General features: G+C 60.9%; 3 protein-coding genes across 3 annotated transcripts in view; 2 read left to right on the top strand and 1 right to left on the bottom strand.

Annotated features, from left to right (window-relative positions):
- Positions 1-8,646: 8,646 nt before the first annotated feature.
- On the top strand, positions 8,647-28,747 carry LOC114021597 (protein jagged-2). Its single transcript, XM_037884626.2, has 13 exons — positions 8,647-8,946; positions 11,351-11,653; positions 18,079-18,142; positions 18,594-18,848; positions 19,080-19,140; positions 20,438-20,568; positions 20,970-21,089; positions 22,068-22,181; positions 23,222-23,335; positions 24,152-24,198; positions 25,110-25,286; positions 25,712-25,814; positions 26,212-28,747. The coding sequence occupies exons 1-13, from the start codon at positions 8,656-8,658 to the stop codon at positions 26,523-26,525; spliced, it is 2,094 nt and encodes a 697-aa protein (XP_037740554.2). The 5' UTR covers positions 8,647-8,655; the 3' UTR covers positions 26,526-28,747.
- Positions 28,748-32,668: 3,921 nt separating this feature from the next.
- CALM3 (calmodulin 3) lies at positions 32,669-43,574 on the top strand. The gene is made up of 6 exons (XM_037884529.2): positions 32,669-32,932; positions 38,772-38,802; positions 40,477-40,620; positions 41,194-41,300; positions 41,450-41,585; positions 42,281-43,574. Exons 1-6 carry the CDS (start codon positions 32,930-32,932, stop codon positions 42,307-42,309), a joined length of 450 nt encoding a protein of 149 aa, XP_037740457.1. The 5' UTR covers positions 32,669-32,929; the 3' UTR covers positions 42,310-43,574.
- A 17,626-nt stretch (positions 43,575-61,200) lies between these two features.
- PTGIR (prostaglandin I2 receptor) overlaps positions 61,201-68,547 on the bottom strand; it is an 11,785-nt gene continuing 4,438 nt past the window's right edge. The window contains exon 2 of the mRNA XM_007069071.4: positions 61,201-62,091. Within this exon, the coding sequence (XP_007069133.1) occupies positions 61,861-62,091 (231 nt within the window). The 3' untranslated portion in view covers positions 61,201-61,860. The remainder of the gene's footprint in view (positions 62,092-68,547) is intronic.

The raw sequence follows: 68,547 nt of genomic DNA, 5'->3' as shown, positions 1-68,547 counted from the left end.
CCGGCATGACGGACCCTCATCTCGGTCACTGTGTGTCTGGGCAGCATCGGCACGACGGCCGCTCATCTCGGTCCTGTGTGTCTGGCGGCGCCTGGCATGACGGGACCCTCATCTCGGTCACCTTGTGTCTGTGCAGCGCCCAGCGCGACGGGGCCCTCATCTCGGTCCTGTGTGTCTGGGCTGGCGCGCCCGGCTGACGGACCCTCATCTCGTCCCGTGTGTCTGTGCAGCGATCGCACGCGGGACCCTCATCTCGGTCACTGTGTGTCTGGAGCGCCCGGCGCAACGGGGCCCTCTCTTGGTTCCTGTGTGTCTGGGCAGCGCCCGCCGACGGAACCCTCATCTCGGTCACCGTGTGTCCTGGGCAGCGCCGGCCCGATGGGACCCTGATCTCGGTCACTGTGTGTCTGGGCAGCGCCCGCACATGTTTTCCATCTCCAAGCTCTGTTGAGTCCATATCACCAACACAATAATCCTATAACGTGCTGATCCCGATCTCATGCTACTATTACAGCTGTGGTCACTCATCTGGGCCAGGTCTCCTCCCATTTACACCAGGGTTAATGGGCATGACTCCGCATCTGCCCTACTCTCACTGCCTTGCTGCTCTGCATGCACGCCCTGCAGGGCACGGAGCAGGGCTGGTAAGGGGGATGGCTGGTGGCCAGTAGAGATTTAAAGCAGCGCCAGTCGCATTTTGACAGCATATCAAGGTGCCTGGCAGGGGGTGACTGCATCCAGCACCACAATACCAGGAGGGGAGAGGCCACCCCCAAGGCAGGGCAGCCCTGGGCGGGGTGCTGAGGCAGAAGCTGGTGCTGGGGGCACAGAGGGGGCAATCTGTGTCTGTCCCAGGGGAATTCGAGCTGGAAATGCCTGCTCCATCATACAGCAGGGAGGCAGCGTGTCAGGGGCTAGAGCTGGGGGCACCGGAAGTCAGGACCCTGGGTTCCAGCCTAGGCCTGGAGGAGAGTGGGGCCTAGCGGTTAGAGGAAAGGCCTGCCTGGGATCTGCCCTGGCTCGGACTCTAATGTAGACGGTTCACCCGGCAGTGGTGGATCATTTCAGCGGCTGGATTCCTAGCCGAAGCGTGGGGTGGTGCTGTGGGGAGGGGGGGGGGGCAGGGCGAGGTTGGCTAAGAGCACAGCCGTTCTCCTCTGTATCCCTTTGGCATCGAGAGCCCCTCCCCAGAGCTGTGGCCACCTCTGTACAGCCCTGAGCGCAGCAGGCCCGATCCCCACCCAGCTCGCCAGGGGCCTGATCTGCCTCATGGCTCTCCCTAGCCCAGCAGGTGTCCCGCGAGGCAAGGGTTAACCCCAAGCAGCCGGCCCGCTTGCCAGCAATGAGCCCTTTTCAGTTTGCTCAGCCCTGCATGACCCAGCCTCTTGGGAAAGCCATGACCTTGGCTGTTCTTTTCTCTTCTCTCCTCCTGTCCTTTCGGGACCCGCTCCCACCCATGGACACAGCCCCCGCCCCGAGTTAGCAAACCAAAGAGCTTTATCCGGCTGTTGGGCTAGGGAAGGGGGCCAAGGCTTCTGTTTACTTGCCATTAATAAACAGGCGGGGGAGGGGGCTGTGTGGGGGAGGGGGATGCAGGAGTTAAAATTAGGGGGAGATCGGGGGACCCCGCTGCAGGGGAGACAAAGCTCCCCTGAAATGCTCCCCCTTGCTCTGGGGAATGGACATTTCTTTCCAAGTCAATTTCGTGCTGGTGAAACTGAGGTTCGTCTGGTTCCCATCTGATGGAGTGCGGAGGGGCAGAGTCTGACAGTTCCCCCACGTCACGAGTTTGTTGGTCTCCTTCCACTCCCTCGCGTCGCCTACCACAACCATCCTGAGGAGGGCCACAAGCCTGAACTCTCTACCCAGGACTGGCCCAGACGCACCTAAGGAGAAGCTGGCTCAAAGCCAGACTTTGATCTCAGCCACACAGGGGCAATGAGGGAGGTTGGGAACTAGGGTCAAGTTTGCCATTCCGGCCCCGTCTGCCCCTTGAGTTGCCATCAATAATAAATAATTTGCTTTATAGCAAACTCAACCAGCAGAGTGAGAGACAGTCCCTGCCCCAAGGAGCGTCGACAGGCAAGGGTGGGAGGGGGAAAACCGAGGCACGGAGCGGGGACATGACTCACCCACAGGCACTACGTCCAGGTGTCCGACATCCCTCCAGCAGCTGAAACCACAAGGTCGGCCTTTCCCTAGAGAGACAAACGGGTTGATGGGAGCATTGATCAAGCCCTATGCGCTGACAAAAAGGCTGTTTGAGACCCGGCCTATTAGGGGCTCCACAGGCCTGCCTTTGCCCAGCAGTTGACAATAGATGCCCCCCGCAGCCCCCTGAATCCCTTCCAAGCATCCCCCCTTGGGTACCCAGCCCCGATCACGGGATCCCCCACAGAAAGCCCAGCTCCTGGTCCCAAAGGAGCCATGTTCCCCAGTACCACCAGTGCCACCCTTAGCCCAGCGCTCCTGCATCACGCACGGTGCTGAGGTCAATCCCATAAGGACATTTCTGTTCAGGACGACTAGAGATCCAGCCAGGAACACCAGTGAGTGATGGGAACAAATGGTGAGATACAAAGCAAAAGCGTGAAAGGTGAATTAGGGCTGACGCTTAGCACTAGTTCCCTTTCCCGACGCTAAAGTCACCCCCAATTCTCACCCCAATGTTCAGTCTTTCACAGCGTTTGCTGGCCCCCAGGAGCCAGGACCCTGTCTTTCAGGTCCCTCCACCCTGCACTGTACGGGATCAGTCTCTCGTCTTTATTGTTTGCCGGGTGCTTTGTAGCCCTGTTGGTCCCAGGGTATTAGAGAAGTTAGTTGGGGGAGGGAATCCCTTTGATTGGACCAGCTTTTTGGACACCAGAAATCATGGAGTGGGTCTGTGGCTCATAACAACAGTCGATAACCCACTAACCCCCCTTTGTCCTACGATTAGTGAAGTGTTAACTGCCCCTTTCTCCTGGCATGGTCCCTTGCAACACATGTTAACTGCTTACGCTAAACAATCGGTTCCACCTGTTATTCGGCTGTGCCGCCCCAAGCCTCTTTTCCCACCCTGGAGAAAAGCACGAAAGCCGGTCCCTCTCATCGCGAGAGCTTGGGCCAGTAAAAGATATTCCCTCCCCTGACCTGATCTCTTTCGTCTTTATTCACAGCCGGAGCAATCCCCTTCCTGTCCTTTCCTCCCTTTTCACTTCCAAGCGGTTGCCATGTTCATAGTCTGTCTTTGATGGTTTTCCCTTAACTTTTCTGGGCCGTTGCAATGGTGGACAGTCGAGCAATTCATTCTGTAACGGGCTAGCCAGCGAGGGGGCAGACAATTCCCTCCCGCTCGCCTGGGCCATACCCGAGACCTATGATCCCCTGGTAAACACACTTTCATTTCCCAGGGCATAATTTCCCATACAGTTACGTTACTCCTTAAATATCACCCGTATGCACATCTTACAATGACTATGAGCAGGGGCCCTACCAAATTCACAGACCATTTTGGTCAATTTCACAGTCACCAGATTTTTAAAATCGTAAATTTCATGATTTCAGCTATTTCAATCTGAAATCTCCCAGCCTTGTAATTGGATAAAAGCATACAAAAGGCCAGATTTCACAATCCGTGATGCATTTTTCATGGCCAGGAATTTGGTAGGGCCCTAACTATGAGTGAGGGTGAGTTACCGGCTTCCAGCTGAGACCCCACTTGCTACCCTGTGTGCATGAATAGCGTGAAAGCTGCGTATTAGGTTTAGTGAGTTTGTCAGGTCTGAGTTGCCAGTTGGCCCCTATGGTCTCTGCATCACAGGGGCCCACTGCCACGGTCGCCCCAGTGAATTCTGGGGCATCCAGCCATACTGCCCAGTGCCAATGCTGAAAGCAGGGGATTCTGGGTAATGTCCTACTGCGAGGCGTTGCATTGTAGGAAGGGGAACCCAGCAGGAGCCCAGCAACAAGAGCTCCACGGCGATGTCAGTGACACGGTAACAGCGGGGTCAGGGGCTGTGAGTGGCATTCAGACTGGGGAATGCTACTAGAAAGTTGCCGGGGTGCGGGATTCGCTGGCTCGGGGGTGGGGGTGGGGGTGGGGGCAGGGAATGGGACACGGGGCCTTTCCCCTCTGGGGTGCCAGCTCCTATCCAGCCCCAGGGCAAGGGACTGGCTGGCGGGGAATGGGACACGGGGCCTTTCCCCTCTAGGGGTGCCAGCTCCGATCCGGCCCCACGGCGGGGGACTGGCTGGTGGGGAATGGGACACGGGGCCTTTCCCCTCTAGGGGTGCCAGCTCCGATCCGGCCCCAGGGCGGGGGACTGGCTGGTGGAGAATAGGATATGGGGCCTTTCCCCTCTAGGGGTGCCAGCTCCGATCCGGCCCCAGGGCGGGGGACTGGCTGGTGGGGAATGGGACACGGGGCCTTTCCCCTCTAGGGGTGCCAGCTCCGATCTGGCCCCAGGGCAGGGGACTGGCTGGCGGGGAATAGGATATGGGGGCCTTTCCCCTCTAGGGGTGCCAGCTCCGATCTGGCCCCAGGGCAGGGGACTGGCTGGTGGGGAATAGGATATGGGGCCTTTCCCCTCTAGGGGTGCCAGCTCCGATCCAGCCCCAGGGCGGGGGACTGGCTGGTGGGGAATAGGATATGGGGCCTTTCCCCTCTAGGGGTGCCAGCTCCGATCCAGCCCCAGGGCGGGGGACTGGCTGGTGGGGAATGGGACACGGGGCCTTTCCCCTCTAGGGATGCCAGCTCCGATCCGGCCCCAGGGCGGGGGACTGGCTGGCGGGGAATGGGATATGGGGCCTTTCCCCTCTAGGGATGCCAGCTCCGATCCAGCCCCAGGGCGGGGGACTGGCTGGTGGGGAATGGGACACGGGGCCTTTCCCCTCTAGGGATGCCAGCTCCGATCCGGCCCCAGGGCAGGGGACTGGCTGGTGGGGAATGGGACACGGGGCCTTTCCCCTCTAGGGGTGCCAGCTCCGATCCGGCCCCAGGGCGGGGGACTGGCTGGTGGGGAATGGGACACGGGGCCTTTCCCCTCTAGGGGTGCCAGCTCCGATCCAGCCCCAGGGCGGGGGACTGGCTGTCGGGGAATAGAATATGGGGCCTTTCCCCTCTAGGGGTGCCAGCTCCGATCCGGCCCCAGGGCGGGGGACTGGCTGGTGGGGAATGGGACACGGGGCCTTTCCCCTCTAGGGGTGCCAGCTCCGATCCGGCCCCAGGGCAGGGGACTGGCTGGTGGGGAATGGGATATGGGGCCTTTCCCCTCTAGGGGTGCCAGCTCCGATCCGGCCCCAGGGCAAGGGACTGGCTGGTGGGGAATGGGATATGGGGACTTTCCCCTCTAGGGGTGCCAGCTCCGATCCGGCCCCAGGGCGGGGGACTGGCTGGCGGGGAATGGGATGTGGGGACTTTCCCCTCTAGGGGTGCCAGCTCAGCCCTTGGGCGGGGGACTGGCTGGCGGGGAATAAGATATGGGGCCTTTCCCCTCTTGGGGTGCCAACTCCGATCCGGCCCCAGGGCAGGGGACTGGCTGGCGGGGAAAGCAATATGGGGACTTTCCCCTCTAGGGGTGCCAGCTCGGCCCTAGGGCGGGGGACTGGCTGGTGGGGAATGGGTTATGGGGACTTTCCCCTCTAGGGGTGCCAGCTCCGATCCAGCCCCAGGGCAAGGGACTGGCTGGCGGGGAATGGGATGTGGGGACTTTCCCCTCTAGGGGTGCCAGCTCCGATCCGGCCCCAGGGCGGGGGACTGGCTGGTGGGGAATGGGACACGGGGCCTTTCCCCTCTAGGGGTGCCAGCTCCGATCCAGCCCCAGGGCGGGGGACTGGCTGTCGGGGAATAGAATATGGGGCCTTTCCCCTCTAGGGTGCCAGCTCCGATCCGGCCCCAGGGCGGGGGACTGGCTGGCGGGGAATGGGATATGGGGCCTTTCCCCTCTAGGGGTGCCAGCTCCGATCCGGCCCCAGGGCAGGGGACTGGCTGGTGGGGAATGGGATATGGGGCCTTTCCCCTCTAGGGGTGCCAGCTCCGATCCAGCCCCAGGGCGGGGGACTGGCTGGCGGGGAATGGGATATGGGGCCTTTCCCTTCTAGGGGTGCCAGCTCCGATCCAGCCCCAGGGCAAGGGACTGGCTGGCGGGGAATGGGATGTGGGGACTTTCCCCTCTAGGGGTGCCAGCTCGGCCCTAGGGCGGGGGACTGGCTGGCGGGGAATAAGATATGGGGCCTTTCCCTTCTAGGGGTGCCAGCTAGGTTTTAGGGCGGGGGACTGGCTGGCGGGCAATGGGATGTGGGGCCTTTCCCCTCTAGGGGGCTCCGGCTCTGATCCGGCCCAGGGTGGGGGACAGGCGGGCTCTGGGGGAGGGGGAGAATGAGACATGGGGCCTTTCCCCTCTAGGGCAGGCGTGGGGAGTCTGCTCCGGCGTGGACCATGCCACACATGGCCAGCAGGGGGAGCCAGCACACAGCTCTGTCTGTGCAGGGCGCTGGGGGATGCATCAGGGAATTGGCTGCGTGAGGCCGGGGCAAGCTGTTGTCGGGGGGAGGGGGGGACAGATGCTGAGCTGTGAAATCCTTCCCGAGGGGCTGGGAAGGCGCAGAAGGGGGCGGGGATGGCTGTAGGGGAGGGGGAGGGGCTGGGAATACAATCCTACTGGCCAGGGGCACCAGCTGCCGCAGTTAAAGCTCTCCATCCCGGATTCCCTGGCCGGGCACTGTTGTGGGGAAGTTCACAGCACCTGGGTCTCCATTGGCCACTAAGAGAGCGCTGCCCTGGGGAAACTCACAGCATTAGAGTTCCCAACTGGGCACTGACAGGACACTGCTGTGGGGAAGCTCGCAGCGCTGGAGTCTTCACCTGAGCATCGCGGACAGGACACTGCTCGGGGAAGCTCGCAGAGCCAGAGCTGGGCACTGACCAACCCTACGTTTTTCTCAGGCTCTGTAGTTCCCAGTCCGGGCAGGCGAGGGTCACCCAGGGCGTCTCTCTGGCCCTGCTGTTCTAAGTGCCCTTAGGAGTGACACCTGGCTGTAACTTTACTGTGTGTGCAGAGGATCCCCAAACACGTAACCAGTGACCCAGAGAGATCCCTTACCCAGCACTGAGATGCAGCCACCTCTGAGGTGGGGTGCAGCAGCTGTTTACACAGAGATCCCTCACCCTGCACTGAGATGCAGCCACCTCTGGGGTGGATGTGGCAGCTATTTATTCTCCAATCACACACCCATTGTCCTCATTTCTTAGGGCAGAGAGAGGGCAGCTGTTTAGACCAAGATTGCTCAACCAGCGTTAAAACAGTCACCTCTTCCCCCGCATGACAGTTTAGGACAGGAAGTGAAGAAGACTCCTGATGCCTATGGGAGATGGATGGATGGATGGGGGTGGGAGGGGTGATGGAAGGATGGACTGATGTGTGTGGGAGGGGGTGTGTATGGATGGATAGATGGACCAATGCATATGCGGGGTGGATGGATGGACCGGTGCATATGGGGGATGGATGGACTGATGCATGGGGGGATAGATGGATGGACCAATGCATAAGGGGGATGGATGGACCGATGCGTATTGGGGGAGATGGATGGACCGATGCATAGGGGGGATGGACTGATGCATATGGGGGATAGATGAATGGACCAATGCGTAGTGGCGAGGGATGGATGGATGTGATGGGGGGATGGATGGACCAATGCATAAGGGGGGGATGGACCGATGCATAGGGGGGATGGGTGGATGTGTAGGGAGAATGGATGGATGGATGGATTGATGATTGGATGGATGGATGGATGGATAGCGGGGATGGATGGATGGACCGATGTGTGTGGGGGGGAGATGGATGGATGCATGGCGGGGGATGGATGGATGGATGGATGGATGGATGGATGGATGGATGGACAGATGCATGGATAGATGGACCGATGTGTGTGGGGGGGGATGGATGGATGGATGGATGGATGGATAGCGGGGATGGATGGATGGATAGCGGGGATGGATGGATGGACCGATGTGGGGGGGGGGGAGATGGGTGGATGCGTGGCAGGGGTTGGATGGGTGGATGGATGGACCGATGCATAGCGGGGATGGATGGATGTGTAGGGGGGATGGATGGATGGATGGATGGATGGATGGACTGATGCGGGGGGGCGGGGAGGGATGGATGGATGGATGGATGGATGGATGGATAGCGGGGATGGATGGATGCATAGAGGGGGTGGATGGATGGACCGATGCGGGGGGGGGGGGGGAGATGGGTGGATGCGTGGCGGGGGTTGGATGGATGGATGGATGGACCGATGCATAGCGGGGATGGATGGATGTGTAGGGGGGATGGATGGATGGATGGATGGATGGATGGATGGATGCGGGGGGGGGGGGATGGATGCATGGATGGATGGACCGATGCATAGCGGAGATGGATGGATTCATAGGGGGATGGATGGATGGATAGATACATGGAAAGATGGACCGATGTGTGTGGCGGGGGGGATGGATGGATCCTACAGTTTCCCCAAGAACCCCTTATCGCCCCCCCGGCCCGCTCCTGCCAGCGAAGGCCGTGGGCGGGGGGGGGGGGCGGGGGCCGGGGGGAGGAAACCAGCTTCCTCCTTTCATTAGCAGGGAAAGTTCTTAATGACTTGGCCGGGTGCGGGGCTGGCCCCACCCCATCCTGCATGATGTCAGGCGGCTCCCGGCGAACGCACCCGGCTGGGAGCCGCTCAGCGCCGCGGGGACCGGGCTGGGGAGGCAGCCAGCGCCTGGGGTGGCTCCGGCCTCTATATGCCCCGCAAGCAGCGCGCTTGGGACGCCCCTGTCCTGGGGGGGCGGGCGGCGGCGGGGGGGCCGGCCGGGGGGGCAGGTGTGGCGGGGGAGCCAGCGCGCCGGGAGGCGGCCAGCCAGAGACAATGAGGCCGGGAAGCGGCTGGGTTCTCTGCCTCCTCCTCTTGCTTCAGATGTGGCCCCAGGTGAGTCCCCCCCCCCCAGACCCCCAGGCCCCCCCCCACCCTGGGCTGCCCTTTGTCTGGGAACTTGCCACTCTCCGGAAGCCTGGGTCCATGGGGCAGCCCTTCCCTGGCTTGGGGGGGGGCAGGGGGACCCTGGGGGGCTGGTCCCCCTGGCAGGGGGAGCCCACATCCCCCACAGCACAGTGGGGGTCCCTGGGAAGGCCGCGCCCCTGCCCATGGGGTGTTTGGAATTGGCAAGGAGCAAGGGGGTCCCTGGCCCGGGCAGGGCGCCCCAATGGGTGGCCTCCAGGCGTGGGTGGCTCAGGTTCGTCTCCCCCCGCAGCCCTGCCCCCCCGTCCCCCCGATGGGGTGTGGCATAAGTTGCAGTGGTGGGATTTAAAGTTGACGTGAGGGGAAACGCTGGGAACCCCGGCTGGTGAGAGCCCATCCAATGGGTCAGAGCCCCTCCCTCCCCGCTCCCCTTCGGTCCATCCACACCCATCCCGCACCAGTCTGTCTGCCCAGTGGGCCCAGCCCTCCGTGGGGCACCTGGGCCCTGCCTTGCCCTCGAGACGCTGAAGGGAATTTGGTGCTGGGGAAAGGGGCCCCCTGAATTCTTGTTTCTGCCTAGAGCGGGGGGAGCAAATGGGGGGGCTGGGCAAGCGCCTCCGTGTCCAGGCTGCTCCTTGCCCATGGGTCTGAGCCCTGCCCGGCACATTCTGGCACATTCCAGCCGGCACCCGTCCGCCACGCCTGGGCTGGCTCGGTGCTCGGATGGGAGACCTCCGAGGAAACACAGGGTGCTGCAGGGAGCCAGGCCAGGGCTCAGGAAGGGGCGCTCTCCCCTCCGGGTCAGTGCAGAGCCCTGCAGGGTGCTAGAGGGTGCTGTGGTCCTGGAGGGTGCTGCTGGCTTTCAAGTGAGACGCTCGACCAGGATCATAGCGACTGGAGCACCCAGCCCGTCGCAAATGTGACCCCAGGCGTCCCGCTGGCTAAATCCGCTGACGGTGATTCCATCCGACTTGCCCCCGTTCCCACTGCGGACTCAGCTGGCTGGAGGCGTCTTCTTGGCAGTCCCGTGTTGTTAAACAGTGGCTGCGCCCCACCCCAGAGGTGGCTGCATCTCAGTGCTGGGTGAGGGATCCCTGTAGAAACAGCTGTTGCACCCCACGCCAGAGACAGCTGCACCTTAGCATGGGGCGAGGATCTCAGTATGTTTGCTGCCTTGGGCCTGCTACTCCATCTAACGGTGGATCCTGTTTCCTCAGGGTGGGCTTAGAGGCTGAGCTGGAGGGGGGGGCCCACTGGATCTTGGGTTTGGCATCTCCCTGTCCTGAGCCAGAAACGGTCCCCGGTCCCAATTCCCCACTTCCTCCGAATCAATCTCCCTGGGAGATCAGGGTTTGAGCCCCGGCACCAGCACAGGCTGGGGACCTGCCAGGGGGCCAGGTGGGTCTGCGAGGGGATGGGAGACACCCGGGGGGCAGCTGCTGAGACTCCATCAAAGGCCCAGGCACCCCTCCCTCGGAGGAAAGGAGAGTGGAGGTGAAGCCAGGCTCGTAAACCACCAGCAACGCCCTGCAGTTCCCTGGGAGGTTGTTTTCCTTGCTGCAGGACGTGGTGGGGCCCTGGCGCCCTGGGGTGGGGCAAGATCTGGTGGGGTGTGAACATTCCCTGCCCCCCTCCCCCCGCTGCCCCCTTTTCCTCGCACTCAGCTCTGGGCTTGCTGGGATCAGAGCTGGAGGGGCTGACGTGAGGGGCACAGCAGCGGGTGCAGAATGCCTCGACCCACGCCCCAGCCCTTGAGGAAAGGGGGCTCTGTGGGGTGGGCTTAGGGACTGCGTGAGCTGCCTGGGTGTCAGGGTCAGTGTTCCCCACAGCGTTACGCGCTGCCTGGATACTGCCATCCACCCCAGAGGTGGCTGCATCCCCATGGAGCCGTTGGAAAGCCCCAGAACTGTGGGGTGAAGCCAGGTCTGGGAGAGAAGTTGCAGCCGTCTCTCTGAATTCCCTGAGCTGGGTCCAGTTCCCAGCCCCCATTCAATCCCTCGTGGTGATGCCCAGAGGGAGTTCGCCCCGGCCCACTGCTTGCTTGGAGGTCCGAGATCATCGTGAACCCCCACATCACAGGCTTTATTCACCTTGGACGACAGCTGGGGCTGGCAATAGGCAAGGGGCTGCTTCTGCTACTGCAAAGAGCGTGCACATGCCGCTGCCCCCTGCTGGATGGAATCAGCACCGCTGTGTGTGTCATGGGCCCTGTACTGCTCAGAGCTGGCAAGGGATTCTCCCTTCGTGCCTGCAGCACAATGGGAAGAGCTGGGCTTTCAGAGCAGGGGGGTTCTGCGCTCACAGTGACCAGGAGGTGAGATGCGGAGGTGGGGGGGACTCTGACCCACTCTAACCGGCTCCTCTCCACTTCCAGGTCCCCGAAGCGGCTGGCACCTTCGAGCTGCAGATCCGGCTGCTGCACAACGAGCAGGGGGTGCTGGCGGACGGGCGCTGCTGCCGGGGCTGGGCAGAGCCGCCGTGTCCCGGCGGGGAGCAGTGTCGGACCTACTTCCGGGCCTGCCTGAAGGAGTACCAGCTGCGTGTCCTCCCTGGGGGGCCCTGCGTGCTGGGGGCCGGCGCCACCCCCGTGCTGGGGGGCAACACCTTCGCGGCCAAGCCCAGGAAGGGCGCAGAGCATGCGGGCAGGATCACAATGCCGTTCCAGTTCGCCTGGCCGGTAAGGACCCCTGAGCTCTTCCACTGGGGGCGAGGGCTGCGGTGTCAGCCTAGGCAGCAGCAGCTCTGGGCTGAGCTGGGTGTGCAAGGGGCGGGGCTTATCTGGCCTGGGTGTGCAAGGGGCAAGGTTTATCTGGCCGGGATGTGCAAGGGGCGGGGCTTATCTGGCCTGGGTGTGCAAGGGGAAGGGTTTATCTGGCCTGGGTGTGCAAGGGGCAAGGTTTATCTGGCCTGGGTGTGCAAGGGGCAAGGTTTATCTGGCTGGGATGTGCAAGGGGCGGGGCTTATCTGGCCTGGGTGTGCAAGGGGAAGGGTTTATCTGGCCGGGGTGTGCAAGGGGTGGGGTTTATCTGGCATGGGTGTGCAAGGGGCAAGGTTTATCTGGCCGGGGTGTGCAAGGGGTGGGGCTTATCTGGCCGGGGTGTGCAAGGGGCAGGGTTTATCTGGCCTGGGTGTGAAAGGGCGGGGTTTATCCAGGCTGCTGGGTGCAGACAGGCCCTGGGGTTCTCCCAAGCTCTCCACTTGGGGCTGCTGCCAGCCTCCTGGGCTGAGCCCCTGGGGGACGGGGCCATCCACCCTGCCAGCCCCAATCCACCCATTCCGCCTCGGCCTGGGGTCCCCTCCAGAGGCTTCATTCTGAGCAAGGATGGGTTGGGAGAGTGATCCTTGCTGTAAGCGCCCAGGACTCCCAGAAGGTGCTTCTTGAGCTGTCATCACAGCTGTGAGCAACAGATGTGGAGAGGGGAGTGGGGTTGAGTGGTTAGGGCAGGGCGGGCTGGGAGTCAGGAGTGCTGGGCCATGTAGCTCAGCTCTCAGGCAATGGTGTGAGGAGGCCCCCAGTGGGGTGGAGCTGCGGACGGTGGTGTGTCTGGTCTCTCGTCTCGCCCGGCTCCCCAGGAGACTGTGGCAGATGCTAAATCTCTCTCCATCTCTATGAATTAGTGGGTGGCCCCGCCTGCTCCGTGATTTATCGATCCTGGGCTCCGGCCAGCTCCGGCATCCCGGCCCTTCGCTCTCCCGCTTCCATTCCAAAGCCACCTCCGTCGGGCAGCGTTGTCAGGCGTCGCACGGCAGCCCCCAGCACAGGCACAGAGCACAAGACAGTCCCTGCCTTGAACAGCTCGCAGTCTGAAAGCACAAAGAGTGGGGAGAGGAAACTGAGGCAAGGTGGGGCAGTGGCTCAGAACCCAGGGCTCCCAGCCCACTGCCCATTCCCTAGCCCACGAGAAGCTGGACCCCTTCACAGGGGCTGGATCGATCTCTCTGCTTGTGCGTTCCCTGCCCTCACCCCTTCTCTGTGGAAGCTGGGGGGGAGTTCCCTGCTGCCCTTGCTTTGGGCCTCCCCTCATAACCGCCGCCCCCCCCCACCCCCAGCTCTCTGCATCCTCCTTGCACTGGGCTAAGGGAGCTGCTGGCACCATCTTGTACTTGCAAACCTGGCAACAGAACCCAGGAGTCCTGGCTTCTGCCCCCCTCGCCCCCATTCTAACCACTGGACCCCACTCCCCCCTGCCCCCAGAGTTGGTATCTCCATCCGGCTCTCTCCGATGCGCTCGGTGAAGCTGTGGGCAGAGATGAATGCACACAAAAGGCCCAGCTGATCTGTATGCAGAGAGGCTCATTCTGCCCACGCATTTGGCCCAGGCACCTCCGGTCGAGGGACGCTGGGGGCCCGTGACCTGCCCTGGTGGCATGGGGCTTCCTGGAGCCTTGGCCGGGCTTCGGCCCCAGGGGTCAGCGGCCCGCCCTGCGTGACCTTTCCCAGGGCCGGGATCCAACGCTGCTTGCGGATCTCAGCGCGCCAGGACCAGGTCCTGGGCTCACGCGCCATCCCCACCGCCATCCCGCACAGCCGGCTCCTGGCCTGCTCCCCACAGCGCCCCCTGCTGGGAGAGTCTGGGACTGCAGTAGCCAGGAGATCCCCCCACACCGCCTGCACTCCTGCCCTGCTCCCTGTACCCGCCCCTCAAGACCCCTCCGCTGCAATCCCATTTCCAGCACCCAGCCCTAGCTGCGCCCCAGGTTCCTGCCCCCCGTGTGGGTTTGAGTTCGCCGCTGTCTACCTGGCCACGGCTGCTGCTCAGCGCGGGGCCCGGGGCCCGGGGCCCTTCATCAGCAGGGCAGCCCCAACCTCCCTTAGAGCGTGCCCGAGATACTGGCTGGCGGCTGTGCCCAGGGGCCTCATGCCATGGGCCCCAGCACTGAGTCACGGGCTGAGATGGGGGGATGGGCTGGAGGGGGCCGCGGGGAAGAGCCGGAGATGGGGCCTAGAAGCACAGCGCCCCCTAGTGCCCTGCTGAGGTGCTGGGACATGGGGTGAGGCTAGGTGAGGGGGACAGCGACCCCTAGTGCCCTGCTGGGGTGCTGAAAAATGGGGCAGGGCCAGGTGAGGGGGACAGCGCCCCCTAGTGTCCTGCTAAAGTGCTGGGAAATGGGGTGTGGCCAGGTGAGGAACAGCGTCCCCTAGTGCCCTGCTGAGGTGCTGGGAAATGGGGTGTGGCCAGGTAAAGGGAGACAGCGCTCCCTGGTGCCCTGCTGGGGTGCTGAGAAATGGGGCAGGGCCAGGTGAGGGGGGACAGTGCTCCCTAGCGCCCGACTGAGGTGCTGGGAAATGGGGCAGGGCCAGGGGAGCGGGGACGGCACCCCCTAGCATCCTGCTGAGGTGCTGGGAAATGGGGCGGGGCCCGGTGAAGGACAGCGCCCCCTAGCGCCCGGCTGGAGATTGCCTTTATAACAGTAACTGCTACCTCACCGTAGGACAGTGTCCCTTTGCGACGGCTCAGTGCAGCCCGCGCAGGGCCAGCCTGTGAGCACACGCATGTCAGTGCACACACGTGTGAGACAGGCCAAGGCTGCCCGTGCCCCGTGGGGGGGGCATCATTCTACTCCGTACCCCACCCCCAGCCTCTGAGCCACCCCACTGGTGCGGGGGCTGCTGACGGCCCCTGGGTGGGGCTGGAGCCCAGGGCCCTCTGCAGCGCCAGGCAGGTCAGGCCCTGCATGGAACAGGATTTCTGGCAGATGCCAGTAGCGGGAAATGCAGCCCGTCACGCCTAGCCCATGGGGCCTGTGTACCAGATGCTGCCTGGGACTGCGGCCCCGCCCCCATCCCACACCCACACCCAGGGGGGAAGCAGAAGGTAAATAACTTAATTAAATAACTTCCCTAATTACAAGGAAGACACTTACCCTGCACCCATCCTGTGCCCTTGAACCAGCCAGCAGGGGCGCGGATGTGCCAGCTGTTATAGGCTGGGCTAGGGGAGTATGTGTGGCGAGTTTCCCCGCAGCAGTGCCCCTGCCGGGGCCTCGGGTGCAGTGAACTGTCCCGCAGCGGTGCCTTGGGAAATGCCAGATGAGACTCACTGGAAACAAACTCACACTACCAGAGTCCCTGGTTGGGCAGGGACAGGGCACTGCTGTGGGGAAGCTCACAGCGCTGGAGCCCCCAGCTTAGTGCTGACAGGACAGTGGGTTACAGCTACCCATCATCCTCTGCTCCAGCCTTTCCTGGGCCCCCATCTGGTATGGTGGTGGGGACCCTGCTGGCTGCTGTCACGTGCCCCCTCTGCTGGGGGGGGGTGCTCTGCCAGTGGACGCAGGGGCTGCCTCAGCTGCAGGGGTGTTTGGAGAATTGACAGGGGGGGGGGGGAGAGGGGGAGCCATGCCTGGGGCTCAGCTGGGGGAGGGGCCCAGGACACACTGTGTCTGCTCTGGCCCTACATGTTGACCATATCACCCACCCCACCTCATATCCTTCCACCTCTAGGGGCCCCTTCACTGGCCCCCCTCCCTTGTATCCTTCCATCTTTATGGGTCCTTCACTCCCCCCCACCACACTGATACCCTTCTGCCTCTAGGGCCCCTTCACTGCCCCCCTCCCTCGCTCATATCCTTCCCCCTCTAGGGACCCTTTGCTCCCCCCCTTGTATCCTTCCACCTCTAGGGGCCCCTTCACTGGCCCCCCCTCCCTTGTATCCTTCCATCTTTATGGGTCCTTCACTCCCCCCCACCCCACTAATACCCTTTTATCTCTAGGGCCCCTTCATTGCCCCCCTCCCTCGCTCATATCCTTCCCCCTCGAGGGACCCTTTGCTCCCCCCCTTGTATCCTTGCACCTCTAGAGGCCCCTTTACTCACCTCGCTCATATCCTTCCTCCTCTAGGGGCTTTTCACTGCCCCCCACCCCCCATTTGTATCCTTCCGCCTGTGGCTCTCCCCGACGCTGGGCGGCACAGACCCAGTTGCGCTGGCATCTTGCCACCCAGGGGAGGGCAGAGGCGGCTCTTGATCCCTGCTGGGCTGCCTGACCCCTGCCTTCCCCCCAGGCAGCCCTCAGGCCTGGGAGCCACCTCCTCCCCCTGACCCCAGCCCTGCGGCTCCCCCTGGGTCCACGCCCGCCCCCATCATGCCCCTGCGAGCCTCCAGGCGGGGACAGGCACATCCCAGGTCTCCCCGCATCCACGGGGAGGTGGGGGGAGGCGGAACCCCATGGGGGAGGGGTGGCAGCAGCTGGTGGGGGAGGGGCAATCATATATAGGGTAGCCCCCTTTCCTTCCAGAGTGGAAGAGGCTGGGCTGGAATCATAAGGGAGTTCTGTCTGGGGTGAGGCTGCTGGGCATGAGCAGAGCCTGGGGGGTCCTCTGCTGCAGACTCCCCCCACACACACACACAGGGCTCCCCCCTCTCACCGGGCACTGACCAGGGAGTCAGGCAGGATTGCTACAGGGCCAGGATGCTGCTAGAAGGGGATGTTAGTGGGGGGACCCGTCCAGGGGTCCCTGGAGTATGGGTGAGGGGAAGGGAGCATGGTGCCCCCACCTTTCTCCTGTCAGAGAGTGAGGGGAGGGGCTACCAGGCTGAAAGGACCCATTGCTCTGATATGGCACCCCAGGGAGACCGCGTGCGTGTGTGTGTGCGTGTGCCACTGCCCTCTCCTGGGTTCAATCGAACCCGCTGCTCCGTGTGTCACGGCCCCTATACTGCTCGCAGGGAGTCTCCTTTAGTTGGAGTGACATTTGCAGCAGCTGAGCTCTGTCCCCAGTGTGGTTGTTTCCCCCAAGTGATACAGAACCCCAAGGGGAGGGGGGACCCCACTGCCCCCAGCCTCTGAGTGTAAGCGGAGATGGAGCAGCAGGGTGGGTTGGGCTGGGAACAGGCAGTATCCCATGGGAGCGGGTGGCGGGTCGGTGCCCAGGTGCCTGTGAGAAGGGAAATCGGCTCCGTCACTGCGGCTAAAGGAGGCAGCATCTCTGGTTGACGCCCTCGCAGGGGCCCGGGGGGCATTGGCAGGGGCGAGGGCAGGGAGCCCCCTGGCATGGGCCACGCCTGGAACATTACGTGGGCAGAAGGAATGTTTTGGCTCAGGCAGCGGCAGCTGCAGGAGGCGGCCAGGGATTTCTCCCAGTGGAAGCCTCCGGAGTGACTCCAGACCAAAGCGGGGTGGCAAGGGGGACCCCCCTCTTTGCCCATCTCCCCTCAGTGCCCATGCCCCAGCCAGGTACCTTCAAGCCGCCGCTCTGGTCTCAAGCGTTGGCACCAGGGCGTGGCACAGGAGAGCCATGACGGACCTCGCCAGCGCCCTGAACTCCAGGATCCACCCCTTTGAGACATCTCCCTGACACCGGACCTGCTTTGGCAACCTCCATCCACTAGCCCCCCCTCCTCCCCCCCTTGGCATGGAAAGAGCCAGGCTCTGCTCCCAGCTCTGCTGCTGGCGGAGCTCGGTCACGTCCCTCCCGCCCCGTGCCTCAGTTTCCCCATCTGTGAAATGGGGATGATGACGCTGATCCCCTGGGGATTGCTGTGGTTTATTGGCTGTCTCCCATGCTGTCCTCCGTTCGTGCAGCACCTTGCGCTCCCACGCCGCATGCAGCAGGCATGGCACCTAGGTAACAGTGCAGCCACCTCTTGGGAGGAGAGGAGACAATTGCCATACAACAAAGTATGTAGAACTCTGAAAATGCCCAGCGATCATCAGTCTCCTCCCACAGCAGGCAGGAATTCATCGGCATGGCCTCCCCGTAGCAAATGGGAGGCAGAACTCCTGGGCGCTATCCGTAGCTTGGGGGTGGGAGAGTGGGGGTCTAGCAGATTAGCGCAGGGGGGCTGGGAGTCAGGACTCCTGTGTTGTATCCCCAGGTCTGGGAGTTGAGTGGGGTCTAGTGGTTAGAGCTGGGGGGGGGGGCTGGGAGTCAGGATGCCAGCTCTGTGTGCCTCAGTTTCCCCATCTGTGCGGTGGGGTTAAGGATCCCCACCCAGCCATGAGAGCTCATAGACCCTGGGACAGGAGGCGTTAGGTCGCAGAGCCGCTCAGTCTCACCCCCTGCCCACTTCCCCAGCCCTGGAACAATCGGATCACGAGTTGGGGGGTGGGGGTCGGTCAGTGACACCTGGCCCCTCTAACCTTGTGCTTTGATCCCCCAGCGTTCGTACTCACTGATCCTGGAAGCCTGGGATGCTGACAACATCACTGGCCCCGGCACCCCGGGTGAGGCACCCAAGTTGGCCAGCCCCCTGTCCTAGGGCTGAATTGGAGCCAGCGCCCCCTAGAGGAGAAAGGCCCCATGTCCCATTCCCTACCACAATGAGCCAACCAGTCCCCCACCTTGGGGCCGGATTGGAGCCAGTGCCCCTAGAGGGGAAAGGCCCCACGTCCCATTGCCCACCCCCCTGAGCCAGCCCGTCCCCCACCCTGGGGCCGGATTGGAGCCAGCGCCCCTAGAGGGGAAAGGCCCCATGTCCCATTGCCCACCCCCCTGAGCCAGCCCGTCCCCCAACCTGGGGCCAGATTGGAGCCGGTGCCCCTAGAGAGGAAACGCCCCATGTCCCATTCCCGGCCTTCCTGAGCTAGCCAGTGTTGGAGCCCCCCGGGAGGGGTGCAGCTGGTGTAGGGCACATTAGGCCGGGGCAGGGCAGTGATGGGCTCCCCTCTCCGGCAGGCGGGGGGTCCCTGGTGGAGCGGGTGACGCGGTCGGGGATGCTGAACCCGGGCGAGGGCTGGCAGGATTTCCGGCACCACGGGCGGGGCACGGCGCTGGAGTACCGGCTGCGGGTGCGCTGCGCCCACCACTACTACGGCCCCGCCTGCAACCGCCTGTGCCGGCCCCGCGACGACTTCTTCGGCCACCACGGCTGCGACGCCACGGGCAGCAAGGTCTGCCTGGATGGCTGGACGGGAGAGGCGTGCACTCGGGGTACGTGCTGGGGCGGGGGGGCCCGGTGCCCGCAGGGAAGGGCAGGAGGTGGGAGGCACGTGAAAATGGGGGGGGGGCTGGGAAGTGGGGTGGAACAGAAGGGGGCGCTTAGGGAGGCGTGGTGCCCAGGGAATGGGAGGGGGGCATGGTGCCCACAGATGGAGGAAGGGGGAGGTGACGGGGGGGCATTCCCTGCCCCTAATGCCCCCACCCCCACCATTTCTCTCACAGCCGTTTGCCACCAGGGCTGCCACGAGCTACATGGCTTCTGCGAGGAGCCTGGAGAATGCAAGTGAGTGAGAGGGGCCCCCATCTGCCCCCTTCCTCAGGCTCCCTCCATAATCCCCTTCCACTCCCCCGCCGGCTTCCTACCTCAGCCCCCTAGGGAAGTGGGGGGGGGACCCCAGGGATGGGATGGAGCTGGGGGGAGAGCGGAGATGGATGTGGGGTGCTGTTTGTGTGGCTTCCCTGGCAGGCTGCTGGGATCCCCTCCCAGCCTCCTGCAGCCTCTGCCCAACCCAGGCCTGCCCCTGCTGCCAGGCAGACTCTCCACTGGGCAGGACGGGAGGAAGTGCCGGCAGCCAGGGCTGCCCGCTGCCTCCTGCCCTTTGGGGAGGGAGCGGTCGGCTGGGCTGGGCCCAGGAGGGGGGAAGCGCAGGTCAGGGAAGGGGACTCTGGGCGTTTTTCCTTCCCTGGCAAGGCCTGGGGGCTTTGCAGGGCAGGGAAACAGCCCAGGCAAACCTGCCCCACCCCATGCAGAGCCAGGGATAGAACCCAGGAGTCCTGGCTCCCAGCCCCCCTCCTCTAACCGCTAGACCGGGGCAGGCAAATGTTTTGGCCTGAGGGCCACATCAGGTTTCCAAAATTGTGTGGAGGGCCGGTTAGGGGAGGCTGTGTCTCCCCAAACAGCCAGGCATGGCCCGACCCTTATCCGACCGCCCCCCCACCTTCTCGCCCCCTGACGGCTCCCCCAGGACTCCTGCCCCATCCACCATCCCCTGCTCCCTGACCACCCCCACAACTCCCCTGCCCTCTATCCAACCCCTCCTGCTCCCTGCCCCCTTACCACGCTGCTTGGAGCACAGTGCACTGAGGCTGCAAGGGAGGCAAGCCTCCCGGGCCAGGAGCTCAGGGGCCAGGCAGGAGGGTCCCACAGGCCAGATGTGGCCCGCAGGCCGTAGTTTGCCCCCCTTTACACTAGACCCCACACCCCTCCCAAAGCTGAGATAGAACCCAGGAGTCCTGGCTCCCAGCCCCCCGCCCCCCTTTAACCACTAGACTCCACTCAGGGAGCTGCCCTCGTCTCCCTGCCCAGCTCCCTCCCTAACAACCACCCATATGGCATCGCCTGACTCTCTGCTGCCCGCTTGGGGCTCCAGCTGCCCCCTGCCCACCCCACCTGGGTGGGGGGGGAAGGGGGTTGGTCATGAGCAGAGGCAGCCTCCTCCCCCACTGCCCCCATGCAGACGTCCCCGGGGTCCCCAGACCAGACACCCGTGGCTGTTACTGCGGGTGACTCTGTGCCAGGCTGCCCCCCCCCCGCCCCCGATGTGCGCCCATCTCTCCCCACGCCGGGTCTGTCTGCCCAGGTGTCACTACGGCTGGACGGGCTCCAACTGCGATGAGTGCGTCCCCTTCCCCGGCTGCCTGCACGGGACCTGCACCGAGCCCTGGAAGTGCGACTGCGACACCAACTGGGGCGGGCTGCTGTGCGACAAGGGTGAGCAGCTGGGTGGCTGTGTGTGTCCCGCCCCGCAGGCCCCGCCCCGCAGCGCCCCCCACTGGGAGAGGCCGGGGCTGGAGTAGCTGGGAGCTCCTGCCACAACCGGTGCCCCTGCCCTGCTCCCCACAGCGCCCCCTGCTGGGAGAGGCTGGGACTGGAGTAGCTGGGAGCTCCTGCCACAGCCAGTGCCCCTGCCCTGCTCCCCACAGCGCCCCCTGCTGGGAGAGGCCGGGACTGAAGTGGTCGAGGGCTCCCCCCAACTGCCAGAAACCCTGCCCCGCTCCCCACAGCGCCCCCTGTGGCGGGTTGGCTGGGTTCCCTCTCCCTGGCAGGACAGCAGGGCAGCCCCGGGGTCAGTGGAGTTTGGTTGGAGCTGAGCCGAACCCTTCTCCCCCCAGACCTGAACTACTGTGGCTCCCACCGGCCCTGCCGGAACGGCGGGACCTGCACCAACGCGGAGCCTGACGAGTACCAGTGCCTGTGCCCGACGGGCTTCCGGGGCCGGGACTGCGAGAGGGGTGAGGGGGCAGCGGGCGCTGTATGGGGGGTGGGAGGAGGCTGGGGGGGGAGGGGGCTGGCTTGGGGAGGACCCCAGCTTCTCCGCCTGTCCCCATGGCTGCTCTCGTGAGTGCTGGGGCGCCCACGGGGTGGGGGAAGCTGGTCCTTGGGGGCCCCATTGAGATGAAGGCTCTAGGGCCCAGCAGCAGTGGCTGGCAGCCTGCAGGGGAGAGATTAGGGGTCTGGGGTTCTCTTGGGAATGGGGGAATTCTGGGGGGGCCCTGGTGAGGACCAGGAGAGAGGGAGAGGGGGGCTTAAAGGAGGCCGGGAGGGGATGGAGCTACAAAGGTAGGGAGACCAGCAGGAGGGAACCAGGGGGTATGGGGGTCCTACTGGGGGCTAAAGGGGACTTGTTATAGGCCATGGGGGAAGGGAGATGGGGCGTTCAGGGGGCCAGGGGCAAAGACCTGGGGGCCAGGGATGCTGTTAGGGATTTGGGGTTCCCTGGGGGAAAAGGGTTGAGGTCCTGTTGGGGGCCTGGAGTTCTGTGGGGAGTCAAGTGGCTGGGGAGAGGGGGACGTGATGGGCTCAGCTGGGGGGCAGGGGACCAGACAGAGGGACTGGGCGCGAGTGGGGCAAAGGAAGCTGTGGGGGTAGGGTGGAGGAGGCTGTTGGGGGGCTGGCGGCCGGGGCTGACCCCGCTGGGGATGGATCCCCCCAAGGCTCAGGTCACCCCATAGCACCGTGGTGCAGGATCCCTGACCCAGGCTGTCCCTGACCGGCCTTGGGAGGGAAGGGGTTCCTGCCTCAGGACCGGGCCTTGCTCCCAGGGTCCCCCCTGCCCAGCCGGACATGCAGCATCGCTTGGCATGACGCCATGGCTGGAAGGAGGGCGCCGGTCCAGCCCCGGGGGGCCCTGTAGGCCTGGCTGAGCCCAGCCCACTCGCTGCGGGGATGCCCGGGGTCCCGCCCTCCCTAACCGCTCCCTCCCCTGGCAGGGCTGGACGAGTGTCTGCCGGAGCCCTGCGCCCACGGCGGAACCTGCCACCCCCTCCCGGATGGGTTCAGCTGCACCTGCCTGCCCCAATGGACCGGTAAAACCTGCCAGCTGGGTGAGGCTAAGCCCGGGGCACTGAGCTCGGGCACCCCCTCCTGCTCCCCATGCCCTGACACTGCCTCATGGCACCTCCCTCCTGCTCCCCAAGCCCTGACAGTGCCCCCTGCCCCATTGTACCCTCTCCTGCTCCCCACACCCTGACACTGCCCCGTGGCACCTCCCTCCTGCTCCCCACGCCCTGACACTGCCCCGTGGCACCTCCCTCCTGCTCCCCATGCCCTGACACTGCCTCATGGCACCTCCCTCCTGCTCCCCACGCCCTGACAGTGCCCCCTGCCCCATTGTACCCCCTCCTGCTCCCCACACCCTGACACTGCCCCGTGGCACCTCCCTCCTGCTCCCCATGCCCTGACACTGCCTCATGGCACCTCCCTCCTGCTCCCCACGCCCTGACAGTGCCCCCTGCTCCCCACAGCCTGACACTGCCCCATGGCACCCCCCTCCTGCCCCCATGCCCTGACACAGCACCCCCCAGTCACCTCCCCTCTGCCCCCCACACCCTCGTGCTGTGGGTACTGTCCCCCTCCCCTTCCTGTGAGTCTGCAGCAGGGGGCAGTGAACTCTCCCCCCACAAACAGGACCCAGGACTGGATGTGCCCCCCTGCCCTCCCCAGCTGTGCAGATCCAAGGACCTACAGCCAGCTCGGACCCTGCCAAGGGCAACAGAGGCCTGGAGGGGTGTCTGGTCGGTGGGGAGTTAGGGGAAGCAGCAGCATCCCTGTGGTGGGAGAGGAGCCACGTGGCTGGCAAACGGGGCTGCTCACTTCACGATGGCCAGTCTGAGCTGGGCGCCGGACCCTTGGGGGCATTGCAAGTCAATGCCCACTGGGTGGTGCGAGTGAGTCGGGGTAGTTCCCAGCAGGACAAGGGCCCACGATCCCCAATCCCCAAGCCAAGGGCTGGACGGGGCGGGTGCAGGGGGGACACGTCTGGCTCTTCCCACTGATCCCACCTTCCCACACTGATCCCACGAGGGGCCAGCAGCCTCCCCCCCTCGACCGCGATCTGCCCTGACCCCAGCCCCCCCGACCACAGATGCCAATGAGTGTGAGCGGGAGCCCTGCGTGCACGCCCAGGGCTGCAAAAACCTCATCGGGGGCTACTTCTGTGACTGCCTGGAGGGCTGGGCCGGCCCCAACTGCGAGACCAGTAAGAGAGCGACCAGTGGGCCAGGGCTGTGGGGGGCCGGGCTGGGGCTGGGGCTGGGGCTGGGGCCAGTGAGGCGGGGGGCACAGCCCAGGTTTGGCCAGGAGAGGGTGGCTGGGACTCGGCCGTGGCCAAGAGGGGGCAGGGCCAGGCCATGGCTGGGAGGGGGCGGAGTCGGACCAGGAGGGAGCTTGGATGGCCTGGAATGTGAGAATAGCCACAGCGCAGGGCGCTCTGGCCATGTTCCCGATCTGCCCCCTATGGGTCCTGGGGGGCAGAGAATAGCCACAGCAGCCTGCACCGGGGGGCTGGGATCAGAGCCCTTACGCCCACTCCCCACCGGCTCAGGGGGTCCCAAGGGGCTGCTTCCCCCCCGCTTTCCGCTATGGGAGGGGGCCTAAGCCTGACCGAGAATCGGGCCACTCGTTCCCAGGCCATTGCCACTGGCCGATGCTAATCGGTTCCACTACTAGGGTAGGGGGCAACACACACACACACACACACACACACACACCAGCAGGTGTTGGTTGCGAGTCACGATGGGGCATGTGAGTTGCCAGTTTGAATCCTGCCCTAGCCAGTAGTGGTCCAAAGCTGCTGGCTGGTCCGTACCCCCCACCCCTGGCAGTGGGAGAGCCCTGCCAGATGCCTGGGGACCAAGGGGGTGGGTCCCGGGGCCCCATGATGGCTTGCAGCTGATGCCCCTGCCAAGGTGAGCTGGGGCTGCAAGGCAGATGGGGTGCTCGGCTTGCTCCCCACCCAGGACTCCCCTCGCGCTGCCTCGTCTCTTCATGACCCCCGGCTCCTCTCCACCTGCAGGAGACGACGGCTGCCAGGGGCGGTGCCAGAATGGGGGGCAGTGCCAGGTGGGTGTGCGCCCCTCAGACTCTGCTGCTCTGGGAAGGGATGCGGGGGGAGCTGTGCCGGCCACAGGAATCACCCCTCCTCTCCCGGTCTGGAGGCAGCACCTCACCCCTTAGCTCTCCACCCCAAAAGCAGCTCAGTGATGTTCCCACTGCAGCCTGGGCCAGGGAAAGGGAGGGTCCCCAGAGAACGTGCAGAGCCCCTGCAGGGAGGGGACAGACATGGGGAGCCCCCAAACAGTGGTGAGGGATAGGCAAGGATACTGGGGGGCCATCAAAGGCTGGTGGGGGATGGGCAAAGATGTTGGGGGGACCCCAAAGGCTGGTGGGGAGAGGGGATGGACTCACAGGGGACCCCAAAGGCTTGGGGGAGAAGTGATGGATTTGGGGGACCCCAGAAGCTGGTGTGGAGAGAGGATGGACACACGGGGGACCCCAAAGGCTGGGGAGAGAGGGCACAGACATATGAAGGACCCCATAGGCTGGGGGTGGGAAGGGGATGGACACCGGGGGGACCCCAAATGCTGGTGGGGGGGTGGGATGGATATTGGGGGGACCCCAAATGATGATGGGGAAGGGGGTGGACATGGGGACCCCAAAGGCTGGGGAGAGAGGGGATGGATTTGGGGGGACTCCAAAGGCTGATGGCCGTGGATACTCATGGTGCCCCGTTCCCCTGCTGCTGGGGGGGTGGGAATGGGAATGGGCATTGCCCTGAACTGGCCAAACCCCAGCCCCTGAGGACGGGGTGTTTCCGCCTCCCCCAGCCCCCTCCTGCCCGAGTGGACTGTGACCATCAGGTTGCCCCTGGGGGGCTCCGTTTCCATGTCGCTGTGGGGTCTTGTCACCATGGGGAGCTGGTCTCTGCTATGCCAATGACAATGCTCCTCCTCCCTGTCCACTGTCCCCCCCAGGCGGTGGGTACCGGGCACGTGTGCTCCTGCCCCGCTGGCTACATGGGCGAGGCCTGCGAGACAGAGCTGGGGGGCTGCGCCAGCACCCCCTGCCAGCACGGAGCCCGGTGCCAGGAGACGCCAGGGCAGGGGGTGGTGTGTAGCTGTCCGCCTGGCCTCAGCGGGCCCTTCTGCGAGGTAAGAGCCACCAGGATCTGGTGAGGAGAGGCAGGAGCCATGTCAGAGATGGGAGGGGAGTGGGGGCTAGAGGTTAGAGCCAGGGGGGAGGGGCTGGGAGCCAGGATTCCTGGGTTCTATTGCTGGCTCTGCCGCTGGTTCCCCCCCGTGACCCTCTGCAAGTCACTTCCCACCCCCAAACCCGCCTTTGTGCCTCAGTTTCCCCCCTCTACAAAATGGGGACCGTGATCCTGACCCACGGAGGCTGTATGGTTTCAGTGGGCCAAATCCAGCCTGGGGAGAATGCGGGGACTGCATCAGCTCACTGGGGCTGCACAGACCAGAGGCCCCCTGGCCTGGCAATCTCCCTGCCCACCCCCACCCCGCAGCGTGGTGCCAGCCAGGCAGTGCTGGGCCCTGCTATCTCTGCTCTCCCTGTGCCCTAGGTCTGGCTGGATCTCTGCTCCCCGAACCCCTGCCCCAGGGGGGCTTCGTGCCTGGGCGGGGCAGGCAGCTACGTGTGCTCCTGCCCGGAGGGGGGCTGCGCAGGTATGGCCGGGCGTGGGAAGCGGGGGTTTCACCTGCCGTGGGGATGGTTCCGTATTGGCAGCCCCTATGGGGGAGGTACGGGGGCAGGAGGAGGCAGCTCTGGGTTCGTGACAGGTGCGGGAGGGGCAGGGAGGTGTTTTGAGAATGGTGCCAGGGCAGGGGGAGGAGGGCGGGCACCATGCCAGGCAGAGGGGCAGGGAGCTCCAGGCTGGCGCAGGTGGGTTGGGGAGGAGACGACAGGGCCCCGCTGGTGCCGTGGCAGGGAGGGGTGGATCGGGGAGCTATCTCAGGGTGGGGGGAAGGCTGGGCATGGGGCAGAGGCCCGGGGCTGGGGGTTCAGGGGGCGGCTGGCACCATGGGCCTGGCGCTCCCTTCTCACCACTCTCTCTTCCTGCAGAGGCCACTGACCAGACCCTGCTGTATGCCCTGCTGCCCCTGGCGCTGTTGCCCCTCCTGGCCGCCCTGCTCTGTGCCCTCCTGGTGCTGTGGACCCGCCGGAAAGGCCGGGCACTGCCCCCGCAGGAGCTGCTGGCCAACAACGCCCCGCGCCTCATCCACAACGCCACCCGGGGGGACCATGGCCAGCCCCTGGACAAGGGGGGGCTGCCCTTGCCCCTGCCCCGCGGCCTCCCCAAGATGGACATCTCCAACCTGGAAAGAGCCAAGCTCAATGGACTCAATGTGCCAGCCGGCCTGGAGCCCAAGCTCTGATCCAGCGTGGGGGGAGAGCGGGCTGGACCCACGTTGCCCCCCGCCCATGCCGTGGTATAAGGGAATCGGGGTGGGCTCGTCCCTGCCCTGGGGACCCTCATGCCCCCTGATTCCCCCCAGCTCTGCTAAAGCACCTTAACCGCCCCTCTGTGCCAGGGGGGCACATTCACTCTCCTCGCCCCACCACACCAATGTGGGTCCAACCCAGCGGGGCGCCCCTTGGAGGGGGGTAATTCAGACCAGCCAGCTGAGGCTGCCCCAGTTCATCACACAGGTGGAAGCTCGCCAGGGGTGGGGAACCGGATGCCCGTGGTAGCTGGGTCACCACCTCAAAGGAGCCTGGCCTGCCAGCGATCTGCAGCTCCAGCACAAGGTAACAGGCTGGCTGGTGAGGATTCCCTGCCAGGCTGCAAGGCCTTGGCCAGTGAGCTGCACAGTGGAAGTGGAGTGGGCATGAGGGAAACGCAACTGCTATATTGTGGGCAACTGGCGGGCTTGGAGGGGTGGCGGGATGGGACGCGGGGCCTTTCCCCTCTAGGGGGCACCATCTCCAACCTGGTCCCCGGGCAAAGGGGGACTGGCTGGCTCAGGGGGGTGGGGAAAGGGACGCGGGGCCTTTTCCCTCTAGAGGCGCCGGCTCCGTTCCCCCTGAAATTCATTCCCATTGTCAGCGTGAAGCAAGGTTGCAGGACGCAGCCCAGTTCCTAGCGGGACCAGTGTCCACATCCCTCCTGTTCAGCCCTCACTGATTGTCCCCAGCCGGCAGCTTCTGCAGAGGGACGGGCCGTGGATAATGAACTCCATCCGCCAAGGGTGTCCCAGGGTGGGACTGAGGCAGGGGGCGCTCTGTCAGGGTGTGGGGGGACGATGCTCCCTCCACGTCTGCCTAGCCTGCTCTCATGCTGTCCAGCCAGATGCCTTGAATGCTGACGGTTGTCAATCTGGTGTCTGTGCTCCATGAACGGAGACCAGGTCTGCCCACTCCCAGGAGCTCCAAGCCCCACCATCCACCCCTGCCCATCACCCAGCCCAGCCCCATCTGCTTCTGTTCTGAGACGTGCGTTGGTCCCTCGCTAAGCCCCTCTGTCTTGAAGCCACTCACCTGGGAAGGAGTAGTTGGGGCTGGAGGGAAAATTTCCATCAAAACTGATTTTTTCTAGGGGAAATTGGGTTTTCAACCAAAGGAAATTTGTCTCGAAAAGCACCTGCTCCCCAGGGAATATGCCACAAAAATCAAACACCCAAGACACCAAAATATTTCAATTTAGACGTGGCACCCCAGTGCCTCATGGGAGTCGTAGGTCAGTTGCCTCATGCTTTTCTACTCTGTGGGCTGGGCTTTGCGATTGGACTACATTTCCCATGATGTACCATGGCCAGGGACTCCCCTAGTGCATCATAGGAGAGGTAGTGCAACCAGGCAGCCTGGACAACAGAGAATGGAAGCATGAGGCAACGGAATTACATCTCCCATGATGCACCACAGAGTCCCTTTGTGGAGAGGCGGTTGCATCTGGGGAGCCCTCAGCTATGGGTGAGTCGTGGGAGATGGCGTCTGGCTTGGGAGCCTGGAGAATAGAGAATGAGAGCTTACGGCACTTTGACTACATCTCCCATGATGCACCATGACCTCTCCTCTTGGCCAGGTGGTTGCCTCATGGGGATCTGTGGCCATGATGCATCATGGGCGATATAGTCCAGTTGGGGAGCCCAGCCCACAGAGGTAAATCATGTAGCAACAGAACTACATCTCCCATGATGCACCGCAGCAGCATTTCCAAATCAAGCTATGGCAGTATTCTGAGTTTCCGCCAGAAGTCAACATTTTCCATGGAAAGCCCCCCTCTCCCCCCAACATTTTCAATCAGCTCTTTGTCTAGGGGACCCCTTGGAGATTCCCCAGCCCCACCCCGACATACACACACAGGGCCTCCCTTGCCTTCCTACTGGGCCTGTGATTAGGAAAAATAAATCATTCTGTGCTAGAGTCAAGGCACACCCCCCAGCATTGAAGGGGAGGGGCTGCGTATTGCAGCATCCCCTGGTGGCAGGTGTGTGCATGTGCTGAATGTATCTCTGTTGTATGATACTGTACAGATTCCTTCGTAGAGTTTTGGTGACCTCTTTGCTTTTTTGTACCAGGTTCTATCCCGCCCCCGGCGTGAGACAAGCTCGCTCAGGGTCAAAAGTGTGAACCACAAATAAATATTTTCCAAGCCTCACCCCAAGGCTGTGAGACTTTTTGTCTTGAGGCAGGGGGGCAGTCAAATGCGAAGAAGATTGAGAGATGGCTGAGCACAGTGGAAAGGGAGGGATAAGAGGATTAGATCCCGGGAGTCAGGACTCCTGGCTTTTCATCCCAACCATTATGGCTAGAAAACATTTTTTTTTAAATGAAGGCTGAAATTCGACTGTACCACAAGCTGCAGCCTCAGCCAAGGGCCTGTCTTGCTGATGGCTTGGTCCAACACAGTACCCCACTGACCTCTGCTGGTTGGCATCAGAACTGCTGAGCTGCATGTCATAACCCCTGTACTGCAAATAGGGATTCTCTGGAAAGCTCAAGGCTTTCAGAGCTGAGGGATCTGGGTTCTAGCCCAGCTGCAGCCACAGCACGTGAAGCATCACAAAGCCCGATGTGGCCAGAGGTGGCCTGCGATGCTGAGGAAAGCACTGTCCTGTAGTACAGCAGGAGAGTCAGGGGACCCCCGGGGTAAAGAGAGGAGGGAGCAGAGATGAGGACAGGGGAACAGAGTCACCGAGGAAAGGCAGGGAGGCAGTAGGAGGTGAGCAGAGCCTGTGTCGTGTCCCTGCTTGTCAGAGGGATGCGCTCGGGGCTAGCGAGGCAGCTGAGGAATCTTGGCCTTGCGCCTCTCCGTGCCCTTCCCATTTAAACCCCACTGGAGCATTAGTGGTAAGAGGGGGAGGGGAGAACTATGGGCCTCCTCCTCTGTAACTATGTGGGCTGATGGAGAATCTCCACTAGCTTCCAGCACTATAGGGGCTATGACACACAGTCGGGTAGTACTGATTGCCGCCAGAAGCGGGCCGCGGTGGCCACGCACGTATTGTGCTCTCCTTGCACCCATCCCAGACCCTGAGGAATTCAGGTTGGCGGTGCCATGTTTCCTGCTGATTCACAGCGAAACTCCTGCAGGGTTTCATGGACGCGAGGCCGCAGGGAGGAGGCACCGCCCTTGGCAGCCGTTCCCTGTTCTAACGCCCCCGTCCCTACCCAGCTGCAGCTGGTGTCCAGCCAGCTGAAGCACCGGCGCCTGGACCGGATCCCTGGCTGCCAGCAGGATGAGACCTGCCCTGCCTGCAGCGCCAACAGCAGGGAGAAAGTGCCGGGGGTCCGAGCAGAGGCAGGATCCATAGGGAAGCAACGGGTGGGGGATCCGAGATCGGTCACAAGTCACTGCTGTCTGGTGCCCCCCCATGGCTAATAAGCCGGGGGGGGAAGTGGGGGGTTTGATCCCGATCCCACGTGGCCAGGTGTCTACGTCCCAGAAACCATCAGCACAGCTGGCCCCCTTCCCCGGCTTAGCAGCTTCAGCAGATGCCGGGGTGCCGGAGAGAGAAAAGCTGGGTTAGAAACACATTGTCGAGCAACCTGTGGCTCCGGAGACCGAAGTTAAGATGCAGCTCCTTGTACAGGCACTGACTCCGGGGCTGGAGCTACAAGCGCCAACTTCCCAAAGGACCGAGGGGGGCTCACTGCTCCACCCGGGCTCTGCCCCCACTCCACCCCTTCCCGCCCCCTCTCCTGAGCCTGCCGGGCCCTCGCTCCTCCCCCTCCTCCTCAGAGCCTCCTGCACGCCACGAAACAGCTGATCGGCAGGGCTGCCGGTGGGCGGGAGGTGCTGGGAGAGGGGGGAGCTGATAGGGGGGCTGCTGACGAATGTGGATCTTTAGCAATGTACTTTGGTAAATTCTGTCTCCTTCTCAGGCTCAGGTTGGCCACCCTTGTTGTCGCAGGATCAGGGGGTAGGTGGATGGTTGGTTTCGGGGGAAGGAAGGAAGGAAGGATGGATAGAGAGAGATACTGGGGAGGGAGGGAGGGATGGGTGGATAGATAAAGAGAGATACTGGGGCAGGAAGGATGGATGGATACAGCAGAGAGAAGGAAGGATGGCAGATAGATAGAGAGGGAAGGATGGATAGATTGACTGCAGAGGAAAGGAAGAACAGACAGAGAGTCAACAGATGAAACAGATGAGATACGGACTGCAGAGGGGTAGATCGCTCCCGTGGATGGGGGGAGGGAGAGGGAGAGGCAGACAGATATTGCGGATGGAAAGATGGAAAGGAAATAGATTCTGTGACGGGAAAGACAGGGGGAAAGTACGTAGCTACTGAGAATAGAGCTGGGTGAGAAAATTTGTCCGGCTGCCGGCAGGCAAACTAGCCCAGATCCCACGCCAGCTGGTACCTAACCGTGGAGCAAGGGTTGGGCACAGCTGGCAGGGGATTAGAGGCGGGTGAAGAGGGAGGCAGGGGAGCTATTCCTCCCCTCTCACCGGGCACTCCCATTTCAGGCTGGAGGCCTGCGGGGCCGGGTTTGGGAAGTCGATGCAGGCCCCACAGGCTTTGGCTGCCACCTAGCGTCCGAGAAGGGGATGCAGAGAAGCAGGGAGTCTAAGCAAGGGGCTGGGAAGGGGTTTGGGGGTAGAGGGTGGGGTGGGGGATACTAGTGGCTGGAGGTGTTTGGTGGCGATGGGGGATGGTGGGGTGGGGCTGTCAGGAAGGGGGGCTGGAGGGAGCGCGAGTGGGGTTTTGGGTTGGGAGGGTACCATGGGGAGGTGGCAGTGTTTGGGGGCACTGGGGATGTTGACAAGGGGGAGTCAGGGAAGGGGACAGAGTGGATCCTTAGATATTTCAGAGGGAGGCAGAACGGGGAAGGAGCCAATGGGTCATAAACCAGGAGGGTTAAAAGTGGATTTCTGCCAGCCGCAGATGACTCATGGGCTCTGGGGTAACAGCATCCTTGGGGCCACTCCCTCGGGGCCCATCAAAACCAGGCTGGTAGCAGTCGAGCCGAAGAGCAATTTGTGAAACCTCTCATCTCAGGGTCATGGGGATCAGGCCAGAGCTTGAGGGAGACAGGGAAGGAAGGCGATGGGGAAGGGGGTGTGGGCTGAGCATGCATTGACAACCCCCATCTCCTCCTGGGAAGGGGAATCCGTTCCATTCGATGGGCCAGGTGGTGGGGGGTGCGAAGGGGCTGTGCCTCAGTGGGTCACACCAGCCTAGTGAATGGTGCTGCCCGCCAGGTACCAGACTCACCAGGGCATGAATGGCAAAGCCCTGGGGGAGCAGACCCTAGGGGACACCCCTGCCCTGGGCCCCAAGGGGGCGATGGTCCACACACTCCGCCCTGGGGGTGGGGACGGAGACAGAACCAGGAACCCAGGCGACTGGGGCCAAAGCCAAGGCTTGTGACCTGAGCACAGCGGGCGGGGCCACAAAATAGACCAATGATAATACCCACATGGTATTAGCATAGGGGCGTGGCCAGACACGATGGCGGCGTGGCCCTGACAATAGGAGATTTGGTCAATGAGAATATGGGCGTGGTATTAGTCGTGAGGGCGTGGCCAGAAGTGATGGGGCGTGGTCCCGAGAGCAGGGGGCGTGGCCGATAATACTATGGCCACACTCAGAAGAGGCGTGGCCAAAGCTGATTGATTCGCGGCCCGAGCCATACGGGGCGCGGTCTAATGCAACTGGGATGAATGGGCGTGGCCAAAAGCTTCAGGGGCGTGGCAAAACGGGCGGGCCTGTGCTTTGTGAATAAGGATTAGGGGCACGGTCTTCTGTGTCACGTGATCTCCTGGGCTCCGCCCACTCCCCTGGGTTGGTCCATCTGCCTGCTGGGGTGGGCTGCTCCGGGCTGTTCCATTCCAGGAAAAGGGGTGTCGATGCTCCTCTCCTACCCCCAGCTACCCTGGTCTGGCTGTGTCCGTCCCGTGATCTCCCTCCCGCGCTTGGTTCCCTCCCCGTCCCCCCGCCCTCCCCCTAACATGGCCTGGTCCAATTTTTACGCATTGCAGGTGAGCAGCGTCCAATCAGCGCCGCGCTCTCATCCCGCCGCCGCCTCCGGACCAATGGAAAGGCGCGACACATGGGTGACGCGACCTGCCGTGTGTTCGTGCGCGGAGAGAGAAAATAGTCCCCGGGACGGGGCGTGACGGCGGGCGCCTCCCGCTCCCCGTTCTGCTGCGGCGGGCCCGGGGGCGGGGCCGGAGCAGCGAGTGGCTGGCGGAGGGGTCTCGGAGTGGGGGGTGTGACTGTGAAGCGGTTAGCGAGTCCCGGCTGGTGCTGGTGGTACCTCCCTCCCCCACCCGCCGCTGCCGCCGCCGCCGCCGCCTGGAGCCTCCTGCCGCCGCGAGCCGGACCCCGCCATGGTGAGGGGAGGGGCCCGGGGGGGGGGCGCCAGGAAGGGGGGCAGGGCCCGGGACATGGAGGGATTTGGGGGCCCTGGGGGTGGGAGGGGTTTGGGAGCTGGGTTGAGTGGGGGGGGCTGTCTGCTGGGGGGGGTCCTGGGGTGGAGGTGTTGGGCTGGGGGGGGCGGTCCTGGGCTGGAGGTGTCGGGCTGGGGGGGGGGGCAGGGGGGGTCCTGGAGCTGGAGGTGTTGGGCTGGGGGGGGCGGTCCTGGGCTGGAGGTGTCGGGCAGGGTGGCATGGTGGGTCCTGGGGCTGGAGGTGTCGGGCTGGGGGGGGGGGGCAGGGGGGGTCCTGGAGCTGGAGGTGTCGGGCTGGGGGGGGGGCAGGGGGGGTCCTGGGGCTGGAGGTGTCGGGCTGGGGGGGGGGCCGGGGGGGTCCTGGGGCTGGAGGTGTCGGGCGGGGGGGGGGGCAGGGGGGGTCCTGGGGCTGGAGGTGTCGGGCTGGGGGGGGGGGCAGGGGGGGTCCTGGGGCTGGAGGTGTCGGGCTGGGGGGGGGCAGGGGGGGTCCTGGAGCTGGAGGTGTCGGGCTGGGGGGGGGGGTCCTGGAGCTGGAGGTGTTGAGTTGAGCTGGGTTGAGTGGGGGGTGTTGGGAAGGGGGCTGGGGGGGTGTTAGGAAGCGTGGGGGTTGGAGGGAAGGGGGTGGGGGTGTTGGGGGGCACTGGGGAGGTGGAGGGAGTGAGGGGGGTGTCTCGTGGGGGTTACAGGTGGGGCTCTATGGTGGTGTGTATGGCTTGTGGGGGGGCCTGGGGGTGTCAGGGTACAGTGGCAGTTTCAGGCTGTGTCTGGAAGGTGCGGGGGGGCTGGAGGCCGGTGCGGGGGAGGGTGTCTTGGGGGGGCCATTTGAGCTGGCATTGGAAGGCACAGTGGGGGGGGGTTGTCAGGAGGAGGTGTTGGGGTGGGTTAGGTGTTGGAGAGCGGGATGGGAAGGGGGTGGGCGGGCTGGGCTGTGTGTTAGGGGTGTTGTGAAAGCCGGGAGCATGGAGAGAGATTGGGTATGTTAGGCAGGGGGTGTGGAGAGGCTGGCAGGTGAGTTGGGGCGTGGGAGGGTTGGTGGGCGGGCAGCACTTGAGGAGGGATGTCGCAAGGAGACTGAAGGGTTGTGGTGTGGCGGGGGAAGATGTGGGGGTTAGCAGGGTTTGAACCGGGTAGGTTGATGGCTGGGGTGCTGATAGGCAGGTGTGGGTGACAAGCTTAGGGGTCTGGATCTGTGCAGCTTGGGGATATAGTGGGGGTACAGTGGCCTGGTGGAAGCTCTCTGGCTCAAGGGGGAAGGGTCTGGAGGTTTGGGGGGGGATTAGCTGGAGAGTGTGAGGCTAGGAAGGCTTGAGGTTATGGAAGGCGAGGGGACGTGAAAGGCCTGGAGTAACTGGAGATCTGAGGGTTTGGAGGTGAGTGAGGGTTGGGAAGGAGCTCAAAGGAAATGAGGTTTGTGGGTGTTTACCGGGGATACGGGACTTTGGGGTGTGTGGATTGGGACCATCTTGGTGTGGGTTAGATGTGCTAGGGGGTTGGTGGAGGAATCCCAGAGCTGAAGGGAGGAGGCAATGAAGTCTGAGTGGGGTTTGGGGAGTTCTGTGATGGCTAGGGAGAGGGGGTGGGGGTGTGTGGCTGGTATGGATGGAGATGGCCTTGCGGATGGCTGGTATGAGGGTGCAGGAGGACCTTGCTGGGGTTTTCAAGGTTGGGGGAGGGTGCCTTGTGAAGTGTGGGGGCGGGGGCGGCTAGAATCATTGAGGTTGGGAGCTGGTGTGTCAGCTACAGGGAGCAGTGGATCAGGGTTTTGGTTGAAGTGCGTCCTGAGGGAATGTGACCTTGGCGTGTGCTGGAAAGCGCGCTTAGGAACTTGGTAACCTAGGGCTCGCCAGGCTGGATCAGACCAGGGGCTCCAGTATCCTGGCCCTGACAGTGGCCAGAGCAGGGTACAAGAAACGAAGTGGGCAGTCCCCAGGAGAGGGGAGACTTGTTGGTTGTGGGAGTGCTAAGTGGAGAACAAGAAGCTGCAGTGGGTGATTCAGCATGAGTAAGGAGTGGAGCTAGGCTGCAGAGGGGAGAGATTCCTACCTGAACAGGGTCTTGGAAGGGAAACCCACTGAGCAAGCACCCAGATGGGCATGCTAGGAGGAGGATAAACTTCCCGTCCTGGGGATGAAGGCTCCTCTTCGGGGAGGAGGATGGTTAGGATTTTGAGCTCCTGCTGGGCAGCAGTTCCTGGTGCGGTGGTGCCACATTGAGCTTTGGTCTTTTGCCATGTGAGGTTACAGGCCTTGCCAGGATCAGAACAGTGAAAAGAATGGCCATGCTGGCTCAGAGGAATAGTCCATCTAGCCCAGTATCCTGTCTGACAGCGGCCAGTGCCAGGTGCTTCAGAGGGAATGAACAGAACACAGCAATTACGGAGCGATCCATCCCCTGTCATCTAGTCCCAGCTTCTGGCAATCAGAGGCTTAGGGACACCCGGAGCATGTGGTTGTGTCCCTGAGCATCTGTGTCCCTGAGCATCCTGACTAACAGCCATTAATGGACCTGTCTTCCATTAACTCATCTAATTCTTTTTTGAACTCGGTTATACTTTTGGCCTTCACAACATCCCGAGACAAGACGTTCCACAGGTTGACTGTGCGTTGTGTGAAGAAATACTTCTTTTTGTTTGTTTTAAGCCTGCTGCCTATTGATTTCATTGGTGACCTCTAGTTCTTGTTATGTGAAGGGGTAAATAACGCTTCCTTTGTCACTTTCTCCATGCCAGTTGTTTTATATATCGGTATCGTATCCCGCCTTGGTCATCTCTTTTCCAAGATGAAGAGTCCTAGTCTTATTAATCTCTCCTCATATGGAAGCTGTTCCATACACTTAATCATTTTTATTGCCCATCTCTGTACCTTTTCCAGTTATCTCTTTTTTGAGATGGGGCAACCAGAACTGCACATAGTGTTCAAGGTGTGGGCGTATCATGGCTTTATATTGTGATGTTTACTGTCTTCTGTCCGTTCCTAATGTTCTGTTCGCTTTTTTGACTGCTGCTGTGCACTGAGTGGATGTTTTCAGAGAACTATCCACAATAACTCCAAGATCTTTCTTGAGTGATGATAGCTAATTTAGACCCCATCATTTTGTATGTAATGTTGGAATTATGTGCATTTATATGCATTACTTTGCATTAATCAGCATTGCATTTATCTGCCATTTTGTCACCCAGTTTGGTGAGATCCCTTTGTCTCGTTGCAGTCTGCGTTGGACTTAACTGTCTTGAGTAATTTTGTATCATCTGCAAACTTTGCCACCTCACTGTTCATCGCTTTTTCCAGATCATTCATGAATATGTTGAACAGCACAGGTCCTAGCACAGACCCCTTTGGAGGATGCCACTAATTCCCCCTCTCCACTGTGAAAACAAGCCGTTTCTTCTTACCCTTTGTTCCATGTCTGTGAACAAGTTACTGATCCATGAGAGGCCCTTCCCTCTTATCCCATGACGGCTTACTTTGCCTAAGGGTCTTTGGTGAGGGACCATGTCAAAGACTTTCTGAAAATCCATGTGCACTCTGTCTACTGGATCACTCTTGTCTATGTGTTTGTTGACCCCCCTCAAAGAATTCTAATAGATTGGGGAGGCCTGATTTCCCTTTACAGAAGTAGTGTTGACTGATCATCCCTTTATTATCTCTGATGGGGCGATGCAGGATCTCTTCCTTTCCCCTCCAAATTCTCCAACCTCTCCCCATTGCAGCAGGACAACATGCTGCTTCAGCTACTGGGGAGCTGTCATGACCTTCCACCTCCATGGATGGAGTCGCCTCATTCACACCAAGCCATGGGGAGGGAGTTTTCTCCCCCACAAACTGCCATCAGCTGTGACTGCCGTTCCCTTTCTCAGTTGACCGGTAGATATTCATGCCTAACGAATTAATCTTTGCTCGCTGCTCTCTCCTTACCAGCCTATGTTTCTGGAGCACCTTTCATCTGAGCTATGACTTACAAGATGTGCCTTTCTCGTCACTGGAATGGCTCAGCAGTGCTTACGCAGTAGGTCAGGCTAGAAAGATGAGAACTCTATCCTACTGAAACTGCAGGGGAGTTTAGGGAGGCTGAATGGATCTGCCGATTGGAATCAGGCCAGGATGTTGGGGCTAAGGTGCAGTCTCTTGGGGAAAGTGCTCTGGGATTTTTAGTGACTGTATGGACGTTGGTTTCACACCTCCACTGAAGATACCTTTGCCACCTCAATGCACACCTGATGTCGGAAATCTCTATCACTGCTCTGTGTGTTCCCTGGAGGGTTCCCACGGCCTGACCCTGCTTTTGTCTCAAGATCTGACAGCAGCTCAATCCCAGCTTGGGTGGCTGCAGAATTCGGTCTCGCTTTGAGGAGCAACTGACCCCAAGCTAACGAGCAAAGATGAAAATTGTCCAATGCCCCTTGCCAGCCCCCTGGCGTGTGCTCATGCCAGCGGTGGAAGCAGATGTAGCTGGATAGAGATTGGAGCAGCTTGGTCCTGTAGTTGATTGTCTCTGCCTCAGGCATGAATGCCCTCATTTGACCCACTGTGGGGAGCTGACCCCACCCCCGTCACCCCCTATGGCTGGGAAAATTACTGGTTCGCATCCTCCCTTCACTCAATTTTAGAATTGCTCTGTCGTCTTGATTCCCGCCCTGGGTGGCTGCGAAGCTGCTGCATTTCTAGTGGGTGTTGCTGCCCAAACGCTACCATGAGGCTTTCTCCAGTGAGATGTTATCTGGAGCAGGGCATTGCTGTCCCAAAGGGAGCAAGGCTACTGGGAACCTCGCTCTGGCTATTAGTTTGTCACGGAAGGCACCCAGATACTAGGGTGTTGGGCTGCAGTATGAAACCTTAATCGCTGCTCTGCTCCAGCCTCGGTGCTGACAGCCCTCAGGCACGGCACCATTCTTCCTTCCTTGGTGCCAGGGATTCAATCGCATTTCACAATGGAGCCTCGTGAAGTTCACCATTTCTCGTCGTTTTCATATGGTTGCCTCTGGGTGCTGCAGTTTCCAAAACTGCAGGCAAAGCTTGAGGTCCAAACAGGCCTGTGTGCTGAAATCATATTTCCCCCAGACTTGTGTCAGGAGCTTTTTTACAAACCCTGCATTTTGGGGCTCCAGCAACTTTGGAGTTCCCCTTAATCCCCTTGAGGGCACATGAGGATCAGCAAAGGGCTGCACCGCCAGCATTTTATATCTCCGGCAGAGAGCTCATGGGTGCTTGGGACTGGTGGCATCCTTGCAACCTCAGGAATCTTGGCTAGGCTGTCTGTTAATACGCTGCCCTTCCCTGATGCCTTGACTCAGTGCTCGGTATAAACCCTACTGAACTAAGGCCCTGGTGAGGCAGATCTTGACTCCATCGCACACATGGGGCAAGAGGCGTGCTCTGTAGTGGAACTGGAAATAGAGCCACAGCGTCCTGGCGCCAGGTGCTGGAGCACTGGTGGTATTAGTTGTGACAGTGGCTGGGGGTTCAGCTGCTGCCCTACGGTGGCACCTGCCCCCTTGTCTTTATGATGATGGGTCGAGGCAGCAGCCTGTCAGGAACGGCCCTGATGATCACCGTTTCCGGTACGGAGATCAAGGAGTGGCTGGGCCGTGGGGAGCTAGTGTTGCCTTATCCTAGAGGTGGTGCTCTCAAAGCAGGGGACGATTATGCTGCCACCGCCTGAATCAGAGAGGCGGGCACCGATCAGGCCTGTCAACCCAGCATCCTTTGCTAAGAGCTGCCTTCTAGGTGTTGTAACAACCGACTGTTTCCATGCCCTGGTGACTAACTTCTCTCTGCTCCTTCTAGGCCGACCAGCTGACTGAAGAGCAGATAGCAGGTGAGTCCTAAACCCGCCTTCCACCTAGCGGAGTGTTTGTTGTAACCGTGGCGCTCGCAAAGGCTCTGTGTTGTAGTGATCGCCCCCCAAGCCCAGGGCTCGGAAGAATGGGGAGGGAACCCAGTATCCACAGCATCCCCAGGTGCAGCTCTTGTCTGTCATCCCCACCGTGTAGGGCCAGAAGAACTGATCCAGGGTGTTCAGCTGTTCACTCTACATGGGCTCCCCCGTATTTAGACTGAAGGGGGGGTGAGCGTCTCCCAACACACCGCTTCAGTGCATCTGTAGTGACCCCTTTTCCCCTCCCCCTCCACCTGTGCCCCGAGTGAGCAGGGGAAAAGGAGGAGTCTCTGGTCTTGCTGTAGATGCTGCCCAGTGGGGCATGAAGATGACTTTCTGGGGCGTGGGGTGGGCCCCATTACTGGCCATGCCCCCCACAATGCAGGACCGAGCATGCTCCAGGGAAGGGGCTAGGTTCTCCGCTGTGTGTAGGACTTTCAGGCGTAGCAATGCTCTGAGACTCTGCCAAGTCTTCGTGCTCATGGCTGCAGCGTTTAGAGTCCCGCTCCTGGAGCTCACCTCGTGACATAGAGCTAAGGAGTAATTGATGGTAGGCACATAGGGGGTCTGCTGCTGGGGCCGGGGCACAAATAGGCAGACAGTAGATGAGATTCTCCACCAAGTGCTACCTGGACGACTATGCCCCCAGCTAGCTGGAAGCTCTTTAAATGCTTAAAGACAGTCAGCTTAAAAATCTGATTCAAATACTGTCCCTGCTATGGGTATCACGGAAGGTTGGTTCTAGTATTTCATTAATGACAGTCTGTTTCCCTGGGCTTGGTGCGTAGCCGGCTTTGCGGTTCCCCTTCTTTGTAGCGGTCGCGGAGAGAAGCACGTCTTAAGGTTTTTGTCAGCCTGCAGACTGGGATCAGAGACTGCTCAGCTCTTGCAATGGGCCATGTTTCTGATTGGCTGTCCTATGACCGGGGCATCCGGACTCCCCCACCGCAGCCTCCGGCCGTTGGGTTTTAGCAGCAGCCTGATTAGTGCTGTCGAAGTCCCCAGCTAACTTTGTTGGAAAATAGAAGCCTGGCCCCAGGGGTGGGCCCCAGGATGGGACCGAGCAAAGGGTTTGTCTGCAGGAGACGACTGGGGAATGGACACAGGAACACCAGTGTGGCACCTTCGAGAGGGGTTACCCCACTGGCTGGTGCCCTGTGCCCCTGCTGATAGCTGTATTTTAGCTTCTTGCCAGCCCTTTAGCATTAGGCTCTCTAACCATCCCTAGGCTGAGGGGTGCTGTTTAAGTAAGTGGGTACTGCTGACCTCCCTTCAAATGGCCTAATTTGACCAGCATAGGAATCGCCAGCCATGGGGCCCTCTCATCCCGTCTCTGGCAGTGGCCAGTGCTCAAGCTAGGCCCCTTACGACCATTCGGTCAGCGGGAAGACGCAGACTCACCCTAGGGTCAGACTTGACATTGGAAGCAGTGGTGAGGGGATGGGGGTGGGGAATTCAGGATTAAGGTGCCCTGGGTATTTTGCCTCTGAGCGGCCTGTCTCATGAGCCGCTCGGCTGCTCCTTGCTAGCCACCGAAGCGTGCTCAGCAGCTCTGCGGTAGAGGAGCCTCATTAACCGAAGCACTGACGCGCGGCGGGTCTCTCCCTCCCTCAGAGTTCAAGGAGGCCTTCTCCCTGTTCGACAAGGATGGGGACGGCACCATCACCACCAAGGAGCTGGGGACGGTGATGAGGTCCCTGGGCCAGAACCCCACCGAAGCAGAGCTGCAGGACATGATCAACGAGGTGGATGCGGATGGTGAGCCGGAAGGGCGTTGAGTGGCCGAGGGCGGCCTGCCTGGCAGGGAGCAGAATGGGAGGGGACGGTGTTCAGCAGCAAACCCATTCCCCCCCCCACACGTAAGATGCTGGAGGAGGCGTCCTGGGCACTCTACCTGGCTCGTGCATCCTGGCTTATCCCAGTGGGGCTCCGTGGGCAGCTGTTCTCGGGTGCCCGTTGCCCTGGTCTGGCAGGCTTCCTGAGGCCGGTGGTTCAAAGCCAGCTGAGGCTGCTGCCGGCTGCCCGCAGCCGTTCCTTGGGACCTCAGTCCGGTTCCACAGAGAATGATGCCACCGCGCTGGTCGCCTCAGCTGAGGGGCCCCGGATTGAAGAGCCCATGGGCTCCGAACTCCTGTCCCGCCTTACAGGCGGGTCCCACCAGAGCATATGGCTGTACTGCCTGCTCTGCAGACAAACAGGCCTTCAGGCTCCAAGCCGGGCCTGGCACAGCCAGCTGATTCCCTTCCTTGCCTCTCCCTTATCCCCTGGTGCTTTTCCCCGGCCCAGCGCCCCGCTAGTCCCCTTCACTCAAAGGCACCACTTCCTTTCCAGGGAACGGCACCATCGACTTCCCAGAATTCCTGACCATGATGGCGAGGAAGATGAAGGATACGGACAGCGAGGAAGAGATCAGGGAGGCATTCCGGGTCTTTGATAAGGTGAGCACCCATCTGGGAGGTGGGGGGCAGGGTGTTGTGGGTGCCGGGGTCACTGAGCTGCCACGTCTGTGGTGTGCAGGGGCGGGGTGTGTGGAAGGGGAGTGGCTGTACTGAGCTAAATCCTCGCTCTGTCGCCCCCTGCCTTACAGGACGGGAACGGCTACATTAGCGCGGCGGAGCTGCGCCACGTGATGACGAACCTGGGAGAGAAGCTGACCGATGAGGAGGTAGACGAGATGATCCGAGAGGCTGACATCGATGGAGACGGGCAGGTCAATTATGAAGGTGAGTCGGAGAGGGATGCTGAGATGCCTCACCAGCCACCAGGCTATTGTCCTCAAGGGTCCGGCAACCCAACGGTCACCTGCAGCTGAGCACCATTGACCTGATCAGGCCCAGGTCCTGCTGCTCGAAAAATGCCCCAAGAGGTCTGCAATCCCAAACTTACCGTGCAAATGCATGTCCAGAATGGGAGGACGCTTGTAGCTTTCAGCTGCTGGCACTTCTGTAGAACTGTTCCAGCTGCTGAGTTCCACCCCAGAAGTGGCTGCATTTCTGCATTGGGTGAAGGTGCCAGAACCTGAGTGCTGAACTGGAGCTTGAGAGCGCTGGCTCAGCCACTGGCCTGCTGGGAGACCTTGGGGCATGTCGCTTCTCCTTATGTTTGCTCTCCTCTCTTCCCCCCCCCCCCCCATGATGGGGGCAAGGTTGATCCTTTTTGAAGTGCTTTGAGTTCTGTGTAAGAGCTGTGAGATCTGTCTGAGAGGGGTACCCCATCCCCCTTATACCCAGGGGGTGCTTAGCTCTCCGCCCCCACTTTCAGACAGCTCTGTGCACGGGGTCTCACGGATCCTGAGCCCTTTGGGGAAACAAGGCTAATGGGCTGTTCCTGTAGCCGAGTCCTGTAGAAGGGCGGAGTGGGGATGCGATCCTGGCTCGCTGATCCTGTACCTTCGCCCCTCTCTCTCTCTCTCTCACAGAGTTTGTGCAGATGATGACCGCAAAGTGAAGGCTCCGGGACGGGCGGCTGGCAATGCCCATTCTCCTTCACTACTTTTCTCCAACACTCTCTCTCTACTTAAGTAATCTGGTTCTTTCAGCAAACTCCAGTCGGCTGTGGAAGAAATCTGACTAAGCCACAAAAAATTTACTTTCCCCAAACTGCATGATTGTCCCCTGTCCCTCCTGCCCTTTTCCCCTTCCTCCCCTCCCCCAGCCCATCCCTCTGGCCCTAACCCAACCTCCACCCCCCTGGAAATCTCAGCCTTGCAGATGTCTTTAGTTCCTTTGGGGGGTTCTTTGTTCTGCGGACGGAGCTGGCCGGTGTCCCAGCACGCCGCGGAGAGAGCAAACTTTAACCGTGTTGCATGCATCTGGCACTGTGGGTCTGTGCATTCACCCCGCGGCCTCAGAGCGTCTCGCCCCTGGAAACGACAGGGGGTCGGCAGGAAGGGAAGCCTCTTGTCTCGTCTCTTTTTTTTCTTTTTAAAGAAGGGGGATGGCGAACGATCCCAGAGACTGGAGTGTGGGTTCCAGAGACCTTGTCATGCCATCCGGGGGAAAAGAGGGGGGGAGGGTTTTAACAGCCCCCCAAAAAAAAGCTTAAAAAAAGCAATTGGCTCTTGACACGTGATCCTAAAACCAGGACTCATTTCTCCTTGCTCGTAGCCCTGTACAAACTGTAAATGTCCATGCGATGATTCCTAAGCGCTGTCCATCTCTCAGAGCTGCTGTGTAAATACTGGTGCTAACCATCCAGTCCCCGCCCTGCGTGAGGCATGGCTGCTTTCTGATTGGCAAGAGCTGGCGGGCGGGAGGGGATTGTCGAAGACCCGAGGCGAGCGACAGCTGCCATTGGCTGGGTGGGCGTCACCGGCGCGGCCCCCTGTTCTATCTAGTGACCTGCCTTTGCTTTCTTGATGTCTGTGCTCTTGTTGCTAAGCCCCCCTTGCCTGGCCAACCCGCCGCGAAGAGCATGAGCCGTCAACTTGCTTCTCTTTATTTTTAATTTTGTAAAAGTTTGGGGAGGGGGCGAGGCGCTCCGAAAATTTTTCCCCCACCCGGAAAGCGGGTGCTTTAGCGTGCCCCGTGGCGGGACCGGCAGCGCCCCTGGGCTGTGAGCAGAACCGGGGGGAGGGGAAAGCCTGTTTTGAGAGCTGGGGCGCGGGGCTGATGGGAGCGAGGCTGTCTGAAAGCGGGCGATGTTGTGTTCAGTTCAAGCTGTGAAAATAAAACTATATCAATGTTTTCCAATAAAATACAGTGACTACCTGACGCTGCTGAATCGGGTCTCCTTCCCCCCCGTGTCCCCCAACCCTGTCTTCATCTTGCCTTAGCAAGGAGGCCTGGATTTAATTCATTTTCTCTCCTGCTTGCAGAAATTCCCTTCCTCGCTGGCTCTGGTTCCCGGCAGACGCCCTGGCCGGCTGCAGAGCTAGGAAAGCAGATACCAAGCGTACAAACACTGAGGCGTAACAGAAGCGACTCTTTGCTCCCTTCTTTATGCCTGTAACTCTCATGCTTTGAGCCAGGCGGGAGGAAAACTCTTGGTGAAAGGTTTCCGTGAGGCCGCCAGGGCTGTTGGACCACAGGTCCCTCTCTTCTCTTAGGCTGGCCATGTCAACTCTGATTCTACCAGAGGTGTGGGGGGGAAAGGGGGCACGAACCCCACATGCGCCCCCCCAGATTTGTCTTCCATTTATCAATGGCTTCTAGAGGTTTGCAAATTATGGGATGTACCCTCCCCTCTCAGGAGGCCACAGAGGAATCTTTGGGCAGGTGAGGTAAGCATGTCCCTTTGAGTTACAATTTTTGGTGGCACCTCACCATCCCAGCCACGCCACGGGGCCCCCTGACATAAGTCGGGGGTGGACTGATGCTCCCACCCTGAGGCCAGCTGCCAAGCCATGGCCTGAGCCCACCTGGCATTGCTGCTTTCTCTCCCCTCCACCGGAATTCCTCCATGCCCCCCAGTTTGATAACTTGTGCAGTAAATGAAATGGGTTGTCTGCTGCCTCAGGATTTTTCTTGTGTACCCCCCTGCTATCAGCTCTGACTCTCCCAGTTAGAAAACCGTTGCTCTGCTGTGTGTCACTGTGTAGAAGACCGCACATGAGGCAGGCAGCGGGGCCCCTAGTCTGGGGCTCAAATCCCAGCTCCCGCTGACCTCCTGGGTGACCTCTGTGTCCGTTTCCCTCCAGCTCCCCTTTGCTAATTTAGACTGAGCATGTGGGGCTGTTCTGTACCATGTCTGCTGCCCCTGGCACCATGATTGCTGGCGGGACCGGGCCGCACCTGGCCCTGGGACGGCCTCTGCTCGCTGCTGGGGCCTCTCGGTGCTACTGTCTCATTGAAGGGTTTTTTTCTAACCTCAGTGATACTGCAGGGTCTGGGCCACAGCCTACATTCCTTGGTGGGATCCCTGCGTCAATCACCTGTAACCTGACATGAGCTCAGTGCCCCCGGCGTCCAACCCAGCGGCAGACCCGAAACAGCACCCAGGCAGGGCCTTGTTCTCTTCTCTTTGTGGTGTGCAAAGATGCCAGCTGCCTCCTCTGCCTTGAAAAGCCCACTGCACCTTCCAGCCATGTGGGAGAGGCCAAAACTGGGACTTGTACCACGTCTGTCCCTATTAGCATGGCAAGCGAGCACTGGCTTTAAACCCCGAGCTGAGGGCCCCGGTAACTCAGCCGGAGGTTAGGGGTCTATTCCAGGAGTGGGTCAGTGAGGTTCTGTGGCCTGCAACATGCACGAGGTGAGACTAGATAGTCAGTCTGGTCCCTTCTGGCCTGGAAGTCTCCCAGTACCGGTGTCGGGCAGTGACCTTGCCGGCGGCTAAGAGCCGGCTTTGTTCCCTCGTGCCGGTAGGAGCTTGTTTGAAATGTACGAATCTCTGCAAAGCTGCAGTTTTGGGGCCTAGTCTCCCCTGGTGGCCTCAGCGCTGCCTTGCTGACGGATCTGGCCTCCACGCTGCTTGGGCCTGCGGGGTTGGGATCGGCAAGCAGTAGGGCTGGGCTTACGTTTGGAAAAAACCCCAAAACTGCATCCCAATTCCTAGGCCCCGGCCTGAGAAGCTGCGGGCAGGGCCATTGCCCATGAGCCCGACTTGTTCAGCAGCCTCAGGTCTTGGGGGGGCTGCGGGGGGAGGGAAAGGCCCTAGCACAGGGAGCGGGGGAACTAGCCTGTTCGTGGGCTCCGCTAGCCCCTGGGAGCTGGCCTGAGTTTGGGGACTAAGAAAATCTCCCCTGCGCCGGGGAAGGTTTGGATCTAGCAGCTAGTTGCTCTGATGCTGGGAAAGAGGCACCCGGGGCTGCAGTTACACGGGGAGGACGCTGGAGGGAGGCAGTCACCCCAGAAAGGGCCAGCTGGCTAAGGGAGACGGACAAGGTGGGTGGGAAGGCAGGTGCTCTCTGCCGCTGGAGTGGGTACGGGGGAGTCGGGGGCCACCTGGGCAGCGTAGCAGCTGAGGGTGCAACAGGCTGGGACAGTGTGACCGTGCCAGGGTTGGGCACTTGAGAGGTGAAAGGCCCCGGGTCCCAGTCCCCACCCCCCTTGAGCCAGCAGGTCCCCCTGCTCGGGCCGGATCAGAGTCAGTGACCCTGGCTGGGGAAAGGCTCCGGGGCCCAGTCCCCACCCCCCTGAGCCAGCAGGTCCCCCTGCTCGGGCCAGATCAGAGCCAGTGACCCCGGCAGGGGAAAGGCCCTGTGTTCCCCTCTTCGCCCGACCTGTGCTGGGGGGCGTGACGCTGGGATCAGCCCCCCTGGCTCCTGTTGCTCCTGATTTATCCTGTGGTGACTGCAGGCCGGTGCTGGCCCATGGTTTTCACCCTGGCTGGCGGGTCACAGGGGGTGAGGCAGGTCCAAAGGCCAGCGGGCCTGGGGGGGGAGAAGATGTGACGCTGGGGCGTGGGGGAGGGCATCACTCTGCGTCATCTTGCCAGGGAAAGCCAATATCTTGTGTTGTGGGTCACAGCGTGACTCCTCCAGCTGGGGGAGGGGGGGCAGATGCCCTGTGGACCCCAATTGGCTCCAGGTGTCCCCAGCAGCAGGGGAGTTTGGAGAAGAGGCACCTGGGGGGAGATACAGGGGCTGGGTCCTGGGGAGCCTTTGGGGAGGCTGAGGGAGATAGGCAGGGCCCTGGCCGCCACGTGCAGGGAGGGGGGTTAGATGGGGGGGGGGCAGTTAAATGCTGCCCAGCCAGCAGGGGCTGCTCACCGCCGCGGGCCACCAGAAGGGGACGCAAGCTGTGGGCAGAGGGTGCGTCTCAGCCCACAGAGTTGCAAGGTCCATTACAGTCAGTATGAGCCCCCCACATAGGGTCACTGCAGCCATTGAAAACTGGAAGCGGGGCTGGGCCTCAGGAGTCCTGGGTTGGGGAGTGGAGTCTAGTAGTGAGAGCGGGGGGGGGCAGCTGGGAGCCAGGACTCCTGGGTTCTATCCCCAGGTCTGGGAGGGGCATGGGGGTCCAACGGTTTGGAGAAAGGGGGGAATGAGAGCCAGGACTCCTGGGTTCAAGCCCTGGAGTGAGAGCGGGGAGGGAGAGGGGTCCAGTGGTTCCAAAGTCTAAGGCCGGAAGGACCCCCACTCCCCCCGAACATCGAGTCTGACCTCCTGTTGATCGCAGGCATGCCCGCGCATTAGCTGATATGAAACCAAAGGGATGGGGGAGGGGCTGGGAGCCAGGACTCCTGGGTTCTATTTCGGACTCCTTGCGTGAGTTCAGCCAGGTCTCGCACACACACACCCCTTCTCTGTGGCTGTCCCTCTCCAGCTGTCGCTGCCTGTACGAACCACTGCGATTCTAGCAGCAGTTCACACTGAGCTGGGGGGGTGTGCGGGGGGGCCAGCGATTAGCTCCCCAGCCCCTTTGCAGGTGGACAGCAGCCTGCCCATCCACTGAGCAGAATCCCCCACCCCCTGAGCCAGACCCCTGCCCGCCCCCACCCCAGCACAGTGGGGTGCTGTGGGTGGGGGGGAAGAGAAACCTGATGTTTCAAACAAAATGATTCCCAGAGCTGCGTGGGAAGGGGAGGAGCCTGCCTGAACACCCTAGCACGGAGATGGGGAAACTGAGGCATGGACTGGGGAACTGAGTGAGCCTCAGCATCCCACAGCGAGTTTGTGGCAAAGCTGGGAATGGAACCTAGGCGTCCTGGCTCCCAGCCCCCGTTATCCACTAGATCCAGCTCACCTCCCGGGGCTGTGGATAGAACCCAGGAGTCCTGACTCCTCACCCCACCCCAGGAATCCATCAAGCAAAGACACAGGATTCCAGCCCCTCCTCCCCCTATTACGATGCACAGCAGAGAACTAGCCCTCACACGCCCCCCACTCGCAGCCCCTGGCCTAAGCCCAGGCTGCGCTGTGGGGCTGGCGCTATGGGCCCTTCCCTGCGCTCCTAGTAGGCCCAGCGGAGAGCAGCTGCTGCAGGGGTGGAACGTGCCTGCAATTGGCAGGACACCTAAGTAAAGAGGCAGGCTGGCCCTAGCGGGTTTGCCTTGTCTCCAGCCAGCCCTACTACTCCACCAGCTGGGTTTGTCTCCTCCAAATGTTTGGCTGGACAAGAGGTTAGGGGTCACCAGTTAGAGCATGAGGCACCAGGAGTCCTGGGTTCTATTCCTGGCTCGGAGGGGAGTGAGGTCTAGTGGTTAGAGTGGGGGGGGAGTCAGGACGCCTGGCTGTTCCCACTCTGCCACTGTCAAATCCCCTTGCTGCCCTGTGCCTCAGTTTCCCCATGTGATTGTAGATGTTTGTCCCATGCTGTCAGCACTATGGCTGGATCAACCGGGGTGTTTTCTATTAAGGGGCAGGGTGGCTCAGGGTCGCCCTGCCTGGGGCGAGGGGGAGGGGAGCGCCTGCCCCATACCACGGTATGCACGTTGCTGTGCCAGAAAACATAAACAGCCGTCGAGCCCGGTATGGCAGAAATGTACCAGCCGGCAGACGAGAGCCAGGCACAGGGCAGGTAGTGACTGGAAGCTTCACGTACGCGGCTCTGCTGATGCCCCTCAATCCCGACCCGCAGCCCCCTGGGCTCCCAGCTCTGGACTCCCCCCTTGCCAGATCCCCTCAATCCTGACCCGCAGCCCCCTTGCGATCCCAGCCCTGGGCTGCCCCCTCTCCCGATCCCTGCCAGTCCCCCTCAGTCCTGACCCACAGCCCCCTGCGATCCCGGCCCTGGACTCCCCCCTTGCCAGATCCCCTCAATCCCAACCCACAACCCCCTGCAATCCCGGCCCTGGGCTCTCCCTCTCCCGATCCCTGTCAGATCCCCTCAATCCCGATCCACAGCCCCCTGCAATCCCAGCCCTGGGCTCCCCCTCCCCCAATCCCTGCCAGTGTCCCTCAATCCCGACCCACAGCCCCTTGCGATCCCAGCCCTGGACTCCCCCTCCCCCGATCCCTGCCAGATCCCCTCAATCCCGACCCGCAGCCCCCTGCGATCCCAGCCCTGGGCTCCCCCTCCCCCAATCCCTGCCAGTGTCCCTCAATCCCGACCCACAGCCCCTTGCGATCCCAGCCCTGGACTCCCCCTCCCCCGATCCCTGCCAGATCCCCTCAATCCCGACCCACAGCCCCCTGCGATCCCGGCCCTGGACTCCCTCCTTGCCAGATCCCCTCAATCCCAACCCACAACCCCCTGCAATCCCGGCCCTGGGCTCTCCCTCCCCCGATCCCTGTCAGATCCCCTCAATCCTGACCGGCAGCCCCCTGCGATCCCAGCCCTGGGCTCCAGCCTGGGGGGCCATGCTCCCTCGCGGGAAGGGGCTGGCCACTGGCCGGAAACAGCCGAGAAGAGGCGCCTGATCCACGGGTGCACGGACGGGTCTGTGATGAAGTGGGACTGTTCTTAATGTTTCCTCTGAATAGTGTGGGGGTGCCTCAGTTTCCCCTAGGCAGTTCTTAAGTCTCTAGGTGGTGGGGTAAGGGTGTATGATCATTGCAGAGCCCTAGAGGGAATGCTCCGAGGTCAGACGCAGGAAGGTGGAAGGTGTGTGAGCTGTGTGTCCTGCAGACAGGCTGCTCACAGAAAGGAGACTTCCCCAGAGTCCTGACCGGCTTCATGGGGAGCAGTTCCAGAGCATCGCCCAGGGACTCCGTGACAGGGTCCCCCCGGATCGGCGAGGTGCAGAGTGCTCCCCTGACCGTGTTTATGCAGCCGGAGCCAGGTTGCTGCCGGCACATTTTCCATCGTGCCAGGTATCTGGGCACCCGCCAGGCCCTGGGACTTAAAGAGACACTGGCCCGTTTCCTTCAGCCCCACCAGCCGGCCCAGCTCCCAAACCCATCAAGCTGCACCCATCCCCAACAAGTCGGGGTGTTTGCCCCCCCGCACTGCCCCTCTCGGGAGATGGGCTCCCCGTTCCTGCCCAGCAGCCCTGCCTGCCCCTGGGAATGGGGACACTGGGAACGTCCTCGAAGACTTTCCCGGGAGCCAACATTTGATGCGGCTCCACGGCTGAGGGGGAGCTTCACTCGACAGGGGGCCGGGGGGGGATCTCAAGTCTCAGTCGTGCTTGGGCCCCTCGGTGCAGCATGAATGGGGACAAAAACCTCACCCCCCGCCCCCCCCCCCCCACCCCAGAGAATCAGCCTCACCTAGGGTTACCAACTTTCTAATTGCACAAAACCGAATGCCCTTGCCCCACCCCCCTTTCCGAGGCCTCACCCCCTGCTCCGCCTCTTCTCTGAGGCTCCACCCCCGCTCACTCCAGCCCCTCTCCCTCGCTCTCCCCCACCCCTCACTCACTCGTTCATTTTCCCTGGGCTGCAGCAGGGGGTTGCGGGGTGGGAGGGGGTGAGGGTATTGGCTGGGGGTACAGGCTCTGGGGTGGGGCTAGGGATGAGGGGTTTGGGGTGTGGGAAGGGGCTCCAGGCTGAGGCAAGGGGTTGGGGGTGTGGGAGGGCTTATGAGCTCTGGGCTGGGGGTGCAGGCTTCAGGGTGGGGCCAAAAATGAGGGGTTCAGGGTGCAGGAGGGAGATCCGGGCTGCGACAAGAGGTTGGGGTGCAGGGGGGTGGGAGTGAGGGCTTCAGCTGGAGATGCAAACTCTGCGGTGGGGCTGGGGATGAGGGGTTTGGGGAGTGGGAGGGGGTTCCGATCTGGGGAAGGGGGCTGAGGTGCAAGAGGGGGTTTGGGGTGCAGGCTCCTGGAGGGAGTTTGGGAGCAGGAGGGGGCTTAGGGCTGGGGCAGGGGGTTGGGGCATGGGAGAGGTTTTGGGGCGTGGGCTCTGGGCTGCGCTTACCTCAGGCAGCTCCCCACAATTGACGACATGTCTCACTGGCTCCTAGGTGGAGGCGCGGCCAGGTGGCTCTGCGTGCTGCCTCCGCCCGCAGGCACTGCCCCTATAGCTCCCATTAGCCGTGGTTCCTGGCCAATGGGAGCTGCAGAGCCAGCGCTTTGGGCAGGGGCAGCATGGGGAGCCCCGCCCTGGGTGTCCCTCCGCCACAGAGGCAAAGAGACCTGCTGGCTGCTTCCCGGAAGCTGTGCGAGCTGGGTAGGGAGCCTGCCAGCCCCACGCCAACCGGACTTTTAATGGCCCAGCCAAACACCGGACACCTGGCAACCCCCGGACACCTGACAACCCTCACCCCACACAGGGGCCTGCCCAGCCAGTGCGGAGCTGGCTTAAAGGTCCTGCCCCCAGCCCCAGGTACAGGGGGCGGATCGGGGGCGTGGCCAGAGAGCACTGTGCCATGGCTTTTCTCTGCCCCCCAGGGCCCATAGGGGGCAACATGTGAGTTTGCCCTGGGGGGCCAGGCAGAGCCCAGAATACCGGGAGGACTAAGGGGGTTTAAAACCCTCGGATGGGGGAGCTGGGAATTAGGCCCCAAGATGCGTCTAGCATGAAATGTGAGCTGGTTCCCTCCTTGCTGAGATCTCCCCCACAGCAACGTTCCCCCAAGGCCCAGGCTGGTCACTCCTCGGGCTGCCCCCTTCCCCCCACGTCATCCTTTTGCTTCTCCTGCAGGTGCCTGGCTAGGCCAGGCTCCTTTCCCCCGGCCTCTCCTCGTGGATCCAGCCCCCAGGCTCAGCCTAACACAGGAGGGTTTATTGAGCGTCTGAACCCAGCACAGGAAACTCTCCGGGCCTCAGGCCTGGCCTCGCTCAGCACAGCACCTCCCAGTCTCCCCTGCATCCAGGTGGGCTCTGCCTGCTCTCTCCCTCCAGTCCCCCACGTCCCGCCTCTGTCCACTGTCTTCTCTCCAGGTGACAGCTGGCCTGGGCCTCCTCTCCTCTCCTCTGTCCCCCTCCGGCTGGATCCGGCTGGTCAGGACACCGGGGTCCTCTCTTCGCAGCCTATTGTCCTCCCACTGTCTGTGACTCCCAAGCTGGGCCTCCCGGTCACCAGGTCACCAGTCGCTGGGGTCTCCATTCTCCGGCCCATTGGCCGGGGTCCCAAATTCTGTTGCCGGTCCTCTGTACCAACAAACTCCCTCTCCCATCACCTCCTTAAACCAGTAACACCCAGGGAAACTGCGTCCCATCCCCTCTGCATGCAAACCATCGAAAAAAACAAGAAAAAAACAATAACCCCCCACCTCTTTGTCACAGGCTGCAGCATGTGGCTCCTGGAGGGGGGAGAACGGTGGGGGGGGGCTTGATCAGGCGACTAGAAGATCTGGGGGCTCTAACCTTGTACCCTCTGCTCCCTCCACGCACACTTCCCATGGCCCCTCTCCCCACGTAGCAGCCTGCCCCCCTTTGCTGATGGCCCCCTAGCCAGCTCTGACGTCTCCCCTTTGATAGCCGAGCCGGTGACAATGGATCGGGGGGAGTGAGATTCCGACACTGTATTGCATGGTCCAAATGCAGCCAAATTCCTGCTCCATCACCCCTTGCCCCATTCTGCTAAGAACATGCCGCTGATTTACCGTTACGCTGGCACGCCCTCGACTCTGGAAAGAGCCAGCTTAGCCCAGCAGACGTCCCTTTCCCTGGATTGGTAGATTTCATAGACAGGATCATGCTGACCCTCCCCCCGGATCCTGGCATCGAGCCCAGATCTGATGGTTGAGCTAGAAAGCGACACCCAAGCTCGATGTAACGGTTCCAAGGGATGGAGGATCCGCCCCGTCCCCGGGACGTTGCTCCCACGCTTCACCGCCCGTGCCATCAAACATTTGCCCCTTCTTTCTGCCCTAGAGTGTCTCAAGATGGGCTAAGATGAAAGGCAGCCAGGGCCAGTGGCCGGCGTCTTGAGCGAGGACGGCTGGTGGTCTGCAGCTCGCGGTTCAGTTCCCAGCCCCGCCCCAGCCCCCCTTGCGTGAGACCCTCTGCCACAGCAAGTGAGAACTTTGCTGGCACTTAAACTCTGTCTCAGCTCCCTGCCACGCCGGCCTGGCCGCCCCGCCAGCAAACTCCTGTCCTCTGTCTTGCCCTGCAGCTAACAACCCATTCCAGAGCGGTCCTCCGCTGGGTCCGGCCGCTAGCACCAGCCACGCACAGAAAGGACCCCCGGCGCACATGCCAGCCCATTCGTCGGTCTCGCCTTGGACCCCACCGTAACACACAGCAGGGAGATGGTTTTATGGTGACGCTGACAACTGAGTTGATTAATAAAGTCCAGAGCTGTCTGGGACAGTCGGCAAGGAGACGAGCAACAGAACATGGCTCCCAATGAAGCAGGCTGTCTGGTGACCAACACTTTAACGGCTTCTACCCCAGGGCTCAGACAATTCCTCCCACGTGGCTGGGGGGTGCCACCTTTCCAAGCACACTGGCCTCTTGTCTTTTAAGAGCTGGATTGCCAAGGGGTTTTCTCCCCAGGTCCAGGCACCCTGTGCCATGTAGTCTAGAGTGAAGCGTAGCCCCAGAGATCGGTCCCTTCTCCTGCTGCTTGTCACGCCACGGGTGCTTCTCGCAGGCCACATTCCCTAGCTGTGATGGCCACTGTCTCTGGCATTAGGCAGGCTGGTAAAGCCGTTCTAAGGTTACTTGGTCTGACCTTATTTCCAGCACACACACACACGTAACTCATCACACACTGCCGGACACACAGCCCGCACCAGCATCAGGGCCCAGACGGCCACCAGTTTTCTGCTGAGATCTTGCAAGCTACTTTTTGGATAAATATTATGACAGCAGCATGTTAGGTGTGATGAGTGTGTCAGGCCTGACAGGGGTTAGAGGGCAGCGTGCCCGCTGCCAGTTGGCATGAGAGGCTCTTCGGGGCACGGTCCCGCTGGCTATTTGGCTTGGACGTGTTTTGGGGCAGGGGCCATCTCTCCTTCCATGTCTGTGCAGCGCTGGGCGCAACCGGGCCCCGGTCTTGGTGACTGTGTATCCGTGCGGTGCCCAGCCCAACAGGAGCCCTGATCTCAGCCGGGGTGGGGTCTTTGCCATGCCTAGCACAATGGAGGCCCTGATTTTGGCTGGGGTCTCTGCAGCGCCCAGCAAAATGCCCAATCTCAGCTGGGACCGCTAGACTCTGCCGTAATAGTAACAAAGGAAACGTAAACAGGAAGGGGTGATGCAACCGGTTATGAAAGGAGCTTTCAGCTCCGAGCTGCTGTGAAAGCAACATCCGGGCCCGTCACAGCCCAGTTACTGCATCATCATTTCCCCCAGGCTTCCCGGCCTGGGGATAGCACACGTGTGGTTTGGGCTGCTGCTTCCTGCAGAAAATAACAAAGCCCGGGGGGGGGAACCCGAGGGTCCCAGCTGGTGTCAAGGGGCCGTAGCTCCATGGGAGTCAATGGGGCAAATTCCCCAACAGCTGGATCAGGGCCACTCCGTTGGAGTCAATGGGGCCAAATTCTCAGCTGGGGTCAATGGGTGCCGCCCCACTGGAGCTAAGGGTGCAGCGCCGATTCTGCCCCCACGCTCTGTCAGAAAGGTTTTGCCCAGCTGGATTCGAGGCTCCTGGCTGCAAAAGACAAAGGAGCCCCCAGGAAGCATTTTCTCGCTGGCATCCCTTGGGGCTGGGCTTGCCGCTCGGATGCTCCCTGCACCGCCCGCATCTGGTCCCTGCGGCGCAGCCCCCGCGGCCGGAGGGGGCCGGTGGGAATGCACGACACGGCAGCTGGGGAAGGGTGTCTGTCCCTGGGAGGCGCCTGGCACAGGGCTCTTACTGCTGGGGGGTGTCCGTGTGTGTGTGTGTGTGTGTGTGTGTGTGTGTGTGTGTGTACATGTGTGGGTGCGTGTGTGTGCGTGTGTGTGTGTGGGTGGGTGGGTGGGTGCATGTGTGTGGGGTGTGTGTGCATGGGTGTGTACACACATGTGCATGTGCACAAGCATGTGTGTGTATGCGCATGTGTGCACGCGTGCATGTGTGTGCACTGGTGTGTGTGTGTGCACATGCATGTGCATGTGTGCACACAATGCAGGATGCACAGTGCCCGCCTCGCTCTCGTCAGTAACACCCCCCCCAGCTCTCTCTCTCCCTCTCCACGCCCCCTGGGAGCCCCCCCAGAGCTGGGATCTGTATCAGTCCGTCCTTCCCACCCACTCTAGTACCTGCTCTGTGGGTGAAGGGGGAGGGCCAGCAGCCCCTCCCCATCATTCCCACCTGGCCTGTCCCCAAAGCAGGCATCGCTGGGGGCAGGCCCAGGATCGCAGCGCCCCTGCACTTTGGGGAACTCATCTGCCTTCTAGGGAGCGGCAGCTCACTCCAGGCTAGGCAGGAACACCCCAGCACAGGGCCCCTTAGATCAGGGCCCAGCTGAGAGACAGAAGGTGCCAGGCGCAGGGCACTGGGTTTTTCCCCTCCTCCTGCCAGACCTGATGTCGTGCACAGCGCAGGTGTGCTGGGCGAGGGGGCGGGGGGCAGGATTATTCTCCAGAGCAAACCCTTCCTGTCTGTCCCAGCACCCAGACACTGCCGATGCCCACAGTCTGTTCCCCCCATGCTGCCTCCCGGGCTCTTGCTCCCTGACACACACACAGGCCATATTCTCCCTGGGAGAGCCCAGCTGGGTTTAATGACACAGGACCCTCCCTTGGGCAGACTCCAGTGGCCCTGAGGGGCTAAGCCCGGTCTGAGAGCAGGGCGGGGGCATTGTCCTACAGTCGCTGAGCCAGGAGCAGAGCTCTGATCAGCTGCTTTTGTCAGTGGGTAGAGCTCAGACCTCCTCCCCCTGCTCCAAAAATCCACCAGCACCTGAGCTAAAGGAAAATCCCCATCTGCTGTTCGCATTATAGGGCATATGACACACAGTTCTGAGTCTATCTAGTAGAGGGCAATGGTATATATATATATTCTCTGCTCCCCTGAGACACGGCATCCGCTCCTGGGTCACCATGTCTGATGTCTCTTCTCCCTCCCTGGAACTCTGGCTCATCCCTCTCGGGAGTGAGGTCTGAACAGCCCAGGGCTCTTGGGATGAGCGGGGCTGGGAAGCAGCACTACCCCCGTCTCGGCCCAGCGACGTGGAAAGGGTTAAACTCTTCCCGGGGAGAAGCCCCGGTTTAGGATGCTGGGGAGCAGTTCCCGAACCCCGGTCAGTCCCGGTCAGTCCCTTTCCAGGGGCTCCGATCGATGTTAAAGACACGTGGCCGACGCCTTTATCTGCCTTCCTAATAATAGCTCCTTTGATTATTAACTCGGAAAGAATGTCAGGTCCCGTGTGCGTTCTCGCCCCGCATCCCCTTGGACTGGCTTTGTGTCTGCGCTTGGCTCCGGCAGCTGAGCGGCCCTGGCCAATTTCACTGTCTCCCTCCGATCAGCTGGCCTTTAAGGGAGCGGAATCCAATCACTAGCCATTTGTGAAAATGGTGGCCCAGGGCCTGCTGCCCGCTCGGATGGTGCTGGCGCTAGGCGGGCTGGCTCGCCACACCCGTTCCCTGCTGGTGCACGGTCCGTGGGCATCCGTGACAGCTCGGCCTCGGCTGTTCTCTGCCCGGGGGACACATGAGTTCAGCCTCCTGCAAACCGAAATGCTTTAGTCTAACTGAAGTCACCAGGTTCAACATAGGGACAGCGCTTGGGTTAGACAGGAGGTCAGCCGAGATTAGGAGAGGCCTGACAAATTTTCAAATGGAGGTACGGACCCCTTTGGAAATCTTGGACACAGTCTGCGGACCCCCAAGGGTCCAGACCACCGACCACTAATTGAAAACCACTGGCCAAGGCACTGATGATCTAATGCTAGATGATTTACTTCTTCTTCCTGGCCTTAGACTCTATGGATCTAGGAAACTAAGGGTGCGATTTTCAACAGGTTTAGTTAATCGGAAGCAATCCTGTGTGCAGCGCAATGCGCTCCCGAGGCTCTTACATCTGTTTAGCGTGAGCCCTGCTCTACACCCGGTTTTTGTCCCGGTGTCGCTATGTGGGTTAGGGGTGTGATGCTTTTACCGATAACATAATACTGGGATAAGCACTCGTGTAGGAGCAGGGGCACCGGTAGAAAAGCTGCCTTCCCAGCCATTCTGAAAAATCAGGGAGGGGGGAGAAAACATTTCCGGGCAAAATGAAAATGATTTTTTTCCCCAAAAAATGTCAGGGAATTGGAAATGTTTAAAAATATTATTTAATAGATTCATTGAGTCCACGGCCAGAAGGGACCATTGTCTGCCCCCCAGAGAACAGCCCACAGTCATTCCCAGAGCAGATCTTTTAGAAAGATTATTGGAGTATTGCGTCCAGTTTTGTTCCCCCCACTACAGAAGGGATGTGGACAAATTGGAGAGAGTCCAGCAGAGGGCAACGAAAATGATCAGGGGGCTGGAGCACATGATTTACGAGGAGAGGCTGAGGGAACTGGGGTTATTTAGTCTGCAGAAGAGAAGAGTGAGGGGGGATTTGATAGCAGCCTTCAACTACCTGAAAGGGGGGGGTCCAAAGAGAATGGAGCTCGGCTGTTCTCAGTGGTGGTAGATGACAGAACAAGGAGCAATGGTCTCAAGTTGCAGGGGGAGAGGTCTAGGTTGGATATTAGGAAACATTATTTCACTAGGAGGGTGGTGAAGCACTGGAATGGGTTCCCTAGCAAGGTGGTGGAATCTCCATCCTTCGAGGTTTTTAAGGCCTGACTTGACAAAGCCCTGGCTGGGATGATTTAGTTGAGGTTGGTCCTGCTTTGAGCAGGGGGTTGGACTAGATACCTCCTGAGGTCTCTTCCAACCCTGATCTTCTATGATCCTATGAAACACAGCCAACCGGGACTTAAAAACTGTCCATGCTGGAGAATCCACCATGACCCTTGGTCAATTGTTCCAACAGTTAATTACTCTCATCATTAAATATTGACACCTTATTTCCGGTCTAAATTTGTCTGGCTTCCACTTCCAGCCATCGGATCATGTTAGACCTTCCTCTGCTAGGCTGAAGAGCCCACTACTAAATATTTGTTCCCTACGTCGGTGCGGCTAGGCGGGGAACCAGTCACCCCTGACTTGACTCTTTGTGGCTCTTCTCTGACCCCTCTCCTATTGATCAAAATCCTTCCTGAATTGTGGCCACCAGAACTGGACACAGGATCCCAGCAGCAGTCACTCCAGCGACAAACACAGAGGTAAAATAACCTCTCCATTCCTCCTCGAGATTCCCCTGTTTATACAGCCCAGGATCGCGTAGGCTCTTTCGGCCCCAGCATCACACTGGGAGCTCCTGTTCAGCTGATTATCCACCAGGACCCCCTGATGTTTTTCAGACTCGCTGCTTCCCAGGAGACAGTCCCCCATCCACTAAGTACAGCCTGTGTTTGTTGTTCCTAGATGTCTACATTTAGCGATATTAAACACAGGTTGTTTGCTTGCACCCAGCTTCGCTAGCGATCCGGATCACTCTGTATCAGTGACTCGTCCTCGTCACTGTTTACCACGTCCCCGATTTTTGTGTCATCCTCAAACTTTATCGGTGGTCAGCTTTGGGGTCAAATGAACTGGCACCGTTAGATTTTGAGCATTTTTTTAAAACATTTTTTGTTACATTTTCTAACTAAAACTAACGGCCATTTGGAACCAAAAAGTCATTTAGAAGCCAAAAAAAAAAATGTTTTTTTAAAGCTAAATGCTCAAAAGACCTCAAAACATTTTGATTTTTTTCGGAATGTTATTCGCTTTGGTTCAAGAGTTTTTTTCGACGAGAGCAATTCAGCCAAACAACGCAACGTTGCAAGAAAGAATGAAATCTTTCAGCCGACCCAAATCTGCAGGTGTTTTGCTGGGGGGAGAAATGAGCGAGAATGCCTACGGAATAATCTAACAACCTGCCGGGCACACCCACAGCCGTCCACACACACATGGCCGCTCTCGCTAGCTTCTCGCGGCTTCTGCAAGCCGGTGAGCGCCCCCAGAAGACTCATAAACTAGTTAAAAAGGATCCCACCTGATTTCTGTGCACCCACTCTCCTATACATGGCATTTGACAACAAAATCTAACTCCATTAAACTGGAAACCTGTTCACAGCCCAACCGGCAGGGGGAGATAAGGAACCCCTGGCATTAATACGGGTCTATTGGCATCGTATCCAATTATTAAAGGCATCTCAGCTGCATAATTTCCCTTGGTGCCCCCATGCACTGGGGTGAGGGGGTGAATGCAGTGCCCCCCCGCCCCAGGCCTGCCTCTTTTCTGCAGCTTTCCAAGAGGAATCTAGTGGGAGCGGCGATTAATCTCACGTTATCACGGGTCCGGGTCTCCTTTTAACCAGCCTTCACCTGCTCACAAAGCCCAGCGTCCACCCCGCACCTCGGCCTCTCCCGGTCTCTGTCTGCGGCCCAGATCTGCGGAGGTATTCAGAGGCAACTGCTTTCTATGGCACTTAGGAGCCAAACTTCTTTTGCAGTTCTGAGAACTGAAAGGTTTTGCGCTAGCTAAAGTCCTTGGGTTTGACATTTGGGTGGCGTTTCATGCCTGGGGACGCACCCAACGATCAGGGGGTCACTTCTGGCCTGCGGCGCTCTGACCCTCGACTCCGCCACGATCGGACCGTCCCGAAGCAGCAGGAAGTTCTTCCGCCAAGAGTGAGGGGTTTTAACGCTACGAGTGCGGCGGGAAGGTCAGTTGGGTGTAGCTACTTCAGTGTCAGGGATGCAATGAGACCTTCCGGCCCTGGGACATGCACTCCGGCTGTCCCAGGCTTTAGAGACGTTTTTATTCTTATTATTTATAGTTTTCATTCATTTTTCCAAACACAACACATGCCGAAATACCAAAGTCCTCATAAAAGTTCTTTATAGACTGGATATTTGAAGCATCTGACACCGGGTGCCTTTAATTAATTTTATTTATTTATTTATTACAGTCACAACTAAAGGCCCTGATTTGTGCCAGGCTCTGCAGAACCACAAATCGGCTGAGATCAGGGCCCCGTCACGCCGGGCGCTGCCCAGAGACGCAGTGACCGAGATCAGGGCCCCGTGGGGCCGGGCGCTGCCCAGACACACCGTGACCGAGATCGGGGCCCCGTCGGGCCGGGCGCTGCCCAGAGACGCAGTGACCGAGATCAGGGCCCCGTCGCACCGGGCGCTGCCCAGACACACAGTGACCGAGATCAGGGCCCCGTCGCGCCAGGCGCTGCATGGTAACTGAGGCAGAACAAGTGGGAGGTGGGGAGGGAAGGTGTTAATGGGCCATGTGTTATTATTTCCTATATTGATTACTACAGTGTATTGGGGGTGGTTGCATGTGTGCTTCTCCCTCTCCTGGGTACAATCAGAACTGCTCCTGTGTGTCACAGACCCCTCTACAGCTTTCTGCTAACGGAGATTCCCCTTTGCCTCCTGGCCGGGGGGTGGGGGGAAGCAGGGCAGAGGCTGGGTTCTGTCCATGCTGAGTGATGCTGTGACCCACCCAAATTCCTAGGCAGTGATTTGCTCCGTCCGGTGACCTCACATTTGCATGGCACTTCTTCAAACACAGATCAAAGCGCGGCCCCCTCCATCCCACCCCTGAACAAGTGGCTTGAGATCTCAGTGAGACCAGACAAGCCACAGGCCGGGGGTGGGGGCGGGGGGCGGGGAACAGCTGCTGTGTGGGGCTGAGCAGCCCAGGAGAGGGCGAGGCGGGCCGTGCATGGGCGTGGCAGATCTTTGCACCAGCCTGAGCCCACCGCCCAGGGAAGAGGGGGCGGCTGATGGGCTCTGCGTTCTCTGCCCCCCCCCCAACCCCCAAAGGCCACAGGTGCTACGGGGCAGCTCCCAGTGACCACACTCGCTAAGCCAGACCCCCAGCCCAAGGATCAGCCCCCCTGTTGCAGATCCACCAGCCCTGGGGGGGGAGGGAAGGGGGGGCTGCCTCCACCACTGGGAGTGGGAGGGGGCCATGGGCCAGTAGGTTTTGGGACTCTGCCCGCCGTGGGACAGCGCTGCAAATATTTAGATGGGGGGGATTAGCCGGCAGCTGCGTGGTGGAGGCTAGAGGGGGATTAATTCAGCAAAGGAACTATTTACATTGGGCTCAGTGGGCTGTGGCGTCAGCTCCGGCACCCGGATCCCAGCGGGGAGCAGAGCCAGACAGGACAGGAACAAGCCGGGGCGTCGGGGCACCAGGCAGAGGGCAGAATGGGCACAGGAGGCAGAGGAAGGGGAGGAATGGGGCAGGGAAACTGAGGCAATTGGGGGCACAAACAACCCCCAGGCCACCACATGGCATCCAGACATGTAGCTCTGATGATGCTCCTCAATCCCAATCCACAGCCCCCCCATGTTATCCCAGCCCTAGGCTCCCCCCCACACAGAGCTCTGCCGACCGCCCTCACTCCCAACCCCCGCCCCCCCACGTTATCCCAGCCCTGGGCTCCCCCCCACACAGCGCTCTGCCGACCACCCTCACTCCCGACCCACAGCCCCCCCATGTTATCTCAGCCCTGGGCTCCTCCCCCCGACAGCTCTGCCGACGCCCCTTAATCCCAACCCCAGCCCCCCATGTTATCCCAGCCCTGGGCTTCCCCCACAGCTCTGCCAATGCTCCCCACTCCCACACACTCTAATACAAATTGACGACTGGGAAGCGCCTCTGTTAAATTATCTTTAATAAGGAGGATGGAGGCATTTAATTGCGAGTGCCATTAACGAGCCAGAGGCCAGACTGTGCCATTCCCACAAGGGGGGGGTGCATATAGCCCAGCCACACCCAGCCATGTAATCCCTATGCCCCTCTCCACCCCCCATTTCGATCATGCCCAGGGTATGGGGGGGAATCAGAGTCGGGATCAAAATCCCCCCTTTTCCCCATGACCTGGTATCCCCCCCACCAGGGTGCTTGGCCTCCAGCACCAGCTTCCATCTTCTAGTCCCTGGGGGGGTATGAAACGTCCTTTATACCCTATCTGGGGGGCATCCACGCCTCTCCCCCCAGGTCCCTCTGCCCCACACTGGGAAGGGCGTCTCCCCCACTTGGCCCCCTTAGCTCATGCTCTGTCCTGTCTCGCACCGCCACCGCTCCTCCAGTCACGGCCCCACCTAGCCGGGTGCCCTGGGTCTCCTCTTCATCCTCTGTAGCAGGTGGGTGGGGTTGGGGACGGAGAGTCCCAGGTGCCCACTGGGCCCCCTTGCCCGGCGATGTCGTGGTGCCCACAGCAGGGCCCGTGGCAGGGCTCCTGGAGGTGTCCGTGGTGCCCACGGCGGGGCCCGTGGCTGGTGCTCGGTGCCCGCATGGTGCCCGGGCCCCAGGTCTCAGCAGGAGAAGTTGGCCTGGAAGGGGACGCTGTCCAGCCTGCAGGACTCCGGGCTCCGGCGCCCGGCCCAGGGCCAGCACAGCAGCGTGCGTAGGCTCCGGAAGACGGCCTTACGGAACAGGATGAAGATCCAGGGGTCCAGGATGGGGTTGAGGGCGCTGAAGCGAAAGGCTACCATGTCGCCCTTCTCGTAGCCGTCCGGGGCCAGGCCACCGATGTAGGCACGGATCTGGGGGGAGAGGGGAGGTTACAGCCACTGCCCGTGGGGGTGCGGGGAGGATGATGTTAGAAGAGGCTACAAGGTGGGATGGAGCTGGGGAGGGGATGCAAAGCAGGGTGGGCCAGGGGCCTTTCGGGGCCCTGTGGGGGGGTATTCAGCTCTGGGACCTTTTAAGCCCCCTGGAGCTGGGGATAAAACCCAGGAGTCCTGGCTCCCAGCCCCCCTGCTCTAACCACTAGACCCTGCTCCCCTCCCTGAGCCAGGGATAGAACCCAGGAGTCCTGGCTCCCAGCCCCTCAGCTCTAACCACTAGACCCCGCTCCCCTCCCTGGAGCTGGGGATAGCACCCAGGAATCCTGGCTACCAGCCCCCCCTTTTCTCAGAGCCACCAGGGGGCAGTGTCAGGAGTGTCCCCAGCTGCTGCCCCCCGTGAGTGCCTGTGTGCTTAGGCTCTCTGCTCTCTAGCTGCATGTGATGAGGCGGGGGGGGGGCGGGGGGGAATCACCTCTCTGCTCCTACCCGCTACTCCCCTGTTCATACACCCCACGATCGCATTAAATCTTTCGGCCCCGGCGCCACACTGGGATTCCCGTGCTGCTGGTTCTCCACCATGACCCCCAAATGTTTTTAAGAGTTGCTGCTTCCCAGGAGAGAGTGGTCCCCCCCCATAAGTGCGGCTGACATTCTCTGTTCCCAGATCGATACAGTCACATTTATCTAGGTTAAAACCCGTATTGTCAGCCTGCGCCCAGTGACCCAGATCGCTCTGTGCCTGTGACCCCCATTTGGGTGCCCTCTGCAAACTTTATCAGGGAGGATTTCATGGTTTATTTCAGGCCATTGATAACCAAGTTAAGCAGCGAGGGGCCAGGAACTGATCCCTGCGGGACCCCACTGGAAACGTCCCACGGACAGTTCCATTTGGCGACCCCTCTGCAGGCTTTGAATCCGTTTAACGTGGGCCCGTTTGTCGTGTGGCCCCAAGTCACAGATGGGGCAGGGGAGGCCGCCCGCTGCTTTGGGTCTGTCAATGATCAGAGCCCGGGTCCAATGAGCCGACTATCCCGCTCCTGACCCTTGTGCCTGGCTGCTGTTTCCAGCCCGTGGAGCGGCCTTGATACCCCACCCCTTCACTGGAGGCTATTTCTGGCCCATCCTAGCCTCTCGGTGCTGGAGTACACACAGGCTCCCTGCTCCTCACCCACGGGGCCCCCCCAGAGCAGGGTCCAGCCTCAGGGGGCCCATTCACACCTCAGCCCAGCTCCCGACATTATCCTCCTTCCAGCAGACGTGGGGTGAAGGGGGGGACGGGACATGTCAGGCTCTGCACTTGGAAGGGGGCCAGGAGACCTGGGCTCTGTCTGCATAACCCCCCCGCACACACACACACACACACATTGGGCAACAGCTGCCCTCGCTGGTGGTGGATAGATCCTCATGTGTAACCCGGGCGGGGGGGGGGCCTTGGACAGCTGTTAGCAGATAATTGTGATGAACACTCTGGGTTAGCCAGGATTAATGGCAACAGGATCAGCTGAGAAGGGGGAGCTGGGGCCCCGGGGCGCCCAGGAGCGGAAGCAGATAGTGTCAATGAGTGGACAAATGTGGGCAGCATCTGCCCACAAAGCACCCAGTGAGAAGCAGGCAGGGAAACTGAGGCACGGGGAGCTGTAACACCCCCCCCCCACCGCAAGGCCAGTGGTGAGGCTGCCTCCCAAGGCTACACACTTCTGTGCCCCACCCTTGCTGGATCAGGGGAGGGGCCACAGAGCCCAGTATCCCGTCCCCGACACCAGCTAGCCCCCAAGCAGACAGCCCCCTAGCAGACAACGATGGGATAACCTAAGCCCAGGGGAAGTTACCCCTCGGCCCCTTGCACTTTCCCCTCCCCCCTCTTTATTCATGGCCTCTCCCAGGTGCGTATTAATCAAGCTGGACTCTTAAAGCCCCGGTGCTGGGAGGGGCGGGGGGGAGGGAAGGATGGAAAGAAGCATCCCCCCACTCCTCCCCAGAGCCAGGAGCATCCCCCAGGTGTGCTGGCAGCCATGCCCCGGCGCTGGGCGAGAGCCCATATGAGTGCACCCAGGGCTGCTCCCCCCCGCTGGGCAGCCAGCACGGAGGGGAGGCACTTGCTGGGGACCCTCTGCACCCCTGTGCTGTCAGTGCCCGCCCCAGCCCTGGCAGGATCACCCCCTGCCGGGCCCCTCCACTCAGCCACGAATAGCTCCCTGCGCCGTCAGCGCTTCCTGCCCTGTGGGGAGCACCCCGGCTGGGCCCGAGGACTGGTCCCCAGGCCCAGCCCCCTCGGTTTCCACTGAGACCACTCATGCAAACTGGGGCTGGGCCATGCCGTGATTCCCCAGCGCCTGCCCGGCTGCACCACGCTCCCCCCCAGGCCCATCCAGGGGGTGCCCCAAAGATTCTACCCTCCTCTCCTATCGAGTGGGGTCCCCCACAGCAACAAGGACCCAGCCACTGGGGGGGCGGGGGAGGGGGGTAGCCAGGGTCTCTATGGGACTGGTGGCTATCGCCAGGGGAAAAGAGTGGAAACGATCCCCGGCACTTGCTAACGACACTTTGTGCCTCAAAGGGCGCCTTTGAAAACCATCCCTTGTACAGCCCCTGGTTATTGTTTGTGTCAGGCTGCCCGGGAAGGCCGACCCGGCTGCAGGGAGACCCCCTCGCCCACCCTGGGGTGAATCCAGAGTCGCTCCATGGAGCGGCATGGGGGCGGACACAGGATAAATTCGATCCCAGGCAGGCCGGAGGGTGTTCCCTGGGGAGGTAACTGACTAGTCTTCAAAAAATGCCACTCAACTGAAAGGGGGGAGGGGGTTGAGTGTGGGGGGCGGGGGGGGAGTCCCAGATCCCGGCCTGCTGGGAACATTGAGTGCTAAATGGCTCGCAGACGCAAGCATCCGTATCACTCAGGGCAACATCCTAGGAGAGGAAACAGCCTCATCACAGGGGCGAGAGGGGCCGGGGCATGGGAGGAAGGAGATTACTGCCCTGGAACCGTAAACCCTAACCGGGGAGAGGGACTGAATGGAGAACTCAGCCCTTATCTGCAGGCCCCGTCCACACAGGCTCCCAGCACGGCAGCAGCTTCCCCCGCTCGCCCGTGGGGAGAGAGACAGGAAGGCTTCTGGGGGCGTTCACCACCAGGGTGCCTTGCTTTACCCCAGCTGGGGATCTGGCCCGTTGGTTCCAGATTTACGCCACAATCTACGAATAACGGGGGAGACAGACAGAGGAGGGAGCAGAAGGCAACAATGGGCAGAGACTCCATCAGGTGGAGTCCTGCCACCAAGATCAGCTGACTCTGTCTAAAAGCTCCTCTCTAGCTTGACCAGCAGATATGGGCTGAGCGGGACTCGCAGGAGATGGGCGCCTGGACAGGACTTCCATAGCATTTAAGTCCAGAAGAGACCCTAGATCTTCCAGTCGCAGTGCCTCTAGGACTCCAGATGCCCCAACATATATCCCGTTGTCTCCCTCCTCCTCCTCCTTAACGCATCCTTGTTAAATTTAATGCCAGGCCCCTCGTTAAATTCAATGGGCGGACAGCTCCCACCCGTCCCCAGCCAAGTTCCCTTCTTAAGAAGCGGCGGATTGTAAATAAACATCCCTTTCTTTGCCATCAGAGGAGAAACTGGCCAGAAATGGACTCTCGAGAGACCTGAAACTGACCGATTCTCATGGCGCTGGCTGAGGAAAAATGAGAAGAAAATCTAAGGATGAAAGAACAGAAGTGGTGAGAAAAGGGCTGTTGGTTCGGGGGTTGGGGGGGGAGGGGGAGAAGGTTCTAACCGGACTGTCTGTGAAAGTTTCATGATTTTTGATCATGCGATTTTGTTTGTTTCTTTCTTTTAAGGACAGGGCCACAACCCGGATCTCTCACAAAAGGGTGTGAACGGGAATCAGGACAGGCCCCATGTCAATCCAGAACGGCCCACTGAAGGCGAAGGACATAGACCAGTGTAAATCAGAAATCAAGGCACTGAAAGCAGCAGGCCTAATTCTCTTCTCCCGGCAGCACAGCTCAGGAATGACTCCGCTGAAACCAGCGGAGTTGCAGGTTCAGGTCTCTTGACGCCTGCTCATGTCCTTTGTAAGGAAGAGGGTGATTCATGCCCCAGGGAGAGCGCAGATGGACACCCCACGTGATCGATGGTGAAAGAGAAACAGAGCAGAACGTGGCTGCAAAGGAAATGGTATCTCAGCCTCCCTCCGTCAGCTGCTGCTCTCAGTCACCCCAAGGTAAAACCCAAGGAAATCAGTGACACTCGAGTGATACAGAAGAACGGGGAGTAAGACCAGAATCAGGCCCAGAGGCTGCAGAACGGGAGAAGAAGCCAGTGCATGTGGCCAGGAGCGTCACTTGCACCAACGCGAGTGTGCAAGGGGAATGCAACGTGCACGCTGGGGGGCGGAAGCAAAGCAAGGACAACAACCAGAAAGGAGGGAATCAAATTAAGTTGCTCGTATACAGATGCACGCATGTGCACACGTACACCCCCGCCCATCCAGATGCATGCACACACACGGGGATGCACAAACACACACGTGCATGCATGCACACACGTACACCCCTGCCCATCCAGATGCACGCGCACACACAAGGCTGCACGAACACACCCGCACATGCACACGCATGCCCCCGCTCACTCACACAGGGGGCGTATTTCTTCTCCGCCCTGCACCTTGCAAACCAGTGCAAAACGAGTGTGAAATGCTGCCCAGCCAATCTGGGGTTCGCTCTTGACCCTCACCTTGCCCAGATGCAGATGGCAGGGGAGAGTCACCCCTAGCAAACTCAGGTCTGGTTAAAAACACCTGAAAGGGGGTTTTTAAAAACCGTGTAGTTGGCTGCCGACTGCCATTCAGTGGATTCTCTGGCCGGAGAAACCAGAGGGGCTGATTTTAGTTGGGCATCACTGCACGGGGGTCAGCGGGTGACCCCCTCGTTTGCACCCAGTGTGAGCAAAAGGAGAATAGGGGTGCAGCTCCCCCATTGCTCACCCCGCGGGCGTGGAAGGAGGGCCCTGGTGGCCTAGATGTGACCAGCCTCAGGCCCTCTGGTCCTTGCCCTCTCTATTCAAAGGCTCAGCCTGGAAAGGCAAGAAAATGAATGGTTGAGAGGCTGTAATTTATAGCCCCGGGAGGAAAAGTGAACCCAAGGAGGAAAGGATGAATCACGCTGGGAGAGATGGGAGAGACAGGCAGATGCGTGCACATTGGGGGTTCCCGACATGCCAAGGCGGGCAGAGCAGAGGCCCCAATCCCATTAGTTATTGGGCCAGAGCGGGGTCAATCTACATAGCTCAGAGAACTCCAGAGGCGCTAAGGCTGGGGATCGGGCCCGCCGTGGGCTTGTAGGTGTTGGCAGAGCGCCAGGAGCCAGCCGGGGGAAGCGATAGGAAGGAAAGGCAATATTGAAACAGGTGAAGGAAACATGGCGTGGGGCCACTGTCAGCGCCAGGCGGGCCATAAGCACAATACAGCAGGGCGGGTTTGGAAGGACGGTGAGCGTGTTGGGAGCCGCATTCAGTGAGACGCCCCACGGCAGCGTTTGCGCAAGGCGGCTTGGAGTCCCATGAGCCACCGGGACCACAGCAAACCCTGTAACGAGCGCACAGCCCTTCCTGGCTACAGAGCCACTGCAGCCGATCAGACCAGCTTCTAAAGCCCAAATGTCCGGTACCTGAGTTACGGGGAAATCACCATCAGCTGGGTGCAGTACTGGGGCTATGACACATGGATGGGGTTGGACTTTGTAACTAACATGGATGGGGTAGTACTTTGTACTAACGTGCCATTTCTCAGCCCAGAGCCCTCACTCACTTTGTAAAGGTCGGGGGCCCCACTCCTCTTGCCATCTCCATTTCATAAATAGGGGGAGCCATGGCATGGCATGGGGAAGTGACCTGCCGAAAACCACCCAGCAGAGCCGGGAACAGAACCCAGGAGTCCTGACTCCCAGCCCCCCTACTCTAACCTCTAGTCCTCACTCTCTCCTTGAGCTGGGGATAGAACCCAGGAGTCCTGGCTCCTGGCCTTCCCTGCTCTAACCCCTAGACCCCACTCCCCTCCCAGAGCTAAGGACAGAACCCAGACCTGTGCTGCATGTACTAGACCAGAGTTTCTCAACCCATGGGTCGTGACCCAGAACACATCAAAAGGGTCACAAGGCTCTGTGGGGCTGTTTGCGGAGCTCACCCCACCCGCAGGCTGGCTAGGTTCAGCTCCTTGCTCCGGCCTGGTGCACAGGGGCACAGTGCCACAGAAGTATGGCCCAGCCACCCCTCCGTCATGACGGCAGGGGGCAGCAAATGGTACTGTGGCCCCATATGCAAGCTCACAATGCCACTCACACAAATTTGATCCACCTGGCCCCATCGGAGGGGGGCCCGCTGGGCACAAACCTGAGCAGTGCAGAGATTGCAACGCCCAGAGCGGGCAGCC

This window comes from Chelonia mydas, chromosome 23 (assembly GCF_015237465.2).
Source record: "Chelonia mydas isolate rCheMyd1 chromosome 23, rCheMyd1.pri.v2, whole genome shotgun sequence".
NCBI classification, from domain to species: Eukaryota; Metazoa; Chordata; order Testudines; family Cheloniidae; genus Chelonia; species Chelonia mydas.
This window is presented reverse-complemented; position numbering and strand designations above follow the sequence as displayed.

Bases quoted from the DNA above. Each gene is read 5' to 3' on its own strand.
- LOC114021597 (XM_037884626.2), top strand. From the start codon at position 8,656: ATGATGTCAGGCGGCTCCCGGCGAACGCACCCGGCTGGGAGCCGCTCA. The intron at 18,849-19,079 runs GTACGTGCTGGG...TTTCTCTCACAG, and splicing joins GGGAGAGGCGTGCACTCGGG to CCGTTTGCCACCAGGGCTGC. The intron at 23,336-24,151 runs GTAAGAGAGCGA...CTCCACCTGCAG, and splicing joins CGGCCCCAACTGCGAGACCA to GAGACGACGGCTGCCAGGGG.
- CALM3 (XM_037884529.2), top strand. The intron at 40,621-41,193 runs GTGAGCCGGAAG...CTTCCTTTCCAG, and splicing joins CAACGAGGTGGATGCGGATG to GGAACGGCACCATCGACTTC. The intron at 41,301-41,449 runs GTGAGCACCCAT...CCTGCCTTACAG, and splicing joins CATTCCGGGTCTTTGATAAG to GACGGGAACGGCTACATTAG.